The 72089-nt window shown below is 44.0% G+C and overlaps 3 protein-coding genes across 3 annotated transcripts in view; all 3 read right to left on the reverse strand.

Annotated features, from left to right (window-relative positions):
- Positions 1-8178: 8178 nt before the first annotated feature.
- On the reverse strand, positions 8179-18725 carry LOC120844279. Its single transcript, XM_040215980.1, has 4 exons — positions 18665-18725; positions 13171-13319; positions 12903-13016; positions 8179-8235 (listed from the first exon to the last, which is right to left on the reverse strand). The coding sequence occupies exons 1-4, from the start codon at positions 18723-18725 to the stop codon at positions 8179-8181; spliced, it is 381 nt and encodes a 126-aa protein (XP_040071914.1).
- Positions 18726-23329: 4604 nt separating this feature from the next.
- Positions 23330-24292, reverse strand: LOC120844276. The gene has a single exon (XM_040215976.1). The coding sequence runs from the start codon at positions 24290-24292 to the stop codon at positions 23330-23332; it is 963 nt and encodes a 320-aa protein (XP_040071910.1).
- Positions 24293-64772: 40480 nt separating this feature from the next.
- LOC115308723 overlaps positions 64773-72089 on the reverse strand; it is a 7408-nt gene continuing 91 nt past the window's right edge. Inside the window, exons 2-4 of the mRNA XM_029966780.2 lie at positions 67744-67892; positions 67480-67593; positions 64773-64924 (exon numbers count right to left, since the gene is read on the reverse strand). Coding sequence (XP_029822640.2) covers positions 64880-64924; positions 67480-67593; positions 67744-67892 — 308 coding nt within the window. The 3' untranslated portion in view covers positions 64773-64879. The remainder of the gene's footprint in view (positions 64925-67479; positions 67594-67743; positions 67893-72089) is intronic.

The raw sequence follows: 72089 nt of genomic DNA on the forward strand, positions 1-72089 counted from the left end.
AGCTAGCTTGCACAAATATGTGCGGAACCTAGCAGGTGTGATTGTGTGAGCTGCGGTCCCTTTTGTGTTCCTAGCTGAGAAGCAAGATGACGGCTATTTTGCGCGGGAACTTGCATCTTCCCTGCTCGCAGACGCGCATGCATTGCGGTTTGTTTCTATCCGCTCCTTTGAGGTCTCTATATCAATTTACTTTGACTGCTAAAGACGTGCCAGCTGCAGACTGTTATCTGTTTTGGCCACCTACAGTCGGCGGACATATGACTGTAAAACCGGGTAATGTAGGCAAACTTTGCTTCCCATACAAAAATGTCATATGGTCGGCTATAGAAAATTGTTTATATGGTCGGCTTTAGCTATTTGGCCCAATTAACCTTTTCAAAGATCGCTGGGCGCATGCGCCGACTCTGAGAGAGAAGAGGAAAGGGAAAGGCGCCATTTCTGGTGGCTCTTTCGTCCGCTCGGTCGCTCAGACAGTGCTCGTTAGGCTTGACTCCTCCGCTATTCTCGCGGGTTGGCTTCATAGTCGTCGTGCCTCACCACCGCGCAGCAAAAGGTAGCACAAATAGCAGGACACATTGTTAAAATGCCAAATTTTATAAAGTTCTAGCAGCCTTTGGCGGGTGGTGCACAAAATCACCCGATGTCAAACACCCGCCCTTTTTGCCCTGCTTTCAAAAGCCTCTGACGAGAGTCCCCCGTGTCAGGTGGCTGGATCATCAACGTGACGGCGGGACATTCAGCTTTTAACGAAAATACAGTAAATGTGGACATGATGGTATACGTGAAATTGGGGTAGGAAAAGGAAAACGCAAAAGAAGACAGAAAAAGAACAAGCAACGTCTCCTGAGATGTTGCCCGTTTTTCCTTTGAGTTTTCCTTTTCCTACTTCAGTCTCAGGTATAATAATTGAAAAGGAGACTGTTGGTGAATAGATACGAATACATAAAAAGATAAAGCATCAAAAATGGGGACGGATACAGGACTTCTTGAAAGAAGCACTCTTTTCGACCTTTTCCTCGATGTTCTATCCTTCCAGGTATTCATATATCAAGTTTTCTATCATGTTAAACTTACACCAGCTCGCCTGCACTCTGACCATTTTTTGTTAATAGTAAACATGCACACGAGCTTGTGTCGTAATCATGCCGTATACCCGGTACTCAATTAAAAAATAACAGCATGAAGCTTTCTGTTCTTCAGGCGTGCGCAATACATATTCGCGTCTTGCCAAGTTAAAACAAAAAAAAAAAAAAAACTGTCAAAACATTTAAAGCGAGCGAAACGAATTCAAGCCTTACAGAGACGGAACCTTGATGGAGTTTCTTGGCAACCAACCGTGAACTCCCCTGATTGCTGGGTCCACTTTGTCGAAGGTTCGTAAGCGTGCCGAATTCAAAAAGGAATAGTTTCTAACATACCGTTTCTTACTTTTCGACGGTACAGGCAAGCCTTCGCGATATCAAGACGGCCCGGATTTCGCACCGTCCGAGTTTGTTTACACATTCCCGAATACGGCGATGCCACGTGCGCTCGCGCGGTACACAGGACTGCGAAGTGACAGACGCGATAAGCTTGAATCCCAAGAAGCAAAAATAACGGTTCGCACCGGTTCAAACCGGTTCGCACAGGTTTGAACCATTAAAGTGAGCATATATTTGCTGCGTTGTTTAGGCAAAAGGCACTATTTCGGCCGTGAAACGAGAAGCTACAGTTTTTTTTTTTACTCTTTGCACAATACATTTTTATTATTAGGTACCAAAGATGAGAAACTGCGTGATGGAATTTAAACGTAACAGTAAAATATAGAATAATATAGAAAACGTCGTGTTTATGCGACGCAACGTCCATATCTTTACCTCAATCATATATTTTGTCTGAATCAAAAGGTTTTCATGAAAAGAGGTGGGTCGCCTAAACTACCAGTTTTCGCGACAACTTTACATCACAGCCTTAAAAGTTGAATCGTAGTTGTGCTCTTGAACTAAGCTTTAATTAGCGTGCATAAAATTATGAAATGCGCATATTGTAACCATAATAACTGAAGAGCGTGTTGGTAACATTGACTGGCAACAGAAAGAAATGCTCGTCGTCCCTTGCCCGAGTTTGTTTTATTGTTTCTGTTGCCAGTCAATGTCACCATATATATCGGTAAATATAGTTTACAAAGTAAGTTCCATGACGACGCGAAAAAAGTGAATTCTTGTTTTCTGTTTGGCAGTGATAAAGAGCAGGTCGCCGGTTATGCCGAAAAATAACTTTGTGCTCACATGAAAGATTTTGGGCAAATGCACGAAATGTGCAGAAAGATAGAGATAATAAAGGGAATTCTAAATATCCCATACGTTGCGTGTGGGATTATTTAGAACACTATTTATTATCTCTCTCTTTCTGCGCATTTCGTGCATTTGCCTCCAGATCTATCACGTGAGCACAAAGTAGTATAATTGCATGCATCTCTATGTATCTTTTGGCGGTAAGACGTGTCTTACTGGAAAACAAAATACACAGATGCATGCAATAATATTCCTAATTACACATAGATAGCGCGAGAGACAGACAATATATTGCTAATATAAATAAAATTTGGGTATTGGCTTGCATGATCTCGAAACTTTACGATCTATTGGCTTTCGTGGCTAATGTCATGTTCGGCATTACGTGCACTTGTTTCCTGCATTCGCCTTACAACTCCTTTCTTTGCCAGGCATGCACTCTATCATTTTATTGGGTTGCAACATATCATCACGAGTGTTGCGAACATCGCAGGTCACTAGGAAACTGAACTGCTTAACATGGTTTGCACGTGTCGTCATCGTACTTTATGCTGGCTGCCACTGCGGTTTGTGTTTTGTTGAGAAAATCAAACCTGGAGGTGCAGAGTTTACGCTGCAGAAGGTACACAATCAGCATCGAGGCCGTCACAATTGCAGCTAATGTAAGGTAACTGAAAGCCAATTATGTGAGACACATAAATTATAGTTGCTTGATGCAGCGTCGTGAGGAGTGGCGCGAGCGTCTGGCTCCACAAAATCGCTCTTTCTGGCAAGAGTGTATTTGCAAACAAAATATTTTCCGGGGCCACGCTCTCTTGTCTGTGTCGAAGATGCCGGGCCGAGGAACTTGTACAACACAGTATGTTTCTAAACGTGCCGCTCCTCTTTTTTTTTTTTCGTTCCTTCTTCATATAGTACTCTTCATTTCTTAGACACTCCTGGCCTTCCTCCGATTCGGGGTGTTAATTAGACAAATTGTATCTGTGTCACATGTTAACATGTCATTCTGCCATTGATTCTTGTGACGCGGATATTGTTGTTTTAACTGAGACTTGGTTATCTGCAACGGTTCGGGACAACGAAATTTTTTGTGGTTCCAATCCTTTCAACGTGTACCGATGTGACAGAGAGGCTAGAAGTGGAGGTGGGGTACTTATTGCCATTACCGAAGCTCTTGTTTCGTTCAGTGTAAATGTACCATGTGACCTGTAAATTCCTTGGGTGTGAGTAGTGATGCATTTTAAAAGATGCATTCTTCGTATTTGCTACCGTCCTCCTCAGTGTAGCTCCAACTTTGTAAACAAGTTACATGATGCTATCCATCTTGTAATAACGCATTTTCCTGACTCCCCAATTTTTCTTTTCGCCGATTTCAGTTTCCCTAATATCGTGTGGTTAGACCATTACCCTGTTCCAAGCTATATACTCATCTCAGTGCAGCAAGTTTGTAAAGATTTGTTCAAACTACAACCTTCTTCAATTAGTTAACCAGCCTACTAGAGTTACTGCCAGCAGTTCAAGTATACTGGACTTAGTTTTTTACCACTTGCCCCGACCTCGTCTCGCCGATTTCTTATTTGTCCGGCCTTAGTGACCATTCAGTATTGCACTTTTATTTCAAAGTTCAAAGAACTCAACGTGCTAAAAACTCACAGCTAATAAGGGATTATAGTAAGGCCAATTTTGCAGCTATTAACGACGAACTTTGTGTATTTATGGATTCCTTTTTGTTGACTTTCGACCAGCGCACGGTCCAATACAACTGGAATTTATTTAAAGAAAACGTACATAAACTTACAAATATGTACATTCCATGTCGTGTCATAAAATATGTCGTAAAGTCTCCATGGTATAAAGTACTCTAGACTTGCCAATAAAAAGAAGCGTTTGTTCCGTGCACCAAAAGGCTCAACAAGCGAAAGTCGTTGGACATCCTATAAACTAGCCGAGCAAACTTATAACAATGCCGTTAGAGATGCTAAGTATACCTTTTTCACTACAACGTTACCGTCAATGTTAATGAACAATACAAAACAGTTTTTGAATGTTGTAAATAAAAAAGAAGGTTATTTTGTATCGCTAACGGATGGGGATGGAGAGTTGGGGCCAAGAGATGATTCTGCGAATTTACTGAACGACACAGTTTCAAGGGTTTTTTCCGCCTTTGGAGACTGTTCCAACCCGGAATTTCAATCACCGAAGTTTTTCCCAATGTTTCCAATATCAATTGATCCTGCAGGTATAATTAAACGAATTGATTCCCTTAAGCTGTCCTCATCCACTGGTGTTGATGAAATTAATTATAAATTTTTAAAGAGCACTAAGGAATATTCAGCTATCATTTTGGCTAAAACTTTTCAGCAATCCTTAGAGGAATCGTGTCTGCCTGATGATTAGAAAGTGGGGAGGGTGGTTCCTCTACACAAGGACGGGAGTAAGCATTCACCCAACAACTTTCGTCCAGTATCTTTAACAAGCGTTCCTTGCAAAAGTTTCGAGCACGTCATCTACTCCCACCTCGCCAACTTTCTTGATACCTATGCATTTTTCAGTCTGTGCCAACATGGCTTTCTAAAGACATTTTCCTGTGAAACGCAACTTCTAGCTTTCACTCATAATCTGCATTCCATTCTTGACCGCGTGTCTCAGGTGGACTGCGCATTCCTCGATTTCTCGAAAGCTTTCGATAAGGTCGGTCACCAATTATTACTTTTTAAGCTGAGTAAACTTAATACAGAGTTAAGCGTTCTTCAGTGGATTCAACATTTTCTGTCTTCTCGCTCACAATTCGTAACTGCTAATGGCTCTAATTCCCATTTAACACCTGTTAACTCTGGTGTTCCACAAGGTTAAGTTTTAGAACCGTTGCTCTTTCTTATTTACATCAACGATCTCCCAGCCATCATTTCATCGTCTGTGTGTTTATTTGCAGATGATTGCGTTATTTACCGGGAAATTTCTACCCACAGTGACACAACCTTATTGCAGTCGGATCTAATCTCAATATCTAACTGGTGCCGCACATGGCTAATGGAACTAAACATCACCAAGTGCAAGTCAATGCGTGCGTCCCGTCGTAATGCCGGTTGTCTTACTTACTACCTTAATAGCGCTCCACTGGAGCCCGTGCACTGTTATAAATACCTTGGCATCCATATAACATCTGATCTTTCATGTAATATTCATATTGAACATGTTATTAACAATGCTAACCGCATGCTAGGCTTTTTAAGAAGGAATTTTAGTTCTGTTCCATCATCTCTCAAACTTCTTTATAAATCACTTGTTAGATCGAAGCTGGAATACGCAGCCTCCGTTTGGGACCCCGGCATGGAATACCTCGTTCAATCATTGGAGGTTGTCCAGAACAAATCCGCACGTTTCATACTTTCCAAATACCATCGTACTTCTGGTGTAACCTCCATGAAACTATCGTCATCATTACCCACTCTTGCTTTGCGTAGACAATATTCTCGTCTGTCCCTTTTTCACAAACTTTATCATAATCCGGCCATGCGTCACAATCTACTAACCCTTCCATAATATATTTCCCGTCGCTTAGATCATAAGAACAAAGTGAGCGTCTTTCCATGCAACACCTAATGCATTTTTTTATTCATTCATTCCGCGCGCTTCTGTAGATTGGAACCACCTTCCTCATGACATTGCTACCATAGATGACCTATGCATTTTTAAAGATGCTCTCTTTTTTATTTTTTTTTATATATGACTGTGCTACTTTGCCTGTTGTTATTTCTTTGTATTTCCCACTCCCCTCTGTAATGTCTTCGCACCTTGAGGGTACATAAATAAATAAACAATATGCCTTCACTGCTCTTAATTTGTACCCTAATACTGCGAAGTTTATACAAAATATCGAGGCGGTAGAGGCTTGGGGAAGAACGCGCGAACGACACTCCTGGGAGACATTGGAGCGGCTGCCAACATGCGGCTGTCCATCTGAGGCGCCAGGATCTTTCTTTTCAGGTATCCCTTCCATACACAAGTGTAGTTTTATGAAAAAACGGACTAATGAGTCCCATTTAGTCCTTCCAGTGCTTATATTATCAAAGACAACTTTCTGAGACAGTTCAGCAACTACGAGATCATGTTTGGGTGCCTCAGTGATGTATACATGTGAAATAGGTCGTACAACAATATTCGTGCTTTCAGTAAATATCCCTAAGAACATATCCCTGACGTTGATAACCTGCGAGACACCCATTAGTTTCTCTCTTCACGCAATGGCAGATGCAAAAAATAAAGGATAAAAAATCAGCTTTTCAACTCCTAAAATCGCAATTAGAACAAGCTGCCATTTTAACTGATGTTAAGTATATACCGTCTGTGTTCATCATAGGCATGCGCTGGGGATGTCACAGCATAGAGCGTAGGCCGAACTGCAGACATTGTTAGAGTTCGACTGTTCTCATCTTTGATTGAACGCCGGTCATTTCCCGAATGTTGGCAGAGACTAATTGCCACGAACTTGAGCACTCGACTCGAGCTCATGTCAGTCGAGTACGTCTTGGTGTCACGTGACTTGTGATGTGAAATCGTGATGTCATGTGACGTCACGGAGTCAAAAAAACTAATGAATCTAGTGACGTTCTCAATTTGAATCGCTGGGACGCAGCGACACACAATGGGGCCACGAGGCGTGATGTTACATGACACCATATCTTGACACAGTTGTGTCACGTGACCACGCGACACGTGACGACACATGATTAATCATAGTGCCAACATAGAAGCTTAAAAAAACCCACTATCCATCCTACATTGCTAACCTGTATATGACGATTTGATCAATGCATCGAAATACAGCTGCCAATTTTTTATTCTCAAATATTCAGCTAGTGATATTAGCAAAAAAATAAAATAAAATACCGTCAACCGTTTTGAACCAGTTACCGTTATATGTTTTTCCGTTTTGGTTCCGGTTCAGTTACAAGGCGGCGGCGAAGATACGGGTTCGGTTCAGTTCCAGTCAGCGGCGTAGACTTTCCATTTTCCCGGGGGGGGGGGGGGGGGGGGGGCGGCTGAGAATCTCTTTGGGGGAAGGGGAGGGGATGCTTTTTCGCGCAAGCGGAGAAGCACCCGACCCCCCTTCCTTTTCCGGAAGTACTCTGGGATTCCATTTCCCATGTATTTTGTCAATAAAGACATCGTGGGCATTATTTTGTTTACATGCCTCTACTAGAAATTCGTTACATGGCATGTAAACAGCGTCTCGGTAAGAATCACGGCCCGGGCCCGGGGGGGGGGGGGGGGGGGGCACGAGCTCCGATGCCCCCCCGTAGTCTACGCCTATGGTTCCAGTTCACCTAAAATAGCGTTTTGGTTCCGGTTTTAGGTTCAGTTCCGATCTGACACTCTACCTTGCGCCCACCCCCTTTCTGACGTCCCCTGGGCACTAAGAGTATTGTAATACATAAATAAATAAATAAACACCTGCTCCATACAGCCTGTTACCTTAAAGGAAGTTGATAGAAAGAGCCCACATCAAAAACAAATTATCGTTTTGAAAAAAAAAAAGAAAAAGCTTTACACCTTGTTGATTCGCAATTAGTACAACCAAACATTGCGGACTGTTGTAAACCAAGACTATATCTCCATCCCCGGCAGCGTGCAACACAGACTGTGTAAAACACTTCAGCGTTGCTAATGACTTTTCGAACAAAGATACGGCACAAATAGCAAATCTAAGTCCACTTACAAAGAGAACATGGAAAAGTATCTTTCCATTAATCTTTTCTTGTTTTTTGTTACCACCCGCGATGATCTGTTCACGCGCTTTCAATAAGTTCAATCATAGCTTTGTTGGTGAATACTTTTATTACGCCCTAAACTACTGAGGATAGAGCGGTTCGCAGTTCATCAAGACTCCCGTATTGACAGGGTACTATGCTCCAATGAGGGATGCTGATCGTTTTGGGAGGCAACGTCCATATTGACAGGTCTGAAAAGAATATATATTTTGGGTTAAAGTACGCATATTTAGAAATCTTAGTTTTCATATTTATGTTTTCACTTTTGGGCTTATATATTGGGACAAATGGGGGTGCTAAACTAGATGATAAACAAGAAATGATCATATTTGACAAAAAAATAAATTTCACCGAGGCTTCAATGAATATATTTGTACATTTCATTTCACCTCTTAGAGCGCAGCTCTTAGGCGCCCCTTTCCACGTACAGTGGCGTCGGCGTCGGCTTCGCCGTCGGCGTAACCGCGCGCGTTGCATTATGCGACGTCACAGGCCTATACACCAAATCAATTTCCCGCTAAATTTAATGAACAAACTGAACTGGTGCTTAGGTTTGTGATGTCCGATAATGAAATACTGCGCATTCAATTTTCCAGTTAAATTTAGCGGCAAAGCTGACGTCACATGAGCTGGACACATATTCAGATTCCCCGCTAAATTCAGCGGGGAATCGAATTGGTGTTGAGGTCATGTGACATCAGTTTTCCCGCTAAATTTAGCGGGGAAACCGACATTTTGTATAAAGTTGAATAATACTGATTCTTGGGCGAGTTTGAACTGACACTTTGAGAACATAAGAGTGCTTAACGACAGGGACGAAGAGTAGGAACGAGACAACACAATGCGCTAACTTCAACTGGTTTAATCGTCAGAAAATCAAGGGTATAAACACTCTGCATCATCGCGTCATTCAACCAATCTCATGCCACGCCAATGCTCGCAAGACTGTGTCTCTTTGTCGCCAAAATCGGCCGACGCCACGCTGACACATCGATCTCCGTAGCTTTTTTTCTTCTATCAGGCCTGCCTCTATAATTTCCCTTACCGTCTTATATCTATATTTTCTAATAACAGTGCAAAATTAAGGTTTGCACCCACAGTCATGGCAGTTCATTGACAAATGACCGTCACGCTGTCCGCTCACTTTTTGGTTGTGTTCGCGCAATCGATCATTCATACAGCTTCCCGTCTGTCCCATGTACTTTGTGCCGCACGTCAGCGGGATCTGATAAACAAGTCCTTCTGCGCATTCTACAAACGGGCTGCGATGCTTTTTCACGCAGCCAACCGGTGGTTTGCGGTAAGGGTCCGTCAGATTTCACAACTTGGCAAGTTTTTCCGGGGCAGAAAAAAACATCGGAGCATTTACGCGGTTTGCTATCTTTTTGAGATTGTGTGCGGTTTTGTGCCTGCAAGGCACAATCGCCACACTCTGTTTCTTTTGGGTCATATCCTGAAAGAGACGGAGTTCTTGCGGGCATTGGGCGTGGCATAGGATTGGTTGAATGGCGCGATGATGCAGAGTATTTATACCCTTGATTTTCTGACGATTAAACCAGTTGAAGTTAGCGCATTGTGTTGTCTCTTTCCTACTCTCGCCCCTGTCTCGAAGCGCTTTCAGGTTCTCAAAGTTTGTGTATAAGTCATGCGGCATCATTTTTCCCGCTAAATTTATCGTGAAAACTCATTTGGTGGAGGTCACGTGATCTCAATTTTCCCGCTATGTCTAGAGGGTAAGCAAACTCTTTGGCGCTCGTTCCCGTGTTTTGCGGCGTCGGTGCAACACCTCCTAGAAGAGAAGGCCGTAGCACTCCGAGTGATTACGTCACAATGTCGGAGAAGGAAGTCCATAGCGGAACTACGTGAGAAACATTTTCTGGCATCGACGTGAAAAAAACGTTTCTTGTCGAGCGGCGCGGGGTGCTCGTGAGCGTTTATCCGACATTAATTTATGTTTTAAGATGGCAGTATTCTATAATTTACTATATATATAATATAAACGTAATATAAAACGCGCTACCCAGGTTGAAAGTAAAAATTTTATATTTATTATTATCCTCGTAACCGCGGGACTATGTGAAATCCCGCAGATCCCTACACTCTTCGAATGAACCGGTCCGCTTCCACGTTTTCTTTCCTCGTAAATTTACGTTGTGTGTGAGCCGCTGACTGTCCAAAAAGGAACGCTGAGACTTTCAGACGGGAAGGGAACCGAAAAAAAATCCAGTCATCGCCGCAGGAAGCGCACGCGTGCTACAGATGGGTCGACGACGTTAAGCCTCCCACACTCCTGCCGCCGCTCTCGTGTGTATCTGTGTGTTGTTCTTTTGATCCTTCGCGTCGTTTCTTGGTCGTCACCGCAGTCTCGGGAAGTTTTTTTTTTTTTTTTTTTTTTTTTTGTGTGTGTGTTTGCTTGATACTACGGCATTTACGTGGATTCGCGGAACAAGTCCTGCTACGGTTTGAGTGACATGTGTGACAACTAGCCAACGATGACTCTGGTCGATTATCGATAGACCTCTCTTTCGACAAAGAGAGACTTAAAGTTCGTATTCAAATGTTTTCGTCGCGGATATTGTGGGACGTATGAATACGATAGACAGGTGAGAAACAACTTATTTACGGGCTTTCTTGGTCATGTGGGACGCGAGTAAAGTGCTGCAGTCGGCTTTTTCGTGATAAAATGACCTCTTGTTCGTCGTTATCTCTGTGCAGTTGCGTCAACTTTTGTAAATATGCGTGGTAATACTCTAGTTTTCACAGGAACGTGAACAACAAGTTTGTGTGATTATACAAAGTGCGTTGTTTGTTCTTATGTGTTTATTTATACTAATGTTATTTTATTGCCTTCACCCCTTTTATTCTAGACTCTTAACTGTATTAAGGTAATTCTATTATTGTAAACAAACTAAGATATTTTGTTCTAAGGTAGCCCGAGCCCATAGGGAGAAGTAAATTAGTTGACTGTAAATTGTAAGTTTAGTACCCCTGCCACACGGAAAAGTTAACATATTTTCATTAAATGATGTGGGACTTAATCAGCTCGCGGTCTTGAGTGATTATACGAGCGTCGCAAGCTGATTTGTCGACCTTATAATGTCATTCGATCGAAATTACATTACTTTTGCCATCTGGGCGGGGTATGATGCAAGAATTCAGTGACTGCACGCGACAACAGTCGCTTACATGATCGTAAGTGCCACTTGTCTAGCCGTGTCCGCGTTGACTACGTCTACCTGATTTTAACCTGTTATCTGTTTTGCTGTGCCCAATCACTGCGTGTCTCGCCATTTTGTCGAAGTATTTTGTGTGTAAAATATGCATTCCTACAGAAATAATTGCGTGACTCAATCTTTTCTCTTCTACGCATACCTCGTGTCATTTTGTATCGATTATTTAGCGGTGTAATGTTTTGCCCGTGTAAAATAATGTTTTCGAGACCCCTTGCTATGTGCAGCATTCATTTTAGCTAATAAGACACGCGTATGTGACTAAAAACGCGTTACGACGGTCGATCCACGCGCGTTGCCTTCGCTTAGACGCGCGCCCCCGATGGCCTTCCTTCGCGACGTCACGAGAAGAGCGCAACGGCCTTCTCTTCTAGGAGGTGTTGGTGTCGCCGTCGCCGTCAGCGTAACTGGAGGAGGAGGGGCGGGTTTGGAGGAGGAGAAGGAGGAAGAGTATGGAAGAGGAGGGGAGGGTATGGAGAGGAACAGGGGAGGGTACGGAGGAGGAGACGAGGGGAGGCAAGGGGAGGACGTCAGGGTACGGAGAAAGAGGAGGGGATGGCATGAAGGAGGAGGAAGAAGAGAAGCAGGGAAGGATACAGAGGAAGAGTAGGGGAGGGCATAGAGAAGGAGGGGGTATGGAGTGCCTCCCCTTCTTCTTCTCGCTACCCACCGCTCCTCCTCCTCAAAAGCTGCGCTCTAATTTCGGATTGCTGAAACTTGTAAACGTCTTTCATTTTTTATTCCGCATATTCAAACTTGAACTATACATAAATAAAGCAAGAAATATAAAAGAGAACGGTAACAAGATGTATGCATATACTTTAATTAAACTCCGTATACCATATTTACTCGAGTAATAGCTGCACTGTTCATGAAGAAAACCTGCAAGTACGCTTTTCCGCGGAGCACGCGAATTGCCGATCACCGCAATCGGTAGGATGATTCCAGCGGTTAACAGGACAGAGATAACGTATTCGCGCGAAGATAGAATCTGGGGATTGCATTTGCATGCAGAATCGCGTTCTCGATCTAGTTATTCGCTAAGTAATTTATGCGCAAAGCGATGATTGGTTGCATATGTGTTTCGCGGGAAAGCAGACGCAAGGGCCTTGTTCATAAATAGTGCGGCTATTACTCGAGTAAATACAGTAGCTAAGGTATACTTATGCTATACTATAAGTCATTGCTAAGGTAAGCTGGTTAATTACATTTTGAATACACCTAGAGAAAGCGCAAATGTTAGAGGAATATTGAAGTTGTTCTAATGAAACCACCGGGAGATTTAGACTTTCTGACAAACTGTATTCGCTCATCAAAAAATAAAGTAAAAAAGAACTAATTTACACCAGGAATACATGGACAGTATTTATGCAGTGAAAAATAAAGATATTTGTTGGTTAATATTTTTCCCTAAAAATAGTTATGCAATTGTATATCTGAACTTTCTGGTAAAACAGAAATCATTAAGCGAGTTGAATAGTTGTCAACTAATAAAATAGTGACAAGAAAAGTTTGGGGTAATTTATCAAAGGACTTTAAGGAATTGTCGATTGCCTGGTAATTCTATATATTTTTGGCTGAAGAAAATTCAAACTAAGATTAGTTGCAGAGGAAAACATGGGTAATACCTTATTTTGGCCGCATGGAAGGGTATTTGGAGCCTTAGTTACATCATAAGTTTCAGTACCATTTTTTAATCTTCTTATGCAGCACACTTTGCAGTCGTCTGTGTGTTTACCTATCTAGAATAAGTGAGTTATAATATTAATTAAAAAATTAGTTAAATTACTCTTAGAATCAGTATCAGTATGATTTAAAAAATCTCAGGTGCAAGATATAGAGACTAAAAAAAGACGGAATGAATTCAACACCTCTTAAAAAATATTTAATACTTACATCTCCAATCCATTGCCCCTCGTTCCCTCTGTTGGCATAGATTCGTCGACAGTAATCTCCTAGCGCACTTCTTAAGGTATCATGGCAGAGTGCATTGTTAAATAAACTGTTGCCTACTAATATGCATCCCTCAGGCACTTCTGGTTTTTCTGGAAAAAAAAAGAATGTATATTTTTTTTGTTGATAATTTCAAAAATTGTTGCTCTAATATAATTCTCATGAAAGCAGACTTAGGAAAGAGAACAACAACTTGAAGCTCGTCTTGTTCACCCTTGCCAAGCACTTTACGTAGAATGCGTTTGAGGGTTGTAACGTCGGTGCGATCGAGCTTATACCGGGAGTTACAGACTCATTTTTAGTACCGGTTTCATGATATAACCTCCCCCCTACTACGTATGCTACATTAATGCTGTTTGATATTGTGTTTTGTATTAAATTACAAAAATACCATGCTGACGCATCTCTAAGGTGTTTATTTTCCGACTTCACAGTACAGGCTCGAGGAAATGCTATTTAGTTTCTTGACTTAAACTTTTGGTATGCTGTTATTTAAGGTTTACAAGCATGTCCACGTTGATGGAGCAGATATCACCAATGTCTTAATAGATAAAAAGAAGTTTTCCAGTGTCTGGAAGTTTCGAGCTAAATGAGGAAATAAATGTATGATATGCTTATGTTCTAGCAGAGCAGCTCAATTCCCGCTCCTCAACGTAAATGTGAGCACTACCGTAAACCACGGTCTCTTGAAAGATAGCGTTCGTTCGAAAGTTTAAGCGTTGAACAAATGGAGATGGATTATATTGCATTACTTTTAGTTTAACGTAAAATTCATCCTCAAACAAAGCTACAGGCCTCTCTTTGTGTCCGCCTTTGGCTAAGAGGCCCGAGCTACATACCTATTTAAACACTACTCTAAAGAAAAAAAATTACTGGAGAGCATTTAAGAGCGCTTACGTCTAGGAGAGCGAAAAAATATGTATGCGTAGCATATTCCAACAAGTTCCTTAAATGCCGGTGGATCAGCGTCTGCGGAGGCCGGCCGGCCAGGCTCTGGAGAGCGGCGCACTCGCCGCTCTCCAGGGCGGTCTTGAGATGCGCTGGCCCCAGCCAATGCGGCGCGGCCAATCCGTTGCAGACAATCCGGTGCGTCGCAACTGCCGTTTTTCCCGGTTACGGAAAACGCTGGCTTTACTCCATGTGGGACAATTAATGCTTTCATATTAAGAAAAAAATCTTTGGCGGAACATTTAACCAGAAACAGGATGATACCACAGAGAAACATTTTGAAAAAATACACCCTAAACACGTTTCATTTCAAGCAGTGGCACGAGCATGTACAGGGAAGTGTAGTGCAAACGAATGTTCGTTATGCAAGATTACTTCCTAAAGAGAAAAAAAAAGAACTTGCGTGCATATTTTAATAGGGGCTTGTATTATGAACGTTTCTGATGCTTACCAATTGTAGGGCGGGGCGCGGCAGGTAAGCAAAAGATTGCCCCATCGACGAACGAGCAACCGCGTCAAATTCGAATGGAACGTGTAAGCGATGTGGTGAAAGCGATGTCCGCGTACGTGAAATTAAAATAACTTAGAGTAAAATTTAAGTTGTCGAGGGCTAAATCAGGCGACTTGCAAATTTAATTTTTAAAAAAAATCATGAAACAAACGAATACCAACGTCTTACATGACAACAGTCATAAGGCTATTTTTATGCGGTCTATATCTCCGAGGCAATAGATGTATAACAATTGCAAAAAAATAGACCAGTACGGGTGAATTACATCGATATCTTACCTTCGCGAGCACTCGTGGAACTTAAGAAAACCCTATAGTCACATGGATGTATTCCTAGATTTCTGACAATCAAAGCCCACAGCGTTAACGAAATGTGAAATATTCCCGTCGTGTTCAAAAATAGGTTGAATATGATCCACATTATCCGTAAATGACAATCGCACGTTTGTATTCTGAGCCTGGTCGCTGTATTTTTCCTTATAAGCGGCCCACTCTGGCAAGCGCTTAGAGAAGGCCCAGCGGAGACCACGTGACATCCAACGCAATCGTGACGTAGTTTGTCTCGGGACGAGCAGAGCTATGGCGAGGCTGACATCGAGAGGGTGGCCTAGTTGTACTAGTTGTTCCAGCAACCGAAGCGGCTGCTTTTGTACGAATTTTGAGTGACGGGTTAATCTTCTGTAATCTTGTAGGGGTACAATAGCGAGTTCTGCGACACACAAAAGGCATTCTCGGGAAGAGGGGAGTTCCTCCTGCCCCTCTTCTCTCGTCGTGGCCGGAGGCGAGACAACCTCCGTCACTATCTGTCAAGGTTCCTAGACGGGCATTACAAGCGAGGCGTTAGCGACATCCACTAGGTGCTCTTTGCTAATCGTTTAGTTCGTTTTAAAATTCCTTTTCGTGACTTTTTTGACAAGAAATTGGTGTGTTAGATGTCATACTGCTCCTTTGGACACATATAGACCATAAAATAAGCGCCAAAATTTCGTTGTAGTATACCTTTAAAGGTATTAGTGCAGTGAGCTGCAGGCCGCCGTATAGGCGTACGTGCATGGAGACATGGGTGTGAGACTGACAGTTGCCTGAAAAATATCCAAAATAGAGTTTGGAGCCATGATATTTACCTACGGCAAGTCATGGCAATGGCAGCATCTCACGCATCTATGCATGAGCGCCTCAGAAAAAAAGGGGCACGGACGATACAGAATTCTGAATACAGCAGACTTTTGTGTCACCCCTCCCTCTTTTTTCTCCTGCTTCTGAATTAATATGTCTCAACCATAACCCACCGCCGCCGCCGCCAGGAAAGGATCTTAGGGACGCTATTTGTGAAGAAAGCGCGCCATCCCACACGCACGCTGCTTTTTGTCTCCTTTATTGGTGCTTCGTCAGCCGCCGCAACGCACCCGCCTAATAGCTGCATCTGTTGAGGACGCACGAGTCGTGGCCTCCGAGATTTTTCGCGCGCTGGCTTCGCACTTCAGGCCATTGCATTCGCCGGCAGGGGCTGTTACTTTGGGGTGCTCGGTGGCGCTCATAACCACAACCAATCAGCGCAAAGAAATGCCCTCGAATGATCATTATCACCATTATCGTAGGTCTACGGAACTTCGGCGCAGCGCGAATTGTGCTCACCGCGTCTCACCGCAAAACACAGGCCTTTGGCAAGAAAGAACTTGGTCGGAATTTGAAGGTCCCATTTTTCAAAGCGAAAGGTGTATCGAACAAATGTCCGTGCACGTAAGCGAAGTTCAGAAAGCTGTCCTCATGCATGACGACAGAATTATGAGAAGGATGGAATTCATCGTGTCATAGCCATGTAACGCTGCCATAAAACGAAGGGCCGTTGTCGTGTGTCTTCCTAATAAAATTCGTCAGCTGATAGTCAGAAGTTCGTCCGGTGTGTTTCTTCTTCGTCTAGGCCCTCGTGTTTTCGCGCTGTTTCCAGAATGAATCGATTCGCACTAAAACTTGCACTCTAAGTTATCATCCAGCGAAATAGCACAAAGACCGGACCAGCGAATAAATATTACAAATCAACAGAGATCGACTTACCTTTCCCTATTCTGACGATGAGAACAATTAAAATGCAAGCTTCATGCCGCGGGCTCACACTTGACAGCGCGCTTTGAAACGATTCTGTTTCCGCTTCTGGTTTAGTTATACGCGCTGCACCGGGAGATCTAGAGATCTGATTCCACTTGCTTTTTTCTATGCGCAGCCGAACGTTTGGACAGGCCGGAGCACAAAGCAGGAAAAAATCTGGGAGGCCATGTCCGAGCACAACACTTATACGGCCTACCCTAGAATTTGCCTGCACGGTGTGGGATCCGTACTGGCAAAATCGGATCCAAAATTGAAAACCAATACTGCTCGCTTTATCCTTTCGAGATACCGGCTAATGGACTCCGTTAATAGCATGGTAGAAGTTAGAGCAGCTCGGTCTTCAACCTCTGCCCACCCGCCGAGAGATATCAAGGCGAAAGCTTCTCTATACGTTTTCACAAGACTTACTAAATGTGGACACATCCCATTTTTTACAACCACGTATTACCATACCAGTAAGGCGGGTAAACAAAAGCGCTATGCAAGTTCCGCGAATTAATATTGACATATGTAAGTGTTCTTTTTTTTTTTTGACGGTTGAAAGTTGGAACAAGCTTCCCTATAGGTAAATTGTGATTCATTAGACCTATTCGAGAAATGTTTACTTAAACGAGCAGTGCAACTGAAAATAAATTATGAATGTGGCGAACTTGTGCCTACACACTTCGAAAAAATAGTATATTTTCTGACCGCGACAAGAAAGAGACATCCTGGAGCAGCATATTACTGCAGCTTTTGTGCGCGCATACCGCGTTCAGGAATAGTTTGATCCGAAATAGAATGTGACAGCCGTGGATCATCTGGAACTTTTCAAAACGTTAAATATTGAAAAAAAAAAAGAAAAAAACGGTCAAAGCTTGGTTTGAAACTCGTTTCTTTGGGTGGCAGCCGCGTGAGTTGGCGACATCGCCACGCACCCGGAAATATTTAGGTTATGGTTAAAATACATATGGCAAATCACTAGGCAATTGTGTTCCATACGTGAAACGTTTTTAGCGACAGAAACGGTTAGCGATACTCTGAGCTTTCAGACACCAGACGCCTGTACGTTCTTGGCCTCTTCATGAGATATCTTAACGCGTCCCATGTGCACACTTGATACTTGTTCCTAGAATGAAGTGAGACTACCGCGAATCCGGCTGATAAACCTGGCGATCTTCCACAGCCTTCGTTGCTCTCCAGCTCCTCTCCCTCAGTGCGCACAGGTAGTTGAGCTCCTCCTCGCCTACCCCTCTTGTCACATGACCTCCCTTTGAACCAATGAACGCCGAGTTCATCTCTCCTCCTCTCCCATCTGTGAACCAATTAGTGTCGAATTTCGCGACCACGCTTTTATCTGGAATTCACAAAATTTCGAACACCAAGCAAAAGAAAGTTTCACGTTAAATGTAATAACAGGAGCTCATTCACGCTTTTTAACGCCAAAAGAAGAACTAAACCAGGTGGTAAGTTCTTGAAACATAGTTTTTGTTGGACGCATAAAAACTTCATGCAGAAGCGCTCAAATAATGCGGCCTTTTTTTAAAAGGCTGCGTTAACGTTGAAGTCAGTATCCTTAACATTATCAATGATTACAAACTATAGAGCTAGGAAGCTGAAATTAATCTTATGGAAGTTAGGGATGAACAGCCCCAAAACTAATGACTCGGTACATGAATAGGGTACGACATGAAAGCGGTCAGAGTACCCTTTGTAACATGAATCCATTCACTCATACTATATTCTGCCGGTTAAAGGCTACCGCAATAATGATTTTCATGTCATTAGCTTTAAGTCGCCACTCAGGTGAATGGACAACGTGACAGGCGCATGAATCTGTTTTGAGCGTGCGGCATAATAATTCAAATATAAATAGTCCAATTACGATATTTACCCTCCGCAAAGCATACCAGTGGCACTGCGGCAAACAGAAGAAAGATTCCAGTCATGATCATGGTGCCTGTAGACGAAATACACTGAGCACACAACTCGTCAAGCTCTTTTTATAGGCAACAAAGCTTTTCTAAAAAAAAAGAGAAAAGTACCCCTCGTTGGACATAAGAACAAACCCCTTTGAATAACTGCAGATGCAACAGGTGCTTGCGAAAGACTTGCCATGCCTATGTAATAAAAATAAAATATAATAAAATAATGTCTATTGGCTAATGAAGTGAGAACGACGCCAGATTGATTTCATTTTGATGTGCAGCTAAAACAAATGTGCTAGAGGTCCTTACAGTAGCTCCTGCGCAAAATCAGCATGTGGAAATAGCCCAGTCAGTGTGAAGGGGGTTTGGTTTGCTGTGGAAAATTACTAAATTGATACATAATGTTGGAACGGCCTGACGCAAATAAATTAACTGCGCTGACGTCCGACGCTAAAGGACAGTAGTTTCGCACATTGTTGGTTCGCAAATTGAAAACTGAACTTCTCGCTACAGCCTAAAGAATTTCAACGTTAGAAATGTAGCTAAATGAATGCAACTTCCACGTACGTGTTACTAACGAATCAACATTAAACCTGTTTTACGCTGCAAAACCTGATATCTGGTAACTGCCGGTCGAGTGAACCGCTGGAACTTTTCTAAGAAAGGATCAGTTTCACATTTTTCGGAAAGGAGAAGCAAAATCGGCGCGGCTGCTGTCTTATTGCTGCATGAGGCCATCTCGTGAAAGCAGGATTCTTGAAACGTTTTTTTTGTGCCCGGAAAGCTAATTTGGCGAAACTATGAATTTATTTATTGAAGCAAGTTGGTTACATGCGAACAATATTAAATGTATTACCCAGCTGGCTCAAGACATATTTACACAGGGTGTTTCTTTCTAGCAGGTCCAAATGTCATTAAAAGAAAGCCGTGATATCCACACAAATGTAGTATGTGCAGGTGAGTTACGACTAGGGGGCCACAATATGGGGAGCTAATCATGATAATCTACTTTAGAATTAAATGAAATTTGTTAATTATTTAGTAATTTGAGAAATTATACTTATAATTTAAGTTACACGTGTTTTGAGCTGCACCAAACACTACAAAATAAGTAAACAAAACCAAATTGTGGTGCGTGCGAAGAGCCGTTGTGCCCTGAAGTTGCCAGTGGCACAACGGGCGCAATGATGGCATCATATCTATAGTAGTACAGTATCGGCGACAAAAATTGTCGAATATAATGAATTCCTAACACTAACAAATATAGTGCTGTGCACTTTCAAATAATATTATGGTTTGAAAACTATAAGTAGGGGGTTCACGATTTTCACAGTAGTCTGTATAGACCAGGGGCGGCCAAGCTGCGGCTCGCGAGCCGCATGCGGCTCTTCGCGTGTTAATGTGCGGCGCGCGGCTCCCTCCCGTAGCCCCCCCCCCCCCCCCCCCCCCCGCACTTCCCCCAAAAAGATATGGAAAGTGTTTTAAATTGAAAGACGGGTTGAAATTTGATAGTCTTGTGCTGCTGCTACCTTACGTAGAGTTGGACTGATTTGGACTCGGATAGATTGAGAGCTTAGTTCGAGTGTAGTTTATTGCTCTGGACAAAGGTTTGCACCCCCCCCCCCCCCCCCCCCCGCGGCTCTTGGAAGTTTCGTGCAACATGGTGTAAAGTTGGGCAAGTTGGTTGATGGTCATATTGAATGGGTTAAAACAGCGCAAAAAAGACGAAGGACCAGTAAAAGGAAACACACAGACACGGCGCTGACTTACAACTGAAATTTTTACTTCTGCGCCATTCAGCAAGTAAACTTGAAACGAGACAAGCATACAAGCAATCAACCCGATAACACGTCATCCTCCAATCAAGCCGTCACGTGGCTACACGTATTTACCCGTTCAGCTGTAAGTCAGCGCTATGGCTGTGTGTTTCCTTTTACTGGTTCTTCGTCTTTTTTGCGCTCTTTTAACCCAATAAATATGAAGTTTCGTGGTTTTCTTTAAGCAAAAAGGATTGATTGCCTCAAACTTACGCAATAAATTGACAAACAAAATCATTGTGGAAAGAATGAAGACACTACACAACGCAATGAATTATAAATTATTAAACGAAAAACGCCAAAAATATCAAGAAATGTTAAAAAAACAAAATTTAAATTACTCGGTTTGCACTTCTAAACATTTGAGACGATCATTGTGTCTTTTCGTAATAATTTTTTTTGTGTAAAATAAAAGTAAATCGCAAGCACATTTAAAACAATATAGCCTGCGTTTAATCCAAGGTCAATCGAGTCGTCGGAGTAGCCGCCGGATATCTCCCGTATATCCATAGAGTACATTGAGCGTCGGCTGAGTATCCACCGGCTGAGTATGTCAATCGAGCTGGCGTGTCGTCTGAGCGCCTGCTGGATATCGCGCGTATATCTATAGAGTACTTAGAGCGTCGGCTGAGTATCCGCCGGGGGTCGAGAATTTCAATTTAGTACTGCCAGTGTCGTCCGAGTACCCACCAGATATCGCACGCATATCTACAGAGTATTTGGAGGCTCAGCACTATGGTCCATTGCAACTCAATATGGTTGGGCGAGGGTAAGACGGGCCGGAAAGGAGGAAGCAGACGGAACGCTGGAGAAGAGAGGGGGGAAACCTCCTTCTCTCTTTAGCGTTTCGTCTGCTTCCTCCTCCCCGGCCCGTCTTAAGGCCCGCTCACACTCTTGCGACTGCTTGCGACCTCTTAAACCTGGGTTCCTTAAAACTTGTTAAACCAGAAAACACACTGGCGCCATCTATTGGGAAGCAGTGTAAACTCGGCGGTCCGGCATATTTTTTTTTTTTATTTCTCGCGCAATATCCTTTCTTTTTTGGCTCGAAAAACTTTTGTCAATGTTATAAACGAGCCTTTCTATGGGTATTACGCACATTTGACCTCGGAAATCCCGCAAAACCTTCGCTTCTGTGAAATGCAGTTCTAGGGTCACCGCATAGATGGCGCCACAATGTCAGTGTGTTCCCTCATTCTAGAAACATTTAAGAAGTTGTAAGAGATCTCGTCTCTCTCAGTCGTACTCGGTCGCAAGAGTGTGAACGGGCCTTTACTTTCGCCCTACGTTCTCGAGTTGCAACAGACTATAGATACCGCCCAATTTATGTGCTACAAAAATATTTTTATTTGCTCACGCCACCATCACGCTTCGGACTTTTTTGACACCTTAATTATATACACATGTAGATACATTACGCATACCACAAGTATCAGCTGAACATATGCATTCAGCGCATACACATGCACGGCACATACAAACATCAGCCCAACAGCCCGCTAGCCAACACCTCCTAGTAATAAGACCGTCGCGCTCTTCTCGTGACGTTACAACGGAAGGCCATCGGGGGCGCGCGTCGAAGCGAAGGCAACGCGCGTGGATCGACCGTCGTAACGCGCTTTCAGTCACATACGCGTGTCTTATTAGCTAAAATGAATGCTGCACATAGCAACGGGTCAAGAAAACATTTTATTACACGGGCAAAACATTACACCGCTAAATAATCGGTACGAAATGGCACGAAGTATACGTATAAGACGTCTATAAAAAAATGTGATTGCTTTGAGTCGAAAATATTGAGTCGTAATTATTGCTGTAGGAATGCATGTTTTATACAGAAATACTTCGGAAAAATGGCAAAACACGCAGTAATTGGACACAGCAAAACAGATCACAGTTACGAACCAGGTAGACGTAGTCAACGCGGACACGGCTAGACAAGTGCCACTTACGATCATGTAAGTGACTGTTGTCGCGTGCAGTCACGGAATTCTTGCATCATACCCCGGCCAGATGGCAAAATTAATGCAATTTTGATCGAATCACATTATGGGGGTCGACAAATCAGCTTGCGGCGCTCGTATAATTAGTCAAGACCACGAGCTGATTAAGTCCCATATCATTTAATGAAAATATATTAAGTGTTTCGTGTGGCAGGGTACTAAACTAGCTATTTAGTGAACTAATTTACTTCTCCCTATGAGCTTGAGCTGCCTTAGAACAAACTATAACTTATTTTGTATACAATAATACTGTAACCTTAATACAGTTAAGATTCTAGTATAAACGCAGTAAAGGCAGTAAAGTAACATTAGTATAAATATACACATAAGCACCAACAACGCACTTTCAATAATCACAAACTTGTTTTTCATCTTCCAATAAAAAGTGGCCGCATCTCCACGTCGGGAATGATGTTGATTGGGGCGAAGCTCTGGTGGCGCTGATGACACTGATTTTATTGTTCATAGGTAGTGCTTATTTTTTGTTTTATTGCTGATAGGTAGTGCTGAGTTCCGGCTTGCATTTCAACTTCATTATTCCTGCTTTATGGTCGGTGAAAAGGCAGAGCCAGTGTTTCTTCTAGCGGATCAGCTTGGATCTGCTAGAAGCCGTGGGAACGCATCTCCACCGCTTAAGTCATCGGTCCATGTCAGAGAGAGAATGTGTGGTATGGAACGTGGTTATATACGCATTTGAGCATTTGACCGCAGCGCCCTCTCGTCTATAAACGTTGAGCCAATGCATGCACAGTTTAACGCGATTATATACGCATTTGACCGCAGCGCCCTCTCATATATAGACGTTGAGCGGCTACATGCAACGTTGGAGTGAAGCGTCACTGAAGGATCCTAGGCTGCTTTCCTCCTCCTCCAGCAGTGCCTTGAGGGTGTTCGTGAGGTGAATCCGAACTTGACGTTCCTCTGCGCCCCTGTGGCGGCCGAGCGCGCAGGCGGCATCCCGGAGCTTGATCTTGAACTCCCCCCACGAGACCGCGTCCGCGCCGCCTTCCTCCAGGTTCTGGAGGGCACGCCGCGTCTCCTTGATGAACTCCTCGCTATCCAGTAGGCCGGCGTTCATTTTCCACGGTGCGTCGCGTCGTGCTTGGTCCGCCCTCGGTCCGCCGAATTTCATCACAGTGGAGACGAAGCCATGATCGAAAGAGGCCACAATACTGGCGTCGTACGTCGCAACCCCTCCGTAGAGCTCTCCGGAGACGTAGACACAATCTAGCCTCGCCTGCGAGGTTCCCGTCCACCGCGTGAACCGCGGAGAAAAGGTGTCGAGCATCTCCGTCACATCCACGACGTCGAAGTCGCGCACAGCGTCGCGCAGCGCAGCCGCCCCCATGTCCGCTCTAGGGACCGCCGATCCTCGCAGCCCGTCACGGCCGTCGAGGACGCAGTTAAAGTCCCCGCCAACCACGAGCGCCGCCGGTGTGTCCAGGAGAGGACGCAGCCTTAGGAAGAAATCCTTGCGCTCAGCCGTGTTGTTCGGTGGGTAGACGGAGACGAGCCGCGTTAGCCGATTCCCGATGATGCAGTCAACGAGCGCGAAGCGTCCGCCGGCACGATTCGCTGTTAGCGTGTGGGCGCACCAGAAAATGTGGCCAAAAAACTCCAGGCACGTGTTCGCCTTTTCTAGAGAGCATATTTTTGTCTCTTGGAGAAAGATAATGTCAGCTCGCTCCTCACGCAACAGGTCCATTAAAAACGCTTTCCTCCTCCTCGCTGTGGTGCTTATGTAGTTAAAAGTAGCCATTTTGATGCGCGACATTTTAGAAAGAACGAACAGAGCACAAGAAAAGAAAGAGCAAAAAAAACCGCGGTAAACGGCAAATAAAGAAGAGAAGAAAAACCAGGGAGTGGGTGAAAATTCACCAATATCAAACAAAACCCAAAAACAAGAGACGCAAAGTTCCAAGAGAAAGCACCCTCACCCGTTACGAGGACAAGGGAAGAACTTAGAACGGGCTTGGTCACTAGCTCTCCAGCGACGAACGACCCGCTTCCACAGGACGCATGACTGGCAAAGTGGGAGCAAGTTCCCTGTTCTTCCTATTCCGGACGCTCTGTCGCGTGGCTTTGGTATCCTTGAGAGAAACACCTGCATCGGGCTCCGGCGGGGAACCCTTCACCGCAGCGGCCGTCGGCGCTGGCAGTTGGGTCGGAAGCGCCGGCTCCGCCGTTGGCGTGGGCTCGGGCTCGGGTTCGGAAGACGCCGCGTTGGCCTCCCCCGGCAGTAGGGTGGTCTGTTCTTTGACCTCGGGGAGGCGGCCGATCTTGGTTTCCTCTCTAGCTCCGCTGTTAGGTGCCTTTGCATCCACTGTGTCCAGCACCTGCTGGCAATGCTGGAGGAGCTCTACAAGGGAGCCCAAGTGAGGAGCAGAGTCGAGGCACTCGAGGGAGAGACGAAGCCCTTAAAGATCTTCGGCACACACGGGCGGCAAAGGGCGACAGAGAACACTATCAAAAAGCTGCGGCAAGGAGCTCGTGTTTTCACCTCAACGAAAGACATCGCGGGCGTCTTCGAGACGTCCTTTGGGGAGCTCTTCCGGGAGGAGAGGCTTGACGATATCGCCTTCGAGCCTTTTCTCCGGGGATCTCCATCGGTTACTGAGGGCGCAATTGACAATTTGAACTGCCCATTCCGGGAGGCCGAGATCCTACATGCAATCAAGCACCTGTCCCGTAACAAGGCTCCCGGTCCGGACGGCATCGGGTCAGAGTTTTACAAAACCTTTTCTGACGCTCTGTGCCCCATCTTGGCTCGAGTCTTCAATAACATCCGGAGACGAAAACTACTTCCTCCGACCATGCGGCAAAGCGTCATGGCACTGATCCCGAAAAAAACTAAAAAGGGCCCTATTTCCGAAGTCGGGGACTTTCGGCACATCAGTCTTCTTTGCTCTGATTATAAAATCCTGGCCAAGATCCTCGCAAGGTGACTTGACACAGGGCTCAAGTCCATCATAGGGCCCCATCAGACCTACGGCCTTCGCGAGAGGAGAATATCCAGGAACCTCCACATCATGCGAGCGATCGGCGAGGCGACGGCGGAGGGTCACCAGCCCCTGGCGGTCCTGCAGCTGGACCTGCGGCAGGCCTTCGACCGGGTGTCCCGCAGGTTCCTCCTGGCGGCGCTGGATCGATTCGGCGTGGGGGAGGAGCTGCGGGTGTGGATCGCGCTCTGCTACCGAGACATCTCCGCGCGCCTTCTCATCAACGGTCAGAGGGGAAGTCCCATCTACATCGGGAGGTCGGTTCGGCTGGGCTGCTACTCTCGCCCATCCTCTTCGCGCTGAAGTTGGAGCCACTCTGCCAGGCAGTCAATGCGGACCCATCCATCTCAGGTTTACAACTTGGGGACGAAGACGTCCGCGTGCTGGCCTTCGCAGACGACGTCTCGTTTATCTGCTCGTCCAAGGTGCAGGTGCAGACCATCCTGCGACACGTGGACCGGCTCTGCGCTGCCTCAGGGGCCATGCTCAACCGACAGAAGTCGGCGGGGGCGTGGCTCGGTGCATCGGCGACTATGCCAAGAACTTTCGGAGGTATAGGATGAAGCACTTCGCTCGACGGCTACCTGGGTGTGTCGGTGGACCCGCAGCGTTCAACGGCCGCAGTGTGGAGACCGACCGCCAACTCCGTTCCCGCCAAGCTGTGGCCCGGGCGGTGTAGAAACTTGTCTTTCTTCAGCCGGGCTCACGTGTGCAACACAGTCAGCTACCCCGCCGTGCTGTACAAGGCTCAGGCCGACTGCTGCCCGGGCAGCCAGGCCGAAAGGTACACCGGAGCTGGGCCACGTTCCTGTGGAAGACCGCCATGGAAAGCACACGAAGGAACAACCTCTTTCTGCACCAATAGAGCGGCGGTCTGGGCCTCGTTAACATCATGCTCAAGCTGCACGTGCAGCGTTTTCTGCTCTTCCGGGATGCAAGGGACCCGACTTTCATCGCCGTGCTGCACCACCTTGGATTCCCACATCTCGGGAATGGGATGGTGAGCACGATTGGCCGCACAACCAAGGGAGCCGCCCTGCGGTTCTACAATGAAATCGCCAGCTTCATCGAGTTTCTGCAGGCCCAATTTTCCTGGGAGTACCTGGCGACCGTCGGAAAGAGGCGGCTGTATTAGGATGCCGTTTCAGCATCCTTCCCGCCACCGCTCTACAGACAACCACCGACGCCCGACGACGCGGCGCGACGTTACAAACTCGTGCGAATCCTTCCCGTCCCTGTGGCGACAAGGGACTTCTTCGTCCGGATGCACATGGAGGTCCTTCCAGTTAAAACCTGGCTCCATCACAAGGGGTTCTTCGTTGTGATGGAGCCCTAAACTGCGACCTTTGCGGGGCGCCCGAGACCATCCAGCACGTCCTAGTCTAGTGTAGCAACGCCTACCTCTTCTGGGGCGAGATGAGGACGACGTTTGAGCTCAGGGACTCCTTCGAGGTGGAGTGGAGTGCTTTCAAGTATCTGCAACTCGAGGAGAGGGATCAGACGGAGGTGGCGCACGTGATGATGCTGCTGGGCCTGCACGCCATCTGGCAGTCGCGTACCGCAATGGTGCAATGCCACCTCGACGCGCGTCCAACCTGGAGCTACTTCGTGTCCATATTGGGGTGGGTGCTCTCGGTAACGACGCGGCAGGCGAACGCGGGCAATTGGGAGTGCATCGAGTGACAACTCGAGGAAGGGCGTCGCCGCTGCGTGCAACGACGTACGTCAAAAGTGGGAAACTAGCGAGTTCCTGTGAACTGTAGGCGCGTTGACGTTGACTGAGGTGCGCGGTGCGCGAAAGTGGACCGTGGCTCTTCCCACTTGGAATTGCGCGTCTATATTGTTCGATTTATTTATATATATTTTTCGTACAGATTGTATAACCTCTGACGCGGTCTCATAGTGTTTCGTTTGCGTTTCCTGTCAATCGTTTCCGCCCATGCTGGTCTAAGCACTTCAGGTTTGTGTGACAGCTATTTACCGCAAGCCGATACTGTATTATTATTTTTTTTTTATTTCAGAGTATCTGTCTTCTCATTCGTCTCTACAGTTTGTATAACGTTTCTATACGAGCTATCCACCGGTCGTTCTCTTACATATTTTTCAATTTGGCCTTGTATAATGTTTGCAGAACCTAGTGCAAGGATGTCTGGAAATAACACGTAAATAAACATTTCGGAAAAAGCCCGAGACTGGGACAAGAAGGAACGGACTTAGTGTTTGTCCGTCCCTTATTGTCCCAGTCTCGGGTTTTTTTCGAAATGTTTAACCGCCACCAGCTCGTTTGTGCCCTAACCTTTTGTTCATGTAAATAAACTTGTTTCGTGTGCAAAAAAAACCAAAAAAGTTGGAGTGTAGCGTAGTCGTTAAGACGTCTGCCTCATAAGCAAGCGGTGCTGAATTCAAACCCCCGTGCAAGCGTACGTTTTTTTTTTTATTATTTTTTTTTTTTTTAAGCGGGCCGATCTCGGAGGCAGTGCAATCGATGTGAGCACGGACGCCGGAAAATACTAGACCCTAAGGAGCTTCGCCTCTAAAACTAGAATATTACCACGCATATTTACAAATGTCCACGCAACAGCACGAGGATAACCACGAAGAACAAGACTCAATTCTATCACGAGATTAAAAAAAAAAAAAAATCGACTGCAGCACTTTGTTTGCGTTCTACATGACCAAGAAAGCCCGTAAATAAGTTGTTTCTCAACTGCCTATTGCATCATACGTCCCGCTTTATCCGCCACGAAAACGTTTGAACACGAACTCCAAGAAGTTTCTTTGTCGAGAGAGTGTCTATCGATAATGACCACTGTCACCGTTGACTAGTTGCCGAGTTGTCACACATGTCACTCAAACCCTAGCAGGACTTGTTCCGCGAATCCACGTAACAAGCGTAATATCAAACGAAAAAAAAAAAAAAAAAAACTGGCAACACTTGCAGATCTGGTCGTCTCGGAGAAGCCGCGTCGAGTTCCCACGGCGTAGGAAATCATTCTTTCCTCAATATCCCCTCTGTCCGTCGATGTCTCGCCGCCTCCAGGCCGTCCCGACCAAGGAAAAATCTGCCTCCTGGTCTCCGCACCGTCCGGTACGCCCAGCCCCTGGCCCCGTTCTTTCTTCCCTTTTGTTCCCTTCCGGAGTCGTCCATTTTCCCCGGAGAAAAGGTGGGGAAAATGGGGCCCATGAAACGAATTTTGGGTTGGGATAAATCAATTTAGATTGGGATTTTACTAATAGCACATCGTTCAGTGGGCCGAAAGAAAAAAGGTAGGAAATCAAAAGCCTGACTTTCATTGCGAAAATTTGAAAACACAGCGGACTATACCGTACCTCATCCCCTCGTAAGCTCTCTGCCTTTTCACTGTGATACATCCGCCGTCCCAAAAGCACGTCATCGGGTCCAAACGCACGTCACACGAAACCGGACCTCACTTAGTCCCTTCACCCCTAAGCTGACGTGGTGGAAGCTACGCGCTTGTCAGACCAATCAGCCCCCTCCCTTTCATCACCTGACCTCATTCTCTGCGCGTGGGTATGCGCGAAGGAGCGTGATCACGTGGCAAGTCTGGCTGGACCAACGAGCACGTAGCTTCCACAGCACTGTCAGCTTCGGGGTGAACGGGTTGGGAAAGCAGCTTTTTGTCTGAGTTTTGAGCGACAGGATAATCTTCTCAGGTGACAGTGGCTCTGTCCGGGTACACAAAGCAGATTCCGAGCAAGAGGGGCCCCCCTCTTTTCGTCTTCTCGAACTGTTTGGTGTAAGGCGCGATTTATGAGTTGAGGAGGAAAGCTAAACAGGAAAAGGTTGGAAAAGTGTTTATGACCCTTTAATATCTTTCCAGTCGGAGGCTCTGCTGGAATGTCCTTCGTCCGTTTCTGTTTCCGTTTGTTTGGGCAATGTGGCCCTCCTCTTGCTCGTGGTGAAGGGGAGGAGGCCAGCAGATTGTCACGTCCAAAATGGACCGCTTCTCCGAAGCATGTCGCGATCGCCATGAGTCACCGACCGTTGCCTCTCGCTTTTAGAAACACGCAAGCACACACACACACCCGCGCGCGCGCACCCCGCCGGATCTTGCGTTGGGCCCGAGCACCCTATTTCGAACGATTAACCAAAGACGGGTACGTCACAGCTGTGTCCCTCCCTTTCCAAGTTGGCTTTCCAAGGCGCCAGCAAGTCTGGTCACATGAGGTTGAACTAAAAATGTTGGGTTCACGCTCCCTCTTATTATGCCGCCTCTCTCACTCGTGTCGTCCCGTCTCTCTCCTCTCCCCTTCCAAGTTGTATTTTTGGGAGGAACAAAAACAATATTCATTCAATCGTGGATTGCGTCGGTGCAATATAAAACATATTGTATGGACATTGGCTGGGTAAAAATGGTACCGGCTTTCTTTCAATACCGTTTTCCAATCTGCCGAAAATGCCTAATACTGCGCAGTTATTGCCAATTCCAAAACGATATTCAAGGGAAAGCACGGTTTGTGTACCATATATATCACGGTTGTGTCGCCGCAATATAACATATATTCTGTTGATATCTGCAGAATCAAAATGGTACCAGTGCAAATTTCCTGATACAATGGAGAAATCGGCAATACTCGCACGACTTTCCCGACCCGAGGCGAATGTCGCCCCAATATTGTGTGCTGCCTGGGTACCTTTTTGAACATGAATTCACCCTTGTCATGGATAATCAGCCGCGCCTGTGGTTACTAGATCCGACCGACCGCATCCCGATATGGCTGCGGCGCGAATTCAACGATGAATGCTGCTTTTGGGAATATGCCGCTAAGAGCTACAAGTTTCGCCATGAAATTCTGAATGTGGATGCCCTGAGCAGACTACCGCTACCGGCAGTAGCAACAGCAGGAACAGAAACAGGTCCCGAAGGTGAGCTTCCTGAATATGTGCTTGCAATGGAGCAGTTAGAGGAGGGTTTCGTGCCAACCAGGGAGTTAAAAGAAATTACGGCTACAGACTCAGTGTTAGCGCAAGTCAAGAGATACATCATATTTGGATGGCCCAAATGTGAAACGAGCCTAGACTCGAACATTCAACCGTTTTACAGAAGGAAACTGGAGCTTTCAATGGGCACACTATCTGGTATACCGAGGCCATCGCGTCGTTGTGCCTAGGGAGGCTAGTGGACGCTTCCTACAACTCCAGCACGGGGGTCACCAGGGGGCGTCAGTATGAAGGCGGTATCAAAATCTAAATTTTCGTGGCCTGGACTGGACAAGAAATTACAGCACATGCCAGCGACTTGTGACGTTATGTCCAAATGCTGCCCCTGCCAGCGGCAAAACCACCAGTTAACTGGCCCGAAACTTACAAAACCTGGTCCAGAGTACATGTTGATTTTCTAGACCCCTTCAAGAAAAAAAGTCTTAGTAATGGTCGACGTACACGGTAAGTGGATCGAGGCCGTTCCGATGTAACAGGCCACAAGCTCAACCACCGTGTCGCGTTTGTGGGATGTGTTTAGCCACTTGAGAATACCCCCCACTTTGGTCTCGGACAATGGTACCATTTCACCCACAGTCGAATGGTCTGGCGTAACGTGCGGTAAGAACTATAAAAGATGCGTTGAAGAGAATCCAGAGCGACGACATTACAACCAACCTTGCAAACAGGCACGTAGCCAGGATTTTGTTGGGGGGGGGGGGGGGGTGGGGGGGGGGACGCCCATGACGAAATGCTGTATGAGGGGGAGGGGGGACAGGAGGTCCGAGCAAATGTAAGAATTCAGGGGGGGCGGGCCCCAAGTTCCCCCCCCCCCCCTTGCTACGCGCCTATTTACAAGGGATCTTTTTAATTATGGACGGACACCACTAAGCTCAAAAAATTGCGACTGCTGCTAAGGTATCTAATTCTCTCGCGACTTGACAGATGGGCTCTTTCGTACGGTGGCGTGTTAAAACGTAGTCGTGCTTACTCGATGACGTCAAAACATGCGTTCCAGAAGCGGGTTCTATACTTCGGAGTAATTACTGGCGTTATCCTCCTTGATCGGGAGGTAACGTTGCATCGAATAAAGTAAATACGTCATGTGATCTATTCGTTGTATGCTTTCGGCGCCGAGAGCCGTCAAAGCTCGTTTGCTCCGTTGGCTTTGGTGGCAGACGTTCGAAATAGCAAAGAATGAGGTGCAGCCATTTATTTGTGGCTATTGCGATTTGCGGTTTCCAACGCAGGAACTGATTGTGCATCACATTCAAACCGTGCACCTTCCACCGGAAGGTATACTTGTTATTATCAGAGTGCGAGCGTAAACAGGAGCTTCTCCGCATCTTCGTCCTCGGGGTTGGAGGGAATTCCGTAACATTACGTTAAAGGATGAAAATGTTCGAGCGCAGTATATGATGTGGAAATTTTTTTCCCCAGAGTGTGTGCAATGAGAGTGTACTTCTGCAGCACTGCAGTAAAGACATCGAAGATTTTATGTAGAGGGTCTGCCAATAATCCCGCAACATCTTGCTTCTCAAGAAATAGTTCTCTCTGTGATTTTGTAATCACATTCGCGTCAAATAGAGCGTAAGTCACATATCACTGCAGAGAAAGCCCTCTGCGCTCTACCGCTACACTGTGCGGAAGCGATTTCTGCGAAACGTAATCGGTGCAAATTACGATGCGTGGAACGTATGCGTTTAGAGCACCGGGAGTAACCTTACAGTGATCCATCGGATGAATAAAATTCAAATTTTGAGTCTAACTGAAAAGAGTAATTTTGCTCTCAACATACAACCCAAAATGAAGGTGAGCAAAAGGAGCTGGTGAAGCTACCTCATAAAACACAGAATAAACACCGTAAAAAAAAAAAAAAAAAAAAAAAAAAAAAAAACTACGAAGCGGTTAACATTATCGTCTTTTCGAATGCTATCTCTATGACCAAGAGAGATTGTCTACTAGATTCCGCCATCGCCACTTAGTTTTCTTTTTGCCGTATCCCAAGACGAAGTCAATCCGCGTAGTATTCAGGTGATTACCCCGGTTAGTGATCCCGACAGTTCTAAATTCGAGTCCCGGATCGTTTACTCGCGATTCCGAGTGGTATTACCCGCTCACGTACGAGACAGGTTACAGGGGTAAGATTTGGAACACAGCCTTGTTGTCCTTCACACTCCAAAGTATCTGCGCAAGACACAGACTAGACGATTCAACCTGGAGATTCGGTGTACGCCTGAAACTATGGGACAGGAGAAACGTGCATTTCTGGAAAAGTCACGGCGACAATGAGCACGCATGGCAATCATTGACACTGGAGGATAACACGCCATGCTGACCAACTACGTAAACGCCCACCAGACAACAACGAAATCATGCCGGCTCCCCCATGGTCATCATCAGTACCGTGCCCATTAACCAATCCGAAGGACCATAGTAATTCCAGTTTACAACAGCCACGGACACCTCGAGTGAAGTCTGCAATGTGTCCGCTGCTCATTCCCCCCCAAAAAAATATCGACACGATGTTTTTTTTTTTGGAATGGACAGGTTTCTGCGCTATGCCGATTATCGCAGCCGTAACATACTCTTCTAGGTTGACCCGAGTCAGTGCTGCATCTGGTGTTGGATGACCTATTTCCAGATGACGACATTCGAAGGAGATCTGTCATTAGAAGTTTCAGCTTCTGGTGTTGTTGCTTTGCACTCTCAAGTCTGAAGGCGATCTGATAAGCCTGCTTGAAGATGAGCTTCGGTTCAGTGAACAGACGTCGTTGAAGACGTTCTTCTTAAACTCTGCAGCCCCGGGCGGTCCCGTAGCTTCAGGTCCAGTGGTAGCATCGTAGAATTTGGAGGCGTGGTGTCTCTGGAACGTTGCGTCGATGATTCTGACACTGTCGCTGGCACTGTAGTTGTTGTCAACATGCCAAAGTTGCAATCAGCAGCCCGTTTCTTTAGCTCTGCCACTTAGCAAGCAATTGACTCACCCGGCTGTTGATCACGCCTTTCAAATTTGGTTCAATAGAAAATATCAGATGCTCTTGGGTTGCAATAGTCCCGTAGTAGAGGTATTTCCTCGAAACTGAATTCTCCCGGCTTGCGAAGTGCAACTAGCGCTCGTACCGTGTTATAGGTTTCTGCGCCGCATAGGGTCAGCAGTGGCGCCCTTCTCTTTCCGGTGCCGTGCACATTCTTTGCCTGGAACTAAAAATCAAAGCGTTCAGCCCACGCCGACCACGCTGTGCCATGGAGTTCTTCAAGCTTCCCTTGCAGTGCTGCCATTGTTGAGACGGTGATTCACTCTCCACGTGCAGTCCTGGTCTGCCCTCGTAGCCAATGTTAAGTCTTGAGTAATCAGGAGGCGATTAGGTATCAGTAACATTGGACGTTTACTGCGGCTGGGCCTTGGCGGCAGATCTGAATCGGAGCGTACCGAATCAGTGTGTCCTCGCGCTGGCGCGGCACTGCCTAGTCTCGAAGTAAAGATGATGAAGCCCGCCGTCCGCCGAGTGTCATGCGGAACCTAGCATTAGTTAATATAATAAACTCAGAAAACACAAGAGTGTTTAATTGAATCAATCAATCAATATTTTCCAGAAACCTCTGGTGGGAAGCCCCCAGACAAAAAGGTGCTACGAACAGCTTGACGTAGTCTCGATTTCCTATTACATTGGCAGCAGCAACATACAATAAAAACGTATTATAAAATATGCACGGCTTGAAAAGAAAATACACAAACACGTATTAAAAGAGTATTAATGAAGCTGATAGGCTATTTTACATGTGTGTAGCGCATCTGAAACAAACTAAAGTTCCCCGTATAGAAGCTCCCCGTATCCAAAGCTCTCAAAAATACATACTCTATGGTATCTTACATATACTTTCGGATATCCTTTTTTCTGTATCAAGATACGTTTGAGAAATATATTTGTATCTTCCTAATGAAATTCATCTACGATGTATCGATTGTACTGCGATACTTTCACAGGCATAGTTATCTGGATATATTCCCTGTCAGAAATTTATAGGTGGGAGGGCTCACAGAATCTGCACTATAGAACCACCAGATAACATCCTGGGAGGGGGGAGGGGGAATAGGTAGGGGGGAGATTACCTAGCTTGCATATTACAAAAGAAAGGTCGAAAAACAAAATCGTGGTTCAAGAAGTGTCAATCGTTTTTCCTTGTCTCTCATTTCCTGTGGAGTCCGAGGGTACGACTTCCTTGTTCAATTTATTTTTGTCTCTCCCCTTCCCCTCCCCCTCCTTTGGGTGATTCAGAAGCAATTTGACGACAGTATACGACGCACCCTGGCCTTTCAAGGCACCAAAATAATTGAAAATTATAATGTTGCACAGACGAAATAAGGCTAAACAGGGCTAATTTCGGACAGACCGCGTCCTCGTCTTCTAGAACTGAGACGACGGTGATTCCTGATATTCAGCAAGAGGAGTACATCCCCCTGTGAGGGGTGAAGTCTTTTCGCTGATTTAACCACCATAGGAAAGACGTCTCAAACCTCGAGATGTTCCCTTTAACCGGAACGGTATTTGTTTGTTTTGGCGGCGGCAAACAGGCTTTTCTAATTCGTTAGTCTTTTACTGAGACCAAATCACCGGTGCCTTGATGATACGCTCTTTGACAAGCAACTCATGGTGAAGTGTAATTACTTGATGTTCGAAATTTGCGAAATCGTTTTATTATCAAATTATGTCTATTGCTTGAATTTTCGAATGTTCTTATTCGTGCCATGTTTGATACGTGCGATATATGTGACGCTGTTGAAAATGCATCATTATATGTGTTTTCGGAACATTACCATCTTCGGTAAAAAAAAAGTATTTCGTACGAATCTGTATCTGCATTCCCGGAGCTATTTTCCCCTGTTTCGCAAGTATGTCAGGAATATCCAGTTACCCAAATACAAATATATCTCAGTATCGGTATATCGGCCTTAAAGGGATACTACAACGAAATGTCGGCGCTCATTTTTTGGTCTATATGTGTTCAAAGGAGCAGTATCACATCGAACATACCAATATCTTGTTAAAAACGTCTCGAAAAGAAATTTTAAAACGAATTAAACGATTAGCAAAGAGCACCTGGTGGCTGTCGCTAACGCCTCACTTGTAATGCCCGTCTAGGAACCTTCACAGCTAGTGACGGAGGTTGTCTCGTCTCCGGCCACGATGAAAGAAGAGGGGAAGGCGGAGCTCCCCTCTTCCCGAGAATGCCTTTTGTGTATCAAAGAAGTCGCTATTGTCCCCCTACAAGATTACAGAAGATTAACCCGTCACTCAAAATTCGTACAAAAGCAGCCGCTTCGGTGGCTGGAACGACTAGGCCATCCCCTCGACGTCAGCCTCGCCGTAGCTTTGCTCGTCCCAAGACGACCTACGTCACGATTGCGTCGGATGTCAAGTGCTCTAAGCTGGGCCTTCTCCGAGCGCTTGCTAGAGTGGGCCGTTTATAACAAAAAAATACAGCCACCAGGCTCAAAATACAAACGTGCGACAGTCATTTAAGGATATTATGGATCATATCCAACCTACTTTTGAACACGACGGGAATATTTCAAATTTCGTTGAAGTATCCCTTTAAAACTAATGTATCCCATTATTTGTATCCCGTCATACTTTGTTTAGTATCTCTGCCCTGCCCTGCCCATAACCAAGTATAGCAAATGATAACGCAAGCATAATACACGCACGAGACATTCTGTACTCTCCGGGTTTTATAAGCATCATCAAGATAGTTACGTAATAAAAATGATACAAAACATCACACGACAATTCTACAGGACAAATCAAAGCAAAAATGAAAAGTAAACAAGGGCACATTTATTTGGTAAATTATACTATAAATAAGCGTTAGTAAATGCTACTCGTGCCACAACAAAAACATTGCATGCTATGGGTTTTTTATTCTGTGCATGCTTTGGTGTGCGTTTAACACTTTTTAGTCACACTCGAGCGTGCCACTTTTCGCATGAAATCCGGCCCGTAGACACATTTTGTGTTTAAATGGCTGTCCAGTTGGGAGGGACAGGGAGCCAAAAAAAACTACACGGGAGCTCGCCCGATTATACACGGTTGCGGTACTTGAAGGGTTAAGCTTCGAGTGATTAGACTCCGAAGGAATTATGATGGGATCGCATTGCTAAAATTTTGTTTTAGGAGAAGTTCTGGGTAGACAAAAATCGCATTTTTGCAGACACACACTTGTAGATGGCAAATGGAAACTCCCGCACCGACGAGCGCAGCTGCAGTGAGTTTAGATAACTCAAACTTAGTTCGCGAAACGCTCCGGCAGCCATATATTAATGACGCAAACGATCGTTTCAAAAATGTCGGCTCCATCACAATTTTTTTTCTCGGATTAATAACAGCGGCACGAACCGTCACAACTATAAATTATATTGTTATGGGAGAATTAGTCGCGTCGACGGTCCCGACTTTGAGAACATGTGCCTACTTGCACAATACCGCTATCGCAATCTTCGCTCAAAAATCTGCGTTGTTGTTTTGGGTGGAGATTTTATACTTCCAGAAGTTTCTTGAATAAACTACCCTAAACGTGGGTAAAAATGCGTAATATGTTTATTCAATGTTTTCGCATGTTGTAAATAACATTGACTTTTATCGGTTTGTCACTGTGTTCACAAGGACTGGCGTTAGCCGTTCGAGAGTTTTGTACATTCGGCTTGGCTGCACGCGTGGAAACCGCTCTATCGCGCTTCAGATATGCTTTAAGTCTTCCTAAAATTGACTGATCTAGGAGCTTTCGATGACACTGACCAAACTTTTAATTGGAATTACATGTCTATTTTCAATATTTCGGAGTTAATTAGTCAATTATAGTGTATGATTTTGCTAACTAATATGTTTTTTTCTGTGTTTTTTTTTTTTTTTTTGCTACTTGTGACGTTCGCCATGGGCGGTAGTTTGTTTCCGAAAAGAGTTTCTTTTATCTTCGACCACCATATCGGCAGGAGATTTCTAATGTCTTCGCTTGGACCAGACGGTACAGGTTATTCTGTGATCTTGCTCTCATACGTTTATTAGGCACATTCATATGCGTTGTGCAAACGCGGAGTTCGTATTAATTTAGCTTATTTAAAATAAAAAGAAAGAAAAAAATAGTTTAGAATTGGGGTACAAACTATGCAGGCAAGGCCTACATTTATTGATTCCAATGAAAATAAACCCTGGATCACCCGTTTGTGTCATCTCGCGGGATTTCTACACTGCACCGCAAACGCTGGCCTATGCTTTAAGCATCGCTGGTGAAACCGTCCTGCTACCTATTAAGAATAAAATGCTGGGTGAGCTGCAGATGCAGTCTCGGACCGGGGCACCCTAGTAGGTTACAGTTTGACTGTGTTGCACTGGTACGGTTCATGCTTGTGTGGACGTGATTTAACATTCAAGCTGAACAAGGCCGGCCCCTCTGTGTTAAGTCTTACACGCAATGTAGTGCCGCTGAGTAGCAGACCAGTCAACGTCGAAAATTCGGAGGGGGTTTCCTGCGAGTTTTAAAATATTTTTACTTCGGATATCGAGCTGATCACCTGACCACCTACTTGACTGCACCACAACGAGGGTACCACGCATCTGCGGAAACTTCAAGGCGTCGCTGAAACCTGCGCGTGAAGTCAAACAGTACCCTCTGCCACGGATTGAGTTTCTGTTCGCATGTCTGAACGGTGGTGATTGTTTAAACACCTTGAGTCTACGGGATGCATACAACCAAGTGGCCATGAACGACGCATCTAAAAAAGATACCGGTGGTCAACACACGCCGTGGGGTCTTCTGCTACAACCGCTTGCCGTTCGGAATATCATTGGCACCGGCGATATTTGAGCAAACAATGGAGACCATGATCCGAGGACTGAAATGAGTGCATGCATACTTGGACGACGTGTAATTGTCCGAACAATTTAATGGCACTGCCTAACATTTGAGAGCATTTCTACAACATTTCAAAGATGATGGCGCGAAACCCCAGAAACAGAAGCGCAGGTCCAAAGAACAGGAGGTTATGTACCTGGGGCACCGTATCGACGGACAAGGCCTTAATCACCGGAAACGAAAGTGGAAACCATCTTGCAAGCACTGCGGCCCAAGAACGTAAGCCAGCTCCGGCCCTTTTTGGGAATACTGATGTTTTATGCCAGGTTTGTTCCCAATGACGACCCTCTAGATTTTTTTGGAAAAGAGAGCTCGCTGGGTGTGAGCTGAACTAGAGGATGCGGTGTTCCAAAAGCAAAAAAAATCCCTCAGCTTGGCAAAAGTGCTAATGCATTTTTATCTAGCGAAAGAACTGCGACTAGAGTGCGAAGCCTCACAATACGGCATTAGAGTAGTCCTTTTTCATCGAGAAGGCGTGGAAGACAAACTTATCGGGTTTCGATCAAGAACTCTAACAGCCGCCGAAATAAAATATTCTCAATTAGTGCGAGAAGCTCTCGCTTTGATCTTCGGCGTCAAAAAGTTTCACGAGTACCTTTTTGAACATGAACTCACCCTTGTCACGGATCATCAGCCGCTCCTGTGGTTACTAGATCCGACCACCCGCCTCCCGATATGGCTGCGGCGCGAATTCGACGATGAGCGCTGCTTCTGGGCAGCTGCAGCTAAGAGCTACAAGTTCCTCCATGAAATGCTGAATGCGGATGCCCTGAGAAGACTACCGCTACCGGCAGTAGCAACAGCAGGAACAGAAGTAGGTCCCGAAGGTGAGCTTCCCGAATATGTTCCTGCTATGGAACAGTTAGAGGACGGTGTCGTGGGGAGTTGAAAGAAATGACGGCTACAGATTCAGTGTTAGCGCAAGTCAAGAGATACATCATAATTGAATGGCCCAAATGTGAAAAGAGCCTGGACTCGAACATTCAGCCGTTTTACAGAAGGAAACTGGGAGCTGTCGGTGGGCACCCTATGTGGTATACCGTGGCCACCGCGTCATTGTGCATAGGGAGGCTAGTGGGCACTTCCTACAACTCCTGCACGAGGGTCACCAGGGGGCGTCACTATGAAGGCGGCATCAAAATCTAAATTTTCGTGTGGATTGGACTAGAAATGGAGCACAGGTCCGCGACGTGTGGCGCCTATGTCCAAATGCTGCCCCTGCCAGCGTCAAAATCACCAGTTAACTGGCCCGAAACTCACAAAAATTGGTCCAGAGTACATGTTAATTTTCTAGGCCCCTTAGGAAAAAAAATCTCATTAGTGGTCGACGTGCACTGTAACTGGATCGAGGCCGTAAAAATTGAAACAGGCCACAAGCTCAACCACCGCGTCGCGTTTGCGGGATGTGTTCAGTCTCTTCAGAATACCCCGCACTTTGGTCTCGGACAATGATACGCATTTCACCGGTGCCGAGTTCTTGAAGTTCACGTCGAAAAACACATAGCTCACATCAAGACAGCACCATTTCACCCACAGTGAAAAGGTCTAGAGCAACGTCCGGTAAGAACTGTAAAAGATGTGTTAAAGGAAATTCAGTGCGACGACATTACAACCAGCCTTGCAAGGGTTCTTTTTAATTATAGAAAGACACCACTAAGCTCTAAAAAGTCACCATCTGAACTGCTGCTAAGGTATCTAATTCTCTCGCCACTTGACACATTGGCTTTTTCCTACTGTGGCGAGTCAAACCTTACTCGTGCTTACTCGATGACGTCAGAACTCCCGTTCAGAAGCGGGTTGTTTACTTCGGAGTAATTACTGACGTTACACTCCTCGATCAGGAGGTAACGTCGGATCGAATCGAGTAAACACGCCACGTGATCTATTCGTCCTCTGCTTTCAGCGCCGAGAGCCGTCAAAGCTCGTTTGCTCCGTTGGCTTTGGTGGCAGACGTTCGAAATACTAAAAAATGAGGTGCAGCCATTTATGTGTGGTTTTTGCAATTTGCTTTTTTAACGCAGGAATTGAATGTGCACCACATTCAGACCGTGCACCTCCCACCGGAAGGTATACTTGTTATTATAAGAGTGCGAGCGTAAACAGGAGCTTCTCCACATCCACGTCCTCGGGGTTGGAGGGAACTCCCTAACATTACGTTAAAGGATGAAAATGTTCGGGCGCAGTATATGATGTGCAAATTGTTTTCCCCAGAGTGTGTGCAATGAGAGTGCGCTTGTGCAGCAGTAAAGACATCAAAGATTTTATGTAGAGGGTCTGCCAAGAATCCTGCAACATCTTGCTTCTCAAGAAAAAGGTCTCTCTGTGATTTTGTAATCACATTCGCGTCAAAGCGAACGTAAGTTACATATCACTGCAGAGAAAGCCCTCTGCGCTCTACCGCTACACTGTGCGGAAGCAATTTCTGCAAAACGTAATCGGTGCAAATTACGATGCGTTGAACGTATGCGTTTAGAGCGCCTGGACTAAACTTACAGTGATCGATCCGATGAATAAAAATCAATTTTTGAGTCTAACTGAAAGGAGTTATTTTGATCTAAATATGCAACCTAAAAGGAAAGTGAGCGAAAGGAGCTGGTGGAGCCACCTCAAAAAACACCGCATCGTCACCGTAAAAAAAAAAAAGTCAACTTTGAAGCAGTTAACATTATCGTCCCTTTGAGTGCTTTCTCCGTGACCAAGAGGGATCGTCTGCCCGCCATCGCCACTTTGTTTTCTTTTTGCCCTATGCCAAGACGAAGTCAATCCGCGTAGTATTCAGGTGATTACCCCGGCCAGTGATCCCGACAGTTCTAAATTCGAGTCCCGGATCGTTTACTCGCGATTTCGAGTGGTATTACCCGCTCACGTACGAGACAGGTTACACGGGAAAGATTTAGAACACAGTCTTGATGTCCATCGCACTCCAAAGTATCTGCGTAACACACAGACTAAACGATTGAACCTGGAGATTCGGTGTCCGCCTGAAACTATGGGACAGGCGAAAAGTGTATTCCTGGAAAAGTCACAACGACAACGGGAGCACGCATGGCAATCATTGACACTGGGGGATAACACTCCATGCTGACCAACTACGTAAACGCCAACCAGACAACAACGAGATCATGCCGGGTCTTCCATGGTCATTACCAGTACCGTGCCCATCAACCAAGCTGGAGGAACATGGTGGTTGCAGTCTACAACAGCCAGCGGACACCTCGAGTGAAGTCTGCGAGAGCGCACCTCAACGACGCTTCATTCGCGTCCGGAAGGCGGTACAACGCTATCAATGCTAAGGGTAAAGGAATGTCGATGTCGCGAGATGTCGCCAGATGTTTTCATATATACGGAATGGCTTCTCGTGGGAAAAGAGTCGCGTGAGCAAGCAATAAAGAAGAATACTGCGTTGTTTCGCACCAATACGAGTCTCCACATTGCATCGTCAGCTCCGGAGACTTTGATTATAGCAGTTTTGTTGGACTTGTCTTGCCAAAGATGGCGAAGTCCACTCAATCGAATCTCAAGCGCCGAGGGCTAGTTTCGTCTCTTTAGATTCCATACCGTTCTGGTTGAGACTAGCGGTGGTAGCACGAAGTCTTTAGGTTTATGCCTAACGTGCACTTGTCCACAAGCGAGAAATGTAGTTCTTCACCAGTCTATATCTGAAGCGTAATGCCCTTTTCCTGTAATAGGGGTAGCGTGTTCGGCCATGTCCGTCATTGTGATTTGGGATGATGACTCTGAATGATACTCCCGAGTCCACTTTAAATTTTAGTGCTCTCTCTTTTGCCTTGAGTACTGCTTGGCACTTACTCAGGTACTACGACGCTAGCACAGACATCATTCGGTTCTTCGGTGTCGAAACCACACAGTGGTGGCTCCAGAATCGCTTCGCTCTTGTGGTAGCCCACCAAGTTCGTTTAGCGTTGTTAAGTCAAAGTCCGTGCCACGTTTAGACAGGCCTTATCTATCTGACCTGCCTTCTTGCAAAATCGACACGTTGTTTTTTCGGAATGGACAGGTTTCTGCGCTATGCCGATTATCGCAGCCGTAACATCCTCTTCCCGGTTGACCCGAGTCGGTGCTGCATCTGGTGTTGGATGACCTATTTGCAGATGACGACATTCGAAGGAGATCTGTCACTGGACGTTTCAGGTCCTGGTGTTGTTGCTTTGCACTCTCAACTCTGATGGCGATATGATAAGCCTGCTTGAAGATGAACTTTGGTTCAGCGTACAGGACGTCGTTGAAGCCGTTCATCTTAATCTTCGCAGCCCAAACGGTCCCGTAGCATCAGGTCCACTGGTAGCATCGTAGAATTTGGAAACGTGGTGTCTCCGGAACGTTGCGTTGATGACCCTGACACTGTCGCTGGCACTGTAGTCGTTGTTGATCACGCCTTTGAAATTTGCTTCAATAGAAAATATCAGATGGTCTTGGGTAGCAATGGTCTCTTAGTAGAAACGCTCAGTTAAAGAAAGAGAGCGGAAATCTCTCGCAAAAGTGCGATGAACTGGAAACATGCTTGAGGAACTGCCAGGATCGACTTACGGACGCTGAGCAGTACTCGAGGAACACCAATCTGGAAATTAAAGGAGTCCTCAAGCGTGATGCCGAAGTTCTTCCAGATATGATTCGAAAACTGGGAGAATCAATTGGGGAACAAATTACTCGAGCGGATATTGCCATCTGTCATCGTGTACCGACACGGGACACTGAGTCTATAAACATAATCCTACAGCTTGTAAACCGCAGCAAGCGCGACGCAATACTTCAGAAAGCAAAAAAGAAGCGCTTTACAAACTCGGATGTAGGCCTCCACACAAATACGCCGATATTTGTGAACGAGCATCTTTGCCCGTCATTAAAGCGTATTCTTGGCAAAGCGATTGCTAAGAAGCGGCAGTCGAACTGGAAACATGTCTGGGTGAGCAATGGAAAAATATTTGCTCGTCAAGCCGATGGTTCCTCACTCGTTCCAATCAAAAATAAAGCTGATATCGAGAAGATTAGTTAGCTTATCTACTGGGTCTCTTTGTGTTTCTTTTTTTTAAAATTTGTAATGGAATACAGGGAGTTAGTTTTGCATGTAGACCTTGGTCATGGCTTGTCATCGAAAGATAACACTCTAATCTATCACCTAAATGTCCGTTCCGTAACAAATAAACATGACAGTATCATATTACATTAAAATCAGTGCTGTGTTTCTTTTGACATAATAATGTTTACGGAAACCTGGTATTAGCATGAAGCTGACATGCTCATTTTACCAGGTTATAATCAGTTCTGTTTGAACCGAACAGATAAACGAGGTGGTGGTGTTTCTATTCACGTAAAATGTTCTATTAAATGTGAGTTGCTACATGCGTTTTCTCAAATATCAAGCAATTATGAGATACTAACTCTAAAATGTGGTAAGACTATTTTTACTGTGTTATGTACCGCCCCCCTTCGGCAGATTTTGGAAACTTCATTTCTTTTCTTGAGCGCTTCTTTGACTATGTCTCGGTAAATAACTATCGCCTTGTTCTAGGCGGCGATTCCAATGTTAACATATTAGATGACTCCTTCTATTCAAATTCTCTCAGTAGTACACTTAACTCTAACGGCTTTGTAAATGTAATTACGTCTGCTACTAGAATCACCCAAACCACGTCAAATGGAATTGATCTTTTTATTACGAACGTTACAACCAAAGTTAAGGTATCTGGCACTATAAGCTGTAGTATCAGTGACCACATTCCCATTTTCTTGTCGATACAAAGTTATGAAATACCGAAAAAAGTAAAAAGTACCGCCACCTTCCGCAAAATGTCCGATGACTGCCTCCTGGCATTTAGGAATGCAGTTCTTAACTGTGACTGGAGCTTTGTTTATTCTAGCTTAAACTTCGATGTCTCTTATAATACTTTCTTGGACGTTTTTAAAGAACTTTATCATTTGCATTTTCCGTTAAAAACCGTAACCGTAAATAAAACGATAAGGGAACTCTGGGTGACCGCCGTACACATTAAAATGGTGCATAAAAAAGACCGCCTATACACAGCTTTCCTAAAAACGAGGGACCCAAACAGGCTCTCATCTTTTAAGAAATTTAGGAATAATCTAACGTCTGAACTTAGAAAAGCACAATCTTCATACTATAAGCAACTGTTTCATAATGTCACTAGAGAGCGCCCCGATGTGGTTTGGAAAATAATAAAGGAAGTCATAAATCGTACAAAGGTGTCCCCCTCTATCGGTCACTTAAAAATAGACGGTCAAGTTATGTCCGATGAAAGTCTGGCGGAATGCTTTAACACTTAGTTTTCGGTTGAACAACCCACTGCGTATAATCCTAGTGCCCTTTCATTTGTAAGACATAATAACGATACGTTTTTTCTAAGTCCAACTGACGAAATTGAGATATGTCATATATTCTTAGGACTGAAAAACAGCAAAAGTAGTGACTTTGATCAATTACAAATAAAGCTGGCTAAGTATGTAATATATGTAATCGCCCCATGCTTAGCACACATATATAATTTGGCATTATTATCTGGCCAATTTCCAGCAAACATGAAGTGGGCAAATGTTTCTGCTATATATAAAGGAGGCGATAAGAACGTCCCGAATACCTACAGGCCTATATCAGTATTACCTATCTTCTCTAAGGCACTTGAAAAAAATTATACTCGCACGCCTAAATTCGTTTTTTAGAAAACATTCTATACTATCGGACTGTCAATTTGGCTTTCGACAAGGTAAATCCACTGAAGCCGCTTTATTACTTAAAAAAAATTATATTGCAAAATATTAAAAAAAGGTTTCTTACGTTAGGTGCATTTATAGATTTCAGTAAAGCGTTCGATGTTCTTAATCACCACATGCTTCTTGCAAAACTTGGCAACTATGGTGTCCGCGGAGTACTCCTTGCTTTACTTACATCATATCTACAATATAGAAAACGGTGCGTAGTAATTGACGGTCATTACTCTTCCTTTCATAATGTTATTGCTGGTGTACCGCAAGGAAGCATACTTGGGCCTCTTTTATTTAATGTATACATAAATGATATTGTTAACATCGATCACCAAGTTCAGTTAGTCATTTATGCTGATGATACGAGCCTCTTTGTTTCTGCTACTGATGATGATGTTCTGATATGTAAAGCGAATAATATCTTAAGTAAATTTGACATGTGGTCCAAAGTTAATGACCTTAAAGTAAACACGCAAAAATCCAAAGCCATTTTATTTAGATCTATCAATAAACCAGTTCTGTTTAAAAATGAAATAAAACTTTGTGATTCACAAATTGAATTAGTTAGCCAACATAAAATTTTAGGAGTACTTTTTTCCGAGTATCTGATGTGGGACTGCCATGTTAACTATCTAATTGCTAAACTTTCCAGAGTTGTTGGAATTATTGCCCGCTGTCGTAATGTTCTACCCATCAGTATTAAGTTAAACCTTTACTACGCACTATTTGAGTCCAATTTAAATTACTGTAATTTTGTATGGGCTACGACAACTAAGACAAACCTTCAAAATCTACTATTATTGCAAAAAAAGTTTTACGTTATATCGCGGGTGCCTCATATACAGACCATACAGAACCATTATTTTCTAGATATCAAATACTTCCCGTAGAACGCGTATATAATTATCGTTTACTCTCTACCCTTAGTTTCTCATCGCCAACACTCATAGATTTTTTGTATTTTATTTCTGAAGTTGAGAAACGTGAAAGTAATATAAACACACGCCGTGTAGATATACTTGGCTCCTTCCTCGGTGCCGCACAAATTACAACCTCCAATTATTGCATTACAAAGTACCGTACGTGTTAAATAAATAATAATAAATATTTATTTTCAAGCGCCCCAAAACAACCAGCAGGTCTTTTCTTTGGTACACATAATAAATGAGGAATTAAAATAACAGAGACATGGCAAAAATACACAAACGTTACAAATTGGCAACAAGTACTTTTATTTTCATCGCGAACACCCGAGAGTCGCTAAATATATCCACTTCAGCATTGTTGATGCGGTTAAAAAGCAGTTGGCAGCGTGATAAAGGCGAGAGATCACAGACAGTATTAATGTCAAAAGTACAATGATTTCTAGTGGGTCGGGAGGGAACATGTGAATTAACATCACTTAAAAGCGGGCCACAATCAGACACACCGTTTACTAACTTATGAAAAAAGACTAAGCCACGTTCCGCTCTTCTATCGGACAAGTTTGTCAACGAAACTTTTTTAAGAAGAAATTCATAATCAAAATAGAAGCGACGATGAGAGTATCGATCATACACAATGCGTATTAACCTCTTATGTAGATTTTCAATGTTCAATGCTGAGTTTTATTTAACGCATTCCAAGCTACAGAAGCAAATTCAAGTCTAGAACTGACTAGGGCACAAAATAACCGCACCAAAATGTTTCACGAACATCATAAACATCTACAAAATTGGCGAAAAAACTTACGTACCTACTGTTTCAACTATTCATAGCTAATTTTGTTCTTCTGCTACTCCAATGTTATGTGACCTTGTTTTATTTTTCTTATCACACTGGTAAAGTTTTCTCTATGTTTGTTGTCCGAGCTGCTGCCATGTATAAGGGGGACCCAGACCCAGTCAAGCTGCTTTTAGCAGTTTTTTGTCTGGGGACCTCTCCAGTGCTTCTGGAAAAATAAAGTTTATTGTATTGTATTGTATTGGTATTTCCTCGAAACCGAATTCTCCCGGCTTGTGAAGTGCAACTAGCGCTCGTACCGTGTTATATGATTCTGCGCCGCATAAGGGCAGCATTGGCGCCCTTTTCTTTCCAGCGCCGTGCACATTGTTTGCCTGGAACTAAAAATCAAAGCGTTCAGCCCAGGCCGACTACGCTGTGCTATGGAATTCTTCAAACTTCTCTTGCAGTGTGGCCACTGTTAAGACAGTGGTTCACTTTCCACGCGCAGTCTTGGTCTGCCCTCGTCGCCAATGTTAAGCCTTGGGTAATCAGGAGGCGATAAGCTATCAGTAATATTGGACGTTTACTGCGGTTGGGCCATGGCGGCAGATATGAATCGGAGCGTGCCGAATCGGCGTGTCCTCGCGGTGGCGCGGCACTGCCAACTCTCGAAGTAAAAATGAAGAAGCCCTCCGTCCGCGAGTGTCATGCGTAACCTAACATTAGTTATTATAATAAACTCGGAGAACACAAGAGTGTTCAATTAAATCAATCAATCAATCAATCAAGGTTTTTCAGAAACCTCTGGTGGGAAGCCCCCCAGAGAAAAAGCTGCCACAAACAGCTTGACGTAGTCTGGATTTCATATTACATTGGCAGCAGCAACATACAATAAAAACACATTATAAAATATACCATGGCTTGAAAAAAATACAGAAACACGAATTAAAAAGTAATAATGAAGCTGATAGGCTATTTTACATGTGCGCAGCGGATTTAGTTTGGCGGTGGCAAAGGAGCTTTTCTAATTCCTTAATCTGTTACTGCGACCAAAACGTCGGTGCCTTGATGATACGCTCTTTGAGAAGCAACGCATGGTGAAGTGTAATTACTTGACGTTCGAAGTTTGCAAAATCGTTTTATGATCAAATTATGTGTATTGCTTGAATTATTTTCGAATGTTCCTATTCGTGCCATGTTTGATACTTGCGATATATGTGACGTTGTTGGAAATGCATCATAATATGTTTTCTTTGAAGCATGACCATGTTCGGTAAAAAAAAAGTATTTCGTACGAATCTGTATTTGATTCCTCGATTCATTTTCCCCGGTTTCGCAAGTATCTCAGGAATATCTAGTTACCCAAATACAAATATATCTCAGTATCTGCATATCGGCCTTAAAAATAATGTATCCCATTGTTTGTATTCCGTCATACTTTGTTTAGTATCTCTGCCCAGCTCTGCCCAGAACCAAGTATAGCAAATTATAACGCAAGCAAATACACGCACGAGACATTCTGTATTCTCCGGGTTTTATAAGCATCATCAAGACAGTTACGTAATAACAATGATACAAAACATCACACGACAATTCTACGAGACAAATCAAAGCAAAAATGAAAAGTAAACAAAGGCACATTTATTTGGTAAATTATACTATAAATAAGCATTAGTAAATGCTACTTGTGCCACAACAAAAACATTGCATGCTATGGGGTTTTTATTCTGTGCATGCCTTGGTGTGCATTTAACACTTTTTAGTCACACTCGAGCGTGCCACTTTTCGCATGAAATCCGGCTCGTAAACACATTCTGTATTTACATGGCTGTCCAGTTCGGAGGGACAGGGAGCCAAAAAAACTACACGGGAGCTCGCCCGAGTATACACGGTTCCGGTACTTGAAGGGTTAAGCTTCGAGCGATTGAATTCCGAAGGAATTGTGATGGGATTGTATTGCTAAACTTTTGTTTTAGGAAAAGTTCTGGGTAGACAAAAATCGCATTTTTGCAGACACACACGTTTAGGCGGCAGACGGATACTCCCGCACCCACATGCGCAGCTGCAGTGAGTTTAGATCACTCAAACTTAGTTCGCGAAACGCTCCGGCACCCATGTATCAATGACGCAAACGATCTCTTCAAAAAGGTCGACTACATCACAATTTTTTTTCGGATTATTAACAACGGCACGAACGGTCGCAAGCGTAAATTATATTGTTGCGGGAGAATCAGTCGCGTAGACAGTCCCGACTTTCAGAACATGTGCCTACTTGCACAATACCGCGATCGCAATCTTTGCACACAAATCTGCGTCGTTGTTTTCGGTGGAGATTTTAGACTACCAGAAGTTTTTTGAATAAACTACCCGTGTCGTGGTTAAAAATGCGTAATATGTTTATTTAATGTTTTCGCATGTTGTAAATAACATTGTTTTTTGATCAGTTTGTCACTGTGTTCACAAGGACTGGCGTTAGTCGTTCAAGTGTTTTGGACATTCGGCTCGGCTGCACGCGTGGAAACCGCTCTATCGAGCTTGAGATGTGCTTTAAATGTTCCTAAAATTGATTGATCTAGGAGCTTTCGATGACACTGAGCAAACTTCTAATTGGAATTACATGTCTATTTTCAATATTTAGGAGTTAATTAGTCAATTATAGTTAATGATTTCGATAGTTATTATGTTTTTATTTTTTGCAATTTGTGACGTCTGCCATGGGCGGAAGTTTGTTTTCGAAAAATGTTTCTTTTATTTTCGACCGCCATATCGGCAGGAGATTTTAAATGTCTTCGCTTGGACCAGACGGTACAAGTTATTCTGTGATCTTGCCCTCATACGTTTATTAGACGCATTGATATGCGTTGTGCTAACGCGAGGCTCGTATTAATTTAGCATATTTAAATTGAAAGAAAAAATAGTTCAGTATTTGGGTACAAACTGCGCGAGCAAGGCCGACATCTCACAACAGGAAAGGTAACTGCGATTCGAGAAACGGCAAAACCCGTGACCCAGCACCATTAAAGGCATATTAGAGTACAAATTTTTAGCAGAAAGCTCTTAAACTACGCTCTACATTCTTTGAAAACACGCTTGAGTCCTCCATCTCGTTCCCTTTGTTCGTCCTAATTATTTTAAACCAATCAAACCTTAAAAATTTATATTAATAGGCGTTATGTCTGTCTATGCTTTCCGAGAACGTAGTGTGCTCAGCGCGGATTGGCACAAAATGTCTCCAATTAAAGGTATTTATAAAAAGCGAAGTAATTTTCCGATTTTCAATGCAAGTTACGAAATGTCAAATTAAACAAATAGGCAGCTATGTATTTTTTGCGTACAAAGTATTTTTTCAGCGGCGAAGGTTCTTTTAATTAACACATATCGTAGAAATGGCCTTCCGTTTATATAAAAACTGCCAAGCTCGAGTGTGATGAAAGAGCGTTACGCGTAGGCCAAGGTAACTTAAAGAATGCATACCCTAGAGCAGGGGATGCATAATCATCCAAAGCATGCAGTGGCATATTTATCCATAACAACTCATGCATAATCATAACTAGTTACCAAAATCGCACCCTGCGCCACCAAACAATAAAACAGGTTTAAACCAATTCAAAATAAATAAATAGGGTCTAATATGACCAAAAAGCAAATTTTTATTTATTGACCAATCAACAAAGAAAGACAGGAAAGCAGCGAAACTACTGGAGCGAGTACGGGCTTGTGTTTTATCAGCGGGTTTTTTAGAGTATAAAATCAAAGTAATGCTGTAAAACTCTAAATGTTCACGAACCCTGAACACTAATCACCTTCAAAAGGTCCCACATTGAAACGGGTCTGCGGAACAACCACAATGCAGCCAATTTTTAATAGCCCCTTATTTTTTTTTTCGAACATTTTTAAACAGATTGAGCCGTACAATGAAAAATAAGGGTAAAAATAACACCGCGATTACAATGAATCAGTGTTTAGTGTAACGGTAAGGTATATTTTAAAAATGTAATTTTAACTTTCACTCTTTACAAGTTTTTGTTGAATAATTGTAGATGGTAATTTCGAACCTTTTAGTAACGAGTGAAAACGCTTCTGAGCGCATTGCAGCATCCAACTCGTAGAGACGTACAGATACACAAAAGCATCTCCAAACGAAATACCTCGAGGCACAAAAGGCAGAAAGGTTTCTTTGTGATCTTGAAATCACCGAATGTAACCTTGATATTGCTAGAAAAGTGAAGACAACGAAAAGGCAGTGGTGCGCACCACCATTTCACACCAGGCCCCACGGGCTGACCCGCCCCCCAGAAACCGATTTTATGTCCTATCATCCTTTCTTGTTTTGTACTGCTACCAACAGCGTCATCCTAACATTGGCTAAGCGAGAACGGCAACGATGTTCAATGCAAGGTACGACGAGGGCTCCGTTCCTCTACCATAATGTTTTGATGGTGCTGTCAGCAGCATGTAGTACTAGGGTACCTTCATGTGCGCTTTGCTTAGGGTGGAGACATCTAGCCATTTTGTCCCGCACGTTTATTTTTCTTTTTTGTTCAGAAGCGCGTGAGATAGCGTGTCCCTGCACGTGTGTGTTGCGCTGACTGTGCTATGGCGACATTTTGTTTTCGTCGATTCCTTTGTATTTTACCCCTGAGCGCGTGCTGACGACATCAAATCAAATCAAGTTTTATTTGTTGTCACATCTCGTTACATGACAACAGGTGACTTGGGACAAAAAGCCACAGTGTAAGATAATACTTTTCAGGTGAGGACAGCGCGCCCTTCACGCAGTGCAGATAAAGTTCGCTTTTCACTCTCTCTCTCACTATGGTTTCAAGCGGCGCCGGCAGATGACTCGTTGACCCGTGGGCACTGCAAAGACGGCTCGTGCCGCCTCATGCTCCACACGCGCAGAGCTCCAGCGAGGTCGTCGCTCATGCAGAAAGACCACGGTGTACCGGGGTGTCATGGCAACGAGATAATTTTTTTTGTTCTCACGCAGTTTCGCCCTTTGGCCGCCGGCGGCACTGTTAGCCGCGGGCACGGTGGCGCGAAATGATGCAGCCTTTCGGATGCCCGTCGAAAGAACACTATCTGATTCCTCGCGCCGCGCGTTCAGCCCCGCCGTGTCCTCACCTAAAGAGTGTATCTTACACCGTGCCCTATACAGAAGGACATTGAGGCGCCCGAGGTAGTACAAGACAGAACAAAATTAAAGAACACACAACGGATTCATGGAGGCCAGCCTAGCACGTGGTGCCTGGCGCGAGGTGGTGCACGACACTGCCGTGTCGTCGTCTTTACATACTACACACATCTTGGCGTGACGCTATGCCAATGGTTATGCTTGCGAACATTATTTGTCTTTTGCTTTGTTGCCACGTGTAGTTATTTTTATTTCTGCTTTGCCTTTTGTGTTTATAACTCTTCTTGTTTACACTATGATGTAAAGGTTTTAAGACACATTTATTTAACACACACTGTGGCGTGATTGAAGGAAAGGACACATTTTCTTTTTGTCGTTGTTCGGCACTTCTTTTTTAACAGTTCGACGCACTTCACTACTCGCGATTTTTTTCGGCGCATGATTGTGTTGAGCGCTGACATGTCCTCACTCGTTGCAGTGCTGGTGTAGAGCGAGGCCGGAGTTCGGAAGGGAGGATGAGGCAATCGTGGAGGCGATAACATGTCTATACAAGCCTCAGCGGCTCTTCCGTTCAAACGCCTCCCTCATAAAAATATGTTGCTGAAATCGCTGAAAAGATTAACGTTGAAATGCGATAGAATTTTGCGCCGTCCTCTACTGCGCAAACGTTTTTCTATTAAAATAGCCATAAAACGATTGTTTTGCTTTCGATAAATACCATGGAGAATCACTTCCGAACAATAATAGCTGAGTAAAATTGCTTTTGGTTTTATTTATAGGCAATGGCAGTCACTTAAAGAATTCGAGAAATTAGAGCATTGCTCATTCCTTCAACACGGAGCCAGAACAAGCGGCCACGTGCCCTGCTGCCTATCCTATGCCGCCAACGTTAGTCACAGTCACGCGCTGGGGTTAGCAAAGTGGAAAACCCGTCCTGAGCTACAGGCATTGTTAGAGGTAGGCTATTCTAATCGCCGCAGAGGTTGGACACTTGCCGAGTGTTCGCCGAGGCATTGCTTGTTACGAACCGAAGTCGAGTGCTCACGCAATTCTCGCGTCAACTCCATGAGCCGAGCTCGACTGACGTTAGGCGGGTGGTTTAGATCCTACAATTACTTCATCGAGGATTGCGAAGGCAAGACTAAAAGAAATAGTCCTTTTTTATTCTGTCAATTTCACCTCGACCAAGAACACTCTAAAATAAAAAGGGTCTCGCCTTACACCTTTTTGTCCCGTATAATTCACCCCGAAACTTCAGTTCGACGTATAGCGCACTATAGTCTATCAGAGGGCCCCAAATTTTACGAGGGGCTTGATTACGGTGCGATATAACTTATTAAATAGCTAAACTACGCATCAAAAACCGGAGAAAAAAAACACTGAGATTTTGCAGTGTTTTCTAATAAATCTTTTAATTGTTGAAAACAAACGTACGGTTTCAATTACAAACTTTGTGACAGTCATAGAAAGCCCTAAATCAGTGAATTTTAGGAAGACTCGAAGCACGAGGGAAGAGCGGGGCTGCTCTAAGCTTTTTGCTTGTGCCGCAGGCGCAAGGCTGGCGATGCGAAAACACACATTATATGTTTTTTTTTTTTTCATTTTTGATGGCATCAATCATTCGTCCCATTGATGGCGTTGCAGCTCTGTTTTTGTGTAAACCTCTTTTGAGGTTTTGAAAATATTTTAGTACATTCTACTAGCGTCCATCTTTAAGGAACCCAATAACACACAATTTGTAACAAACTCTGGGAGGAAAGCCAGCAAGGGCACCAGCGAGCAGGAGAAAACGTATTTTAGAAAGAACATAAGATCGAATCAATATATGTACCGAGTCATAATTCAGTGATTGTAAATGCAACGCGAACTTTGATTCTGACTACCTCGATAGCTAGGCATGCGAACTTTGAATGAGGAGGAATGTCAATGCGTAGAAAGTTGTATTTTATATCAAGCTAGGAGTGACCACGAATCCTGAAACAGTCTATTGTGTCCGCATATTTATTATCCAGCCACGATGTAGACGCAGACGACTACCCCACACCTTTCTGCGTATCTAAAAACATATGCGTTACACATGTAACCACAATCTGTACGAGTTACTCCAAGGGTGCGACAGCCCGTCTCAGCTTTGGATATTTGAAGAAAAAAAGATACCTATTAGGGTTGTATACAATACTGGTTTGCTGCTCTCTTCTTCTCTCAGTCTTAACTTTAAAAGCACCGTTATCTTGTTATTTCACCATGTAATGTTGCAGGTTATATAGCCCAGGGCGCAATAATACGAAGATTATTACAGCAAATTGGCCAATAGTGTACTAAAAATCTCAAAATGCTAGAGTGTTGATGGTACGCAACACGATCATTTTTACAGAGATTTTTGTAATTAAACACATATACACTGCAAGACCAGAAAATAAAGTCACTTGTAAATATCGCAGATTTTAGATGTTAACGTAAGTAAATTTGCGCCCGTGAGTTTGAAGCTTTAAGTTGTAAATTCACAAATTATATGTATGGGTTATTAAGCTTCCTGCTCTGGTTCCGCAAAGTGCGGAGTTGCTGGGAAGCAAGAGTATTTCTCCGGGGTATGGAATATTTCTCCGGGGTATGGCATGCAGTTATATCGTTTCCTCGAACAATGTTCCTTGGCTACGCGTGTGTTAACCTACATGACGGTATGTACACGTCACGCGATCAATAAATTCTAAACATTCAAGTGCGCAGTGTTGTAAGTTTTGTGTTCTGTCTGTTTGCTAACACTCCCATCAAATTATTTGTTTCGTTATGAAAACAGCAACACCTGCGGCTTTCCAAACCACTTGTAGAGCTCTCCGGTGGCGTAGCCAGGAAATTTTTTCAGGGGTGTTTTTCGTTGCTGAAGCCGTTCAAAATGCCACAAAAAAAAAAAGAGGAATAAATTGCACAAGCACACTTTGAGTTACTATTTATCTGTTTCTTAGAAGACAAAAATTCGACCTTTTTTTCCACATCTCGCTCGTTGAATCCTTAAGAGGGAAACTTTAATGGTGAACAAGGAAAGCACGCAATCATAAAATATAATAATGGGCATTGAACAGAAAAGTCTAGACAGCCCCACAAAATATTTTGGTGCGTACACTTCACGGCGTAGACTCGGGTATCCAATGACTAAAAAACTACAGAAGAGTGCCAAAGAACAGTGAACGTTAGAATACGATTAAACATAGAAACTGGAATGCGCACTGGGCCAATCAGCAAGTGAAGCGTCACGCTTATTGTTCTTGCGCGGATCACATTTTTCAGAAATGATTGCGCTATCGTCATGGTTTGGGTTCTTTCCTTGCTTTGATGTCGTTTTACGAGAAAGGGTCAGAGAAAAGTACCAGTTCCAATAATTTTGTGGGGTCGAAACATTTAGTGGAAGCCGCCGTTGGTTGCTAGAAAGATGCAAAAGGACACTTTCGGGGCTGACTTGGATGTTGCGGTGAATGTTCAGAAGGGCAACCCATAGCAAGCTCTCCTGGGACGATGAAGCTCTCAGGTATGACTCGAGTCTGCGGAGTCTCAAGAACGAACGTTCCGTTTTAGCGTTGCTAATGGGCATGGTGGCCAGGACTTGCAGCAGGCGGTTTGCATTATAGGCTACAAGGCCTCCGGGTAAAGGCAAGTTGCCTGCACCGCTGAGACACGCTAAGCGGTGCGGTCCTTCCACATCTGTGTCCAAACCAGACCTTCCACACAGAGTTTATTTAACGAAAGGAATGCTCCGCACAGGCTGCAGATTTGCTCGAAGTCGAGGCTTGTGATATAGCGACGACGTCGTTGGTCACAACATCGCTCTCGCCTAGGCAGGACGATGCTGCCAGACGTGAATGTGCCCACTCTGCTGGAGACCTTGATGATGCGCTTGAAGTGGTAGGTCAGTAATCATTCTTGAAAAAAAAGGCGTCAACTGACAGCTTGGCTATTGAACTCATTACTTACACGACTCACAGGTGGAACGGAAGATTTTAAACATTAGCCACTACAGCGATTAAAGAAGTTAACTAGCTACGCTTTGAAACCAAGTGACAGTCTGCACTCCAAATTTGCTTCCATGGTTCATACGCTGCCACTTTTCTCTGGCCTCTTTTTTTTTTTTTTTTTTGCTTTTATTAAGGGAATGTCTTTTTGTTGCTTTTTTACATTGTGGTTGGTGTATTACTGAAAATAAAGGAGTGCAAGCTAGTAAACTCTAAGAAAGAAGAAGACGGGACCAAAACATAAAAAATAAAAATACCCCGTAAACTCTTTGTGTCATTTCGTCGTTCAGTTTTCATTGGGGGGTTGGCTGACTTGAAATTGTCGTCGAGACCTCAAGACGCAAAGGGGGGGGGGGGGGGGGGGCACTTTAGTCGTATTGCCTGCATTTTTTGAGGTGAGGCGCCAGCGTCCTTCGAGGTCAGGATTTCGCTGCTTCTGTGACGTCGGGAGCTGAGCCATTCGCACCTGCGAGCCTAAAGGCGAGCTTCGGTTACACAGCCGAGTTTGGCGAGAACTCTTCGGAGAGCCGGAGCCGGACTTGCGTTTTCACGCAGTCTACGGATAGTACGTCATGTTTGTTTCACTTGGGAATGATGTGAGCCCATCCCCTTGCCGTCGAACAGAAAGAGAAACACATGATTTTTCTTCCCTTGACAAAACACCGAAACAAACCCACCCACCTACCCACCCACTCACCCACACGCGCACACAACCCACCCACCATCCACCCACCCACACCCACACACACACACACACAAACACACACACACCACACGCACACACGTGCACACGCACACGCACACACGCACGCACGCGGACGTACACATGCACGCACGCACGCACACACACGCACGCACATACATGCTCGCACGCACGAACACACACACACACACAAAAGCTGACACCGGAAAGGGGAAAGAAGAAAAGAGAGAAACATTGCAATTTCGGGGGTTGTTTCAACCCTTGTAAACCCCCCCCCCCCCTGGCTATGCCACTGGAGCTCTCTAGTAGATTTAGACATTGCCATATTCAAGCTACGCAAAAAAGTAACTTTTGAGATACCTGTGTGTCTTGGCTGTATTTTTAATTGTTTTACTAGCATCAAGGCGATAACTTCAAAATTAGCCCCGATTTAATCGCCGATATTTTCGCTAAGCCCACCCAATCAAGCGGTGATGTTTGAAACATAAGGAACGTCATTTAGCAGTGTTGCCTGTTTTCTCGGCCTCTACACTTCCTTTGTCAACGAAATCTAGTGTTTGGGATGATGGTGCAGCTCGCTGGCCAGATAAGCCATTTTTTATGTTCCCGTTTCACGAGGTGGGATTCGTAATAAAATCATTCAAAGAATACGTGCAATAATTCAATTTCTGATAATCGTAAAACTTGGTTGCTTATTAGGGTGATATAAAGATTAAGTTCGTCTGAAAAATGAACGTGAAAAATTGGTGTCTTCACGTAGATATTTCACATTCTGATCATGGGTGTCTTTTAGCTCTGCATAATGACTGTTAGAATTTCAAGGCGTATCCCTATTCGTGGGAAAAGTAGGAAGAAAATTTGTGACATTTTGGGCGGACGGCGTGCGCTAACCCCAATGACAGAAACGCGCCGAGAGCGCAGCCATTCAGAGACGGAGCCACATAATGGATGTTAGTACTAATCTCTGGTATGCTTAGGAATTCGCCATGGCGGACGCATAGCGATCAACGTGTAGAAAAGCAACTTGTCATCTACTATCCCTAAAAAATTCAAATTCCAGATGATCTTATTGCGGTAATTTAGATGGATAATAACTAACGCGATTCTGGAAATATATTGCAAACGCCATGCACAGCTTTGTTGTCAGTTCTTTAGTAGCTATTTTTTAATGAAGTCTTGCACCATCTTTAGATAGAAACTCAAAACAGAACTCTCGGCGAAACTTCAAAGTGTGTTAAAAAATTGTTTTTATCATTATTAAGTTCAACAGAGATTTGCATTGAAATTTGAGATTACCTATCATAGCTATTTATGCTAAAAAAAAGAAACATTTTTGACATACACAATGCTGAAACCTTTAATTTTTTTCTCTATATTTAGGGTTCGGAGTTTTCGGTTTAAACCGATAAAAACCGATAAAAGTACACCGAATGCATTTTCAGAAATTCGATTTTAACCGAAAAAGGTCAGTTCTTACGTTCGGCGTTTTCGGTTAAAACCGATAAAAACCGATAAAAGTAAGTCGAATCCATTCTCTAGAACTCTGTTTTTACCGAAAATAATCAGTTTTAACCAAAAATGGTCAGTCGAGATGGGCGGGGGGAGGGGATAGAAGAGGTTTGATCTTCATGATTGTCCTCTTCCAAGGTTCAACATGCAACAAAACAGGTTTGGGGTTGGCCTTCACGGGACATCTGTGTCCTTTGTGCAACCAGGCTTACTTTGTCAAATTCCTGGTCCTGAAAAAAAAAAAAAAAGTTCGGGTGTGGATTAGCCAAGTTTTTAGCTTCATGCAAGATCTGCTGCCAGAGTTTAGTGATTACACGAAATATGTTATTCTACAAAACGTCGCACCGTTTCTCTTTTGGTAGTCCCATTAGGTTGATTGTCCGATTTTGGATCAGGCAGCGCTTCATCTCCTCAGCCTGCCAGTGTCCAGTGTTAACGTTGAGAGGACATTCTCGAAGCCCAGGGATATTTACAGGAAAGAAAGAACATGGATCAACGAGGAGAACCTGGGAAAGTACATAAGTGTTTACTATAATAATACCACATAATCCTGGTGTACAGAAGGTGAAGTTCCATGTTTTTGGGGCACTAACTTGTTTGTACTTCTTTTTATTTTACAGTTGCACACATTTTCCAAATAAAGTGTCAATATTGTTTTTCTTTCAATTTATCTTTGCCGTTATTCCTTCAGGGATCACAAAAATCAGAGTTACAAGCATCCTGTGTCCGATGGTGTTTTTCTTTTTTTTTATATTCACACAAAAAAAGGTAAACTTTTGTGGGCATAAATACACACTGAAAAAAAAACAAAGAAAAACAACAAAAATTGAATTTTAAATTAAACACCGAAAAAAGTACGCCGAATTTTGAAAAAAAAATAAAAACCGAAATCGCGGAACATTATCTATATTAGATTAATGTGAAGGATGAGATTTCGAAACGTTGATATATGTATAAACAGTAAACGGTGCACATTTATCATTATGACCTCAACGCAAAACCTAAACTATACGCACGATTTTGTGGTTCTGTGCATTCGTGCGCTGATAACAATTGTGGCCTCTGCAAGTCAGAAATGAGTGTGGAGGCTTTTTACAAGTTCCTTTATTTTTCGCCCATTATTTATTAGTAAAAACTCCACAAAAATGGATTGACATTGGATCCGTCCAAGCTGGATAGGTCCAAATCAATTAAGCGACCAATTAATCATTCAATCTTTTTTTTTATTTTATTTCGCAGAGAAAGGTGGTAGCTGAGGCAAAAAGCTGCAAAAAATTCAGCTTGACAAGTTTTTGACAAACGTACGAGCGATGAGATGAATGTGAAGTCCGTGAATCTGTAATCAGACTGACTCGCAGCAAATATTAATTACTGGATGGACAGATATCGTGAGGAATTCTTACCCAAAGTTTGCTTTTATCAATGGCCAATAAATGCGTCAAAGTGTGCCGTAACAAACTGTTAAGCCTAAGAAGCTTCTGCTTGCATTCTGCGTCGTGATGCATTCGAGACACAAATCGTTGTTCTACATTCTTCGGTTCAGCTATGGTGCCTGGAACGCGTCTCTGACTACTATTTATTCAGGGCGAGTACCTCTCTTTTTAGTTAGTTTTTCCAATCGCGATACCGGTAAAAATTTTTTTATAATTATTTACTAAAAAAAGATATTCCTATAGTAGAAATGAAAATATACTTCCACCAAATTCTGGCCCCTGAAAGAGCCCGGCCTACTCTTAATGCAATAAAATAAGTTGTGGCACTTTCTCAAACATGTGTGCTAAGTGAATCTTCCTAAACTACCCAAGATATTCGAAATAAAATAACTTCCGACTTAAAGCCGGAACGCTTTTGGAAGCCAGAATTTGTTCTTTTTGCATTCGACTAATTTATTCTACATCTTTGAATACATTTTTGTATGCTGTTTTAAACATTTGTGACCCTTTCATTAGCCACCTCGGTGGCTCCGAGGCGAGAGCGTCGGCCTACGGATCCCCATGTGGCGGGTTCGAATCCCGGCCGAGGTGCCCGCAATTTGACGGAGGCTTATTGCGGAGAAGACGCCGTGTAACCGAGCTTTCGGTTGCACGTCAAAAGATCCCCAGGTGGTCCAAATTAATCCTCAGTCCTCCGCTGGGGCGTGCCAGATGCCCGTCGTTGGTTTGGCACGTAAAACCCCCAAATTTGACTTTGACCCTTTCATTCACTTCATATGCTCAGGACCGAGTTTTCATGACTTCTTACGACGAGACAACACACTGTCCCGCTGGCGCCACCTCTGAGATGGCCCTGAAGCTACATCTCACTAGCGCGAACGTTTTGCGGTATTTGCGATATCAAATGTACCTTCTATTTCTAAGGAATGGTTCTTTATATTGCCGCACGCGGGGCCGAGCAATCAACGCTCGATCACGGTCTTCTAGAAGATTCCTGTTTATTCTTACCCGGGACGTAACTTTTATTATTTCGACCAACTCTTTTGTGCTCGAAAGTGCAAGTTCATTCTCACCCCAAACGCTTGAGGCTCGAAATTTCTGAGCCGGATTTTCGACCTACCGACTCATACTGAATAAGAAGCTGCGCGTAACTTTGTCGAGTCAGTCTCGCTCTTGCTCGCTGTTACGCCGTCAAATCCCCGCTGGCTTTCCGCTGTTTCGACGCCAGTTCTTTATTTTGTTTGGCCCAAGTTCGCCCATTAAGTTTTCAGTTTCAAACGGGATAGTTGCCGCGTTTCGCAACAATAATGCTTTAGTCACATCCGATATAGACTGTGGGAGTTCAAGGTGATGACCCTCGGACTGTGGACGGCGCCAGTCAGCAAATTTTCAGCGTTTCATGGACACCGTACTGGCAGGTTTCAAAATGGCAAGCTTTCTCGTTTACCTCGACGAACTTGTACTCTCGACCAACTTCGACGAGCACTTGCGACGCCTACAGGCCGTTCTTCAGGCAATCCGGACCGCCGGACTCACCCTCAAGCCGACAAAGTGCCGGTTCGCCTACAGCGAACTGAAGTTCCTAGGCCACGTTGTGACGAACGCAGATGTTCGTCCTGGTTTTGAGAGGTCTCGAGCCGTAGCGGCATTTCCAGCGCCCACAGACAAGAGGGCCGTCCGAAGATTCCTGCGACTTTGCGCGTACTACAGGCGGTTCGTTCAGGATTTCTCCAAGTTTCCGGCGCCTCTCACTCACATCACGAAAGACGCTGTGAACTTCGGATGGCGAGAACAACAACAAGCATTCGACGAACTAAAGCTACGACTCTCTTCGCCAGCGATCCTTGGCCACTTCGGCCAATCAGCCGAAACAGAAGCTCACACGAGCATCAGCAATACAGGACTCGGCGCGGTACTGGCCCAACGACAAGAGGGTACAAAGCAAGTGATTGCCTACACCAGTAGGACGTTGTCAAACGAGGGGCGAAATTATTCGACGACCTAGAAGGAATTTTTTGCCGTCGTCTGGGCCCCCATTACGAAGTTCCGCCCGTACTTATACGGGAGCCCTTTTAGAATAATCACTGACCTATCGCGCTACGACTTTGTGCAGCGTTGCCCACAGATGGCGCATTTTCTTTTTTGTAAAATTTGCGAAGAGCGAACTTACCTAAGAAAAAAGTAAAGAAAGAAAAAAGCTTAGCTCCTATGGAAACGCAGCGACGCCACTGGCCTTCAAACAACACAACGCCGTTTCGCACGGGACACAAGAGATGGCGCAAGCGGTCGCGACGCCAACTGCCGCCAACGAACGAGCAGACGACGCCGAGAGCCGGCGTATTTAGCAGACAAGAAACTGGTTTTCCTTGTTGTTACCGCGCCTGTTTTTGTTTCTGCGACTGTCGCCGCCTGCGGAACGCGCGCCGCTTTTGTGTAGAAAAGATCGTCTGCTAAAGACGCTGGCTCTCGGCGCCGTATGCTCGTTCGTTGGCGGCGTTCGTTGCGCCATCTCTTGTGTCCCGTGCGAAACGGCGCCGCGTTGTTTGCAGACCGGTGGCGTCGCTGCGTTTCCATATGAGCTAAGCCTTTTTCTTTCTTTACTTTTTCCTCAGGTAAGTTCGCTCTTTGCGAATTCTACAAATAAAAAAAAAATGTACCATCTGTGGGCAACGCTGCACAAAGTCGTAGCGCGATAGGTTAAGAAACCGAATTTTCCGGTCGATTTAAAGATCCCGGCGTCTCCTCGTATCACCCTGTATAGCAGGAAATATTATTTGGATGATAGATCATTTCTAGAAAAGCATGAGAAATATTGATTAGTAAAAGTTTAAAGTTATAACATAGCAGCAGATGAACAATTTGTTTCGAAAGGTCAAATCAGCCAGATCTGTGCGTTCCGAAGCGCTATATTTTAAACGATGAAAAAACAATGCGTAATATTTTTAATAGAAAAACCCAGCACCTGTGTAATGTAGAATGGTTCACCTAGTATAAATAAAGGGTTTTCGTTTTAATTTATAGCTGGCCTTTTAGCCTACGCCCGATCAGGCCCCGCCTGATCGAGCGTAGGCTAGCTGAGGTGCTCATGTTGGAAATACGAAGGGACAATGCATCCAATCGCATATTCCAGTAAGCTACTCGTTTATGGGGGAAGTAATTTTTTTTTTCACAATTGAATGACAGAGTTCGGCGCTACTACGAGTGGAGAAAAAGCTTCACCTCTTTCTGTACGGCACTCATATTGTGATACAAGCATATCGTCTCTCAACTGTTGTTACATTGTTGTGAACAACTAATTGTTGTTCTAGTTAGCGATCGTTGATCATGACACGCAAAATCGTGAAGACCTCCACCTTGTTCAGCGCGTGTTTTTTTCCCCTTCCTTTTTGGCTTGTTTCTTTGAGTGTTGTTTCTCATTATGTTCAAATACCATTGGTCGTTGCAGTGCTTAAACAAACGACTGAACAGCCGTGTGATGCGCTCAAGTTTATCATTGCAGGAATACAAATTTCAACTAAGGCATATCTATACCATGTTTGATTCCCATTGTTGCCGACGCTATACAATCCAAAAGAACCAATCGACCAGCGCTAAAGTTGCATCGTCACACTCGTTGTCTTTGATGGGCATGCATGCCATCACCGGCTCATGTAATCAGGAAGAAACAAAGTGCAGGATATCGGGGCGCATTCACTGCGCGTGACTGGTTTAATAGGTGATAGAAAACGCTCAGGGGTTCATGAGCACCATGTGGATGCACTTTCGATGATGATTGATTGACGCCATTGAACTGTAGTGTAGGCTGCTGTTTGACTCTAATAAAGTGGAGCATGGTCCACCCAGAATATAGCAGTGAATTACTTTAGTCGCTACGAATCGGAGCTTGTTGATAAGTTACAGGGATATTTTTGTCTTTAGACCGCACGAAGGAATATACATTTGCACGTTAGTGTTTGCTTAAACTTAAGGCGGTATTTCATTAGTGTGACTAAAAAGCAACGGAAATTCGATGGAAAAAAAGAGTCGCGAATCATAGCGAAGAGAGCATAAATATGACGATTTTTGAAGGGCTCGAGGAGGTTGAACAAGGGGAGATTGACCAATCTCCTACTTGGGTATAGGCTCAGTCAAGGATTGCACCTTAGAACACCTGGAGCGATTAATATACCGCAAAGTATTTGGGAAAGCGCAACCGGGGCAATCTAGAATAAAACTCGTCGAATGACGAGGCTGAATGTATTATCAAACCTAAAAGAAAAAAAAAAGAACTGTCTGCGATGTGCAATTGGTTTGACGTTTCACGTGGTTACGTTATGCTCACTGTCACAACGCATATCATTCATCTGGTATATAATATTTTCAGCGTCGTCATTCGACAGCTACCTCTGTATATATCAGCACTTAACTTTCCTTCTTTTATCTCCTCATCCCCTTCGCCAACTCAGAATAGCCACCGAGGCAGGCCACCTGGTTAACCTCAGTGTTTTCTCCTCCTGCCCTTATGTCCTTCTCCTAAGTGAATGCCGGGAAAGTATAAGCACAGTATTTTTTGATTGAACAGCGACAACGGGAAGGACGGACTAGCCCAAAAAAAAAAAAAAAAAACACCAGCCCACAACCCTTATACATCCTGTAGGCGATGGAATGCACAGCAGAAGTTGCTCCAATGACCGAAGTATCCAAGCCCACCAACCGGCACCACCCAGGGTACTTCGAGTTGCGTGGATAGGATTTTTTTTGTTTATTTATTTTATTACGTGTGCGGAATAAAAATAAAGAAAACAAAATTCTTTAGTACAAAACACACAGATAGTTCAGCCCATTATTATATAAATTAAAAGAATCTGAGAATCAACTAAACCTCCATTTACTAGTTCGTAAAAAAATAACGTATCAATTTTTACACAGTTTGCTTACTTCAGCCTTTAATAACATCTATGTATGCAAGGTTCAGTGCAGTGTTTGTGGAGTCCAATTAATTGTAATTTTGGCGTAATTGTTGTGGCTGGGTCCCGGGATAACTTATGACGAGTATTGAGTCATTGTGCCGTTTATAATATGTTGAATTGTTTTTATTTCTTTAAAGGCCGTTTGCAAAATATTTTGCATAATATGTAGTCGTACTTTCCTGAAAATGCAGCGGCCTTATCATTCGACAATAATAAAGCGTTAGTTATGTAATATTTTATTTATTATTGAACAGATTACAGATTACTGATCAGACAGCAGCCAAAAAAGAACGATGTCTCTAATGTTAACACGCTCAAGTTTGAGTGGCGGGACTTCATGTTTTCTGTATTTTGACGCATCTTCTGTGTGCGTTGCATTTCTGAAAAAAAAAAAAAAAAAGTATGACATTCCATTTTTTTAATAATATACAAAAGTATCGATTATCTGCACATATTCGTGTACACTATTCTCTTTTCCATATATGCCAAATTAAGTTTTGCGCATTGTTCATATTCCGCCCGAAGTTCCTACTCGATTTGGTTGTCGGAGGAAGAAGCGATGCTTTTGGTGTTTGAAACATGTACGTCTGAATAAGATAACATATATCTAATCTAAAATGCACCTACATATATATTAATTCTCTACATAAAGTGGGAACTTAGTAATGCATCTCGAGAGCTGGTCTTTTTTTAATACTGTGCATGACGGTAAAACGGAGTATAGTTATTTTCTCCATGTTGCCTTGCGGCCGCATTGTGTTCGGCTCTGAGGTGTTGTAAAATAAATGAGCAATGGATTGCCAAAAACTACATCTGGAAAACGAAGAGTAACTTGGAACTTATAGGTTTAGTATGATAAACTTGCATAACTGCCGAAAATGCATTAATTGGTGTCAAAGACGTCAATGTCGCCGTAATAGCAGGATCGAGCACAAGCGTATAAGACTCATTTGATGAGGCTGCTACATGTTGTATGTTCACAAATATTTTATATCCGAGCACACAGTAACTACGCAGATTTCACTGTGAATTCGCTGAGAAGCAACATAATTTTAAATAAAAAATGGGGCTTGCGGGATTCGATACTGAATCTCCCGTGTAGAACACGCGAGTGCTACCAACTCGGCCTCGTGCTTTTTTAGTGCGAAAGCATCAACTTTCCATTGGACAGACGACGGCTTCGTATATCCACCGAAATCTGCCATTGGCTGCGACGTGTCATCTGGCTCCATTGCAATGGCCCCATCGTTGCTAAGGGGCCAGTCAAACTGCTGGCAGCGCAGCGGGAAGGGCGACGCGGGTATGCGCTGGCCTGACGTTACCACGCGCCGCTGAATAGTGTCCTCAAGGACCACGCTGCCCCTGGCGTCATCCTTGAGGTCGTCCTAGAGGTCGCCCTAGACGCCGTACTTGACGTCGTGCTAGACGTCGTCCTAGAGGTCGTCCTAGACGCCGTACTTGGCGTCAATCTCCAGGACGTCGTCCTATATGTCATCCTAAAGGTCGTCCTAGAGGTCGTTCTTGACGTCGTTCTTGACGTCCTTCTAGACGTCTTCCTTCACGTTGTCCTTGATATGTGCACGGCAACGCCGATGCTTCGTCGCGGAAGCCGCGAAGTCTTTAACACGTGTAGCAACATTACTCGAAAACATTTCACCCTTGGGACTATAATGCTCTCGCATTCCTACTTGTAAGCAGTCTTGAGCGTTCTCCTGTAATTTTGGTTGTTGTTGATGTTTGACTATACACGCGAAGATATGGAAACAAAAAATTCTACTTAGGCAGTTAGCAATATTGTGCTAATGTAAATAGTACAAGGTAAGCAGTTATCAAAATTGTGTTAATGTAAATAGTACAAGGTTTTACTACGTGTATGAACAGCTTTAGATCACAAGCTCACAAATTCTTAGCAACAACATGCGTGTACACCCGATTGCACCGTTTATAATATTATAACCGTGCACATGTTTGAAATATTCTGTCAAAATTACTAGAAAAACAAAATGAAAAGAAGGGAACTCAAAAAAGAAGACCCGGATACCCTTGAATTTATTCTTTGGCGTCGTCGATACTACGCGTGCAGAACAAAAGTAGTAATTAATAGAAGCACAATACATGAGTTTATAGGTAATATATAGAGCCGTGCACGGATAACAGTTTGATCATCCGCATCTGATCCACATCCGCAGACTTTTTATACGCATCCGAACCCTATTCGACCCGCAATTCCCGCGTTGAACTTGCATCATGAACTCAAGCATGGATATATATATATATATATATATATATATAAAGCTTATAGATGGTGTCCTAACAAACGCTTGCTAACTTTTGTTCAAAGAAACGTTTCATGTCAGAATATGGTGAAAGTCATTTTATTTATATGTTATAAGCAATCATTCTTCTAGAGATACTTCGCACTGCTCGGAAGATGATCGCATGCACGTTAATAGATCGTCCCTATACACTGCAGTCGCGCATGGTTATGGGCCGCCTCGGCAAAGATGTAGATCCGGACACATCCGATCCTCATCCGCAGCCCCTGGCATCCCCATCCTATCCGCAATCTGCTAAATCTGATTCGAATCCTATCCGCATCCACCAGTTGAGTGGGGATATCCGCTGGTGATCCGGGGGTAATCCGGGGATATGCAAATCTCTAGTAATACGGAGGAAATATATTTGGACGTTCATATCTTAAACTAGAAATCAGCTGTGTCACTCAGGACTAATATTTATGAAAGCGTTTGAAATTCCCCTAAATAAAATAATCTTGGGCACAAATAAAAAAAACAATGCCGCGAAACATGTTGGAAACACCATGATTACGCTACACAAGGCTACTACTCTATTCAAGTACCAATTTATGGGTGCTTATATATTTGTTAATTTAAAGCAGCTCCAAAAAATTACAATAAAAAATAGTATATGTTACCTTGTCTTTGCCACAGGGAAATTGCTTTGGGGCTTTTGTTTCTTTGTAAAGTAGTGTCCCATTATCCAATTTATGCACACAGCAGACTGTGCAACGTGTTATTCCTGGACCTGCCTGGAGGTATAGAAAGGCATATAAGTGGGTTGCGTATCCGATTTAGATAATCAGTATATGGTTATAGTAAAAACAATTATGCATGCAAGCGCCTAAGGCAGTTTAAGCAGCAATAAATTTAACACCACTACAACCTGCTTTGAAACTTACAATTCCAATCCATGGTCCACTAAGATGGTCCTTTATATAGGAGGCGTTGCAATACATTCCCAGTACATTTGCTAAACTGGTATTTTTTCCGGTGTTATAGAAGCTGTCAAAATTTACAGGCGTGCATACTTTCGGCAATTTATTTTGCACTGAAAAAAAGAGGTGTACTGAAGTTTTGAAAAGAAAATATGACGAAGAGTACATTTCACGAAAGCAGCCGAAGTAATAACACGCCATGTGTAACTTCAAATATTATCTAAAACTATTTTTCTTCTAGTGCATTTTTCCGTAAAGTTTAAAAAGAAGCCGTCACTGTAAAGATCGAAAAAGATCAAATTCTGGGTGTGTCGGAAATGGAAGAAGCACATAATATAAGCTGTGAAAATACGGTTGGACGCCCGACATCAAGAAAACAATAGCACATATATTTGGCAGCTCCAATAGATGAGTGATTTCACTAGATATCGGACACTCGTGTTCGGTTGGGTATTTTGATTTGCCTATATATACATGGTGTTTTTTTACGTTTACAGATTTGTTAAAAAAAAACGTGGAACCTACAGTTACTTCGTTTGTGCAGGTGAGTTTAGGGCCAGTGGACCATAGTATAGAGGGCTAGTCGTCTGGGCTAGTCGGTTAATTAACTAAAACCTGCTAAATTATTTTTATTTGGTGAAAATAGAGAGAGGGTTCTAATGCGTAACTTGGTGAGCGTCATTCAAAACCACTAAGTCAACTATTTTTGGGACAATATAACGCAGCGGAAGCATCTTATTGCGTTCTGAAAAAAAGAAAAAAAAAACGCTCAGTTTGGACGCTTTTCTAGGTTTGGGTTTCTTATCGCAGCGGATCTTTGCTTGCGCGGTCCTGCTCCCTGGCGATCGCAGCGCGAAGCCACCCCTCGACTCCTCCCTTGTTCCGACACCAATGGCTATGCGTGTTTTAGAGCGCAGCTCTTAGGGGCCCGTTTCCAGCCTGAGCGGCGTCGGCGTCGGCGTCGGCGTAACCGGGGGGGGGTCACGTGACCCCCCCCCCCCCCGAGGTCACGTGACCCCCCTCCCCCGAGATCACATGACCCCCCGGGGTCACGTGACTACCCGCAGGTGACGTGACCCCCCTCAGTACCCTTCCCTACTCCTCCTCAAGAGCTGCGCTCCAATTAGGCGTTACAGGGATTTGTAAACGGCTTTCATTTCTTTTTTCCTTTAATTAGAATGTAGAAACGTGATTCGGGGTGTATATTGTATTCTATCTGGGTTTATTCAATAAGTATTTTTTTTTCTTATGTTGTCTTATCTGCGTTATTCTGCTTGTCATGTTATTTCGCTCCCGAGGAGCGTATGACTCGATCCCAACGGCTCTTAAAAACCAGAAGACAATATCTACAATTTCTGGAGATCTAGATAGCATTCTAGCCCCAACCCCTGCTTCAGTTATTTTATTATTATTATTTTTTGTCTCATTGGAAGTTGCCTGTGTTCAGATTTCTCAATTGCTCACGTTCAAAAATCTGGTCGAGTCTCCTTACGATGGTCGACATAAAAGGGAGAAACATCAGAAGTCTGCGCTCTGTGAAGCGCCTCAGCGTGGATCTAATGAGGTCAGCTATGACAAAGCTCATGAACATTAGCTTTTGCTTTTTAAGATAATCTTAGATTCAATAGTTAAACAAAGATAAAAATTGCGACAGCACAGGTAGGCACACACTTTTTGATCTAAGTTGTTTTTCTTCCTTTTATGAACGGAATGAATAAAATCTGATCTCTGATTCAGTCTTTGTAGTGGCTTTCAGAAACATCAGATTCTTCTGCCAAATAGATCGTGTTACGTATATTTTGACTAAAGTTTTCCTCCTTCAATCCCCAACGACTTTCATGGCACGTTTCATCTTTGCACTTTGATTTATACATTCAAGAGTGTCCTTGTGTATTACGCAGTGTCCAAATGCGATACCTGTTCCTCTTTAATAAATTACTTTTTTATATTGGTGTTCTCCGTGCAGTAAATTATACTTCGACACTAACCTTTTATCCGCAGTAAAGATATCACAATTTCCGCGCACCAAAGTGAGTCTGTAGTTTCTTCACTTTCACAGCACTTATTTTGATGCTTTGGGGAATCAATATTTTCACCTCAAGTAACGTAACGCTGATATGAGTATCTTTCGCTGACGTGTGATAGCACACCGCCGTGACAACAATTTGACGCAGCTTGACCCACCACTCACCACACGGAAAAATAATCAAAAAGCTGGAAATTTCAGTTCCTTCTATTCGTGTAATAGGCATTTAGCTAATTCATTTCTTGGGATTTTCAACTGAATGCCACTTCTAGTTTGCCTAGGTCTATTTTTAATTTCGACTGACTAAATTTTTTGTTTTTCTCCAATGGAAACGTTCGTGAAGTAGTGTTTAGTACGCCGCCAAGAATTCCTTCCTCAAAGTCTGTGAGCGCATAATGCCTGAGAGTAGCATTAAGCTGGGGACGAATTTGAGATTAAGTCGCTGGCACAGGAAGCAGAAGGTTGCCCGCCCAGGCATGCGAAGCAATTCGGGCAGAGTATGTCAATATTTCTCATTGCAACAGCGCTGTGATGTGACTACTAAGACCTCAGCAGATCAACGTTGAGATGGTTCTCGGAGAGAAAACGTTCATTTTAATATATATTATTCTCATTACGACCACCATAAGAAGGATCGAGGAAATCTGTGAACGTTTGCCATTGACAAAACTGAACACAAGCAACTTATTATGAAATTCGAGCAGGTGACTGGAACGCTGGCAACAACGCCAGGTCTACCAGGTATAGATCTCGCGAAACTGCTAAAGCACAACTTTACAATTCGAACATCTACTTTTTGCTCGTGTTGGGAACATCTCATGTCACCATGAAACTGAACTGTTTAACATGGTTTGCACGTCACTATAGGTCACCAATGCAGCGTCTTGGGTTGCTCCAAGTTAAAAATGGTCTGAAACGGTTGGCCAAAACACTAACTTTTTATTTAGTTAGGATAGGTCCCAAGACGAGGGGGCAGTCTTACATAGTGAGGTGCCATTCTGTTATGAAGTCCCCCGGTTCAGCCTCCCTGCTACACTTGCAACGTATTCTCTTATACCCTCGAGCGTAGGGATTAACTCGCGGTGGCATAAACTGGTGAAATCACGAGGCAATACGACGAGAGAGCAGCATCCGTGGTGCGATGGTCAGCCATGAGGTCATTATCCAATGTTACGCAACGTGGATATTCCGTGGACCAGATGCAAGTGTGCCGCAAGTTCCTCCGACGACGACGCGGCACCTTAATCGGGTATCGTAATCCGATGCTCTCAGGAGCCGATAGTCAAGCAGAGAAATTTTCTCTCGGGAGCCGCTGTATGTTGGCGTGTGCGTGACTATACACCGTTAAGCAGCGAATCTGATTATTGGTGCGTATTGGTAGGCAGTGCACCGAACATGGTTAGGGTCTTTCCGTGTACAGCATATCAGACCCGCAGTGCTCACACTTTCTAAAATTTCGCGATAGCATCGGAAACGTTCATTTGTTAGTGTTTCATGAGATAAGATAGGTATCTCTAGACTATCTGGTCTAGATATACCTATCTATCTATACCTATGGTATAGATAGTATGGTCTAGAGATACCTACCTATCTATACCTATGGTCTTTCGCTTTAAATATTTTAACCAACGAAAGGTTTAAATCATTCTAGTGTTTAAATTTTTTTATTCGGGATAAGTTCGCTGTGCACAAATGTCAGGACTTCAGAAACAACCAATATTTCTCGGATGATGTGAATTTACTCGCTAATAAACCGAACATTTAAGAAATAAAGTTTTTTTACTAAATATGGAATTACATTTAGGACGACCTCGTAACTTGTACCTTGAAATACGTTTTTTTTTTCAACTCGATGACAACATACGAAGCTAAGAAAAACGTTTCCAGACAGAGGTGCTGGCTTAGATAGCTTTTAAGGATAGGTGCATACTACGACTATCATTAATTGTCAAATGTTTTAGACAATAACGATATAGAGAGCCTCGCGTGGCATACTTTCCGAATTGTTACCGTCCAAATCATTTATTGAGATATCGCGGACTTCACGAACACCCTTAGCAAAAGAACAATAAATTAATACTGCTAGCGCTCAAGAATATTATGTAATACTTAGTAGCTTGCGTTTTATGCTTAGGCGTTTCGTTTTTGAGTCAAGACGGAGCACGTTAAATAGCTTTAACGCAATGATTCCAAAGTTACTAATTACGCGAATGTGCAAGGTGACGCGCGCTTGTAGCTGGCTTCAGCCTAGACAGTAATATGCTCTATAAAAGCTGTTTAACTC

Source organism: Ixodes scapularis, unplaced genomic scaffold (genome assembly GCF_016920785.2).
Source record: "Ixodes scapularis isolate PalLabHiFi unplaced genomic scaffold, ASM1692078v2 PGA_scaffold4__175_contigs__length_147842914, whole genome shotgun sequence".
Classification (NCBI taxonomy): domain Eukaryota; kingdom Metazoa; phylum Arthropoda; class Arachnida; order Ixodida; family Ixodidae; genus Ixodes; species Ixodes scapularis.

Coding starts and splice junctions, on each gene's coding strand:
- LOC120844276 (XM_040215976.1), bottom strand. CDS start 24,292: ATGTCGCGCATCAAAATGGCTACTTTTAACTACATAAGCACCACAGCG.
- LOC120844279 (XM_040215980.1), bottom strand. CDS start 18,725: ATGATCATGACTGGAATCTTTCTTCTGTTTGCCGCAGTGCCACTGGTA. Junction 13,320..18,664: donor ACTGGTATGCTTTGCGGAGG/GTAAATATCGTA, acceptor TTTTTTTTCCAG/AAAAACCAGAAGTGCCTGAG. Junction 8,236..12,902: donor TTCCATGCGGCCAAAATAAG/GTATTACCCATG, acceptor TATTCTTTTCAG/ACCTGTCAATATGGACGTTG.